General features: G+C 46.5%; 1 protein-coding gene and 1 pseudogene across 1 annotated transcript; both read left to right on the top strand.

Moving 5' to 3' along the window:
• The window catches only part of LOC149326559 (uncharacterized), a 2,601-nt pseudogene extending 2,321 nt beyond the window's left edge, over positions 1-280 (top strand).
• A 28,417-nt stretch (positions 281-28,697) lies between these two features.
• On the top strand, positions 28,698-71,772 carry LOC149326558 (cathepsin G-like). The gene is made up of 10 exons (XM_089564613.1): positions 28,698-28,742; positions 30,647-30,674; positions 30,790-30,863; positions 34,932-35,038; positions 39,394-39,421; positions 40,441-40,562; positions 48,376-48,520; positions 55,874-55,988; positions 58,455-58,654; positions 71,572-71,772. Exons 1-10 carry the CDS (start codon positions 28,698-28,700, stop codon positions 71,770-71,772), a joined length of 1,065 nt encoding a protein of 354 aa, XP_089420739.1.
• Positions 71,773-72,089: the final 317 nt, after the last annotated feature.

Below are 72,089 nucleotides of genomic sequence, written 5' to 3'. Positions count from 1 at the left end.
GTTTTACACTTACGACATGACGCCATTATGGCCGAACACCACGGTGTTAAAAAACGATGTCTAGAATGACCAGGAGTCTAGAGTGAGGTTAAACACTTTTTTCGCTCGTGTGTACCATCTCATCTCGGGAAACATTACGAGTGAGAGTGTCGAGGACCCCGATCCTGAGTCGAGGATGATCGACATAGAGGAGCACTCAGAGGAGGAAAGGCCCACGACAGCTCAGGCGGGTGATGGGGCGGTCAATTTCTCGTCGGCAGGGAAGAGTTCCTCTGGGTAAGATGCCAGTCATCGACCAGCTTTTTCAAAGAGTGGCTATTAACATTGTGGGGCCAATCTCTCCAGTATCCGCCAGAGGCAATAGATATGTGCTTACCCTGGTCGACGTGGCCACTCGTTAGTCTGACGCTATTCCATTGAATATTATTGACAGTATCGAAGTGGCGCAAAGCCTTGTGGAAGTCTTCTCATGTTGTAGGTTCCCGAGGGAAATTTTGAGTGACCGAGGCTCGAACTTCCCGTCGGAACTAATGAGGAAGGTTAACCACCTTTTGTCAGTTAGGCAGTTACTAACAATGCCATTTCATTCCATGTGTAATGGGCTTGTAGAGCGGTTCAGCGGCTCCCTCAAAAATATGATCAGGAAAATATGCCAGGAGAGACCTACTGACTACGATAGAAACCTCCCAGCTCTTTTGTCCGGTTACCGTGAAGTAATGCAAATGAGTCTTGGTTTCTTGCCCTTAGAGATGTTGTATGAGAGAGCCTTTAGAGGTCCACTTACAATATTCAAGCAGCTGTGGGCTAATAAAGAGATTACGTCAGGTCTTAAGACAACATACAGATACGTTCTTGAGTTGTGGAACAAGTTTGAGGAAACATGATGCCTTGCACAGCGAGGCCTGGAAAGGGCGCGCGAACGCTATAAGGGCTACTATGTCAGGAAAGCCACTCAGAAATCTGCATCCCAGCGATAGGGTTCGTATCCTGCTACCCACGAATCACAAAAAGTTACTGATGCTATAACACCAAGAAGGTTTTCTATGCAAATATGTAGAAAAAAATACGAAGAAAGAGTTCCCGTACGGTACGCCCCCATGGTGTTGGCGAGGTGCCCACGTGCAGCGGGAAGAAAACTGTAGGATGGGATAAGGTACTAATAAACCCCCAATCTGAATGAAGACTGAACATCACAGGTAAGAGTTCTACTCCAAAGCAAGGCGGATGTGTTTTCGGGTGTGCAGGGCAAAACTGATGTCCTATGTTGCAAATTAGATCTCCCTACATAGACGAATGAGTGTGTAACAATACCCACTACATTCAGTAGTTCAAGAATCAATTGAAAATGAGGTGCAGGAGATGTTGGAGCTTGGTGTGATTGAGAGGTCGTGGTCACCATACAATGCACCTCTCGTGGTTGTCAAAAAGCCAGATTGTAATAACATATTGTGTGTAAATTTTCGTCGGCTGAATAACCTGGGTTCGGAATCGAACCCAGAGAAAGTAATCAATGCCGAAGAATCAATGAAGACTGGAATAGCGGCAAAGATATGTTCAACTCTCTCGCAAGGAAGGAGCAGTTTAGAATTCGTTGCGAGGGGCTGGAACTGGCAGGAGAATACGTCTAATTGGGTCAGGTAGTAACCGCAGATCCCAGCCTTGAGAGCGAAATAACTAAAAAATAAGAATGGGGTTTAGAACATTTGGTCGGTTCTCTCCAGTTGCGAATGGCAGTTTACCCATATCCCTCAAGAGAAACGTCTACAACAGCTGTATCTTACCGCTATTCACCTGTGGGGCAAAAACACGGAGGATAACAAAAAAATTCAATTTAAAATTAGGGCCACACAGTGAGCTATGGAAAGGAATATAATAGGTGTAACGTGAAGAAACGGGGAGAGGGCAGAGTGGGCCAGAGATTAAGTGTGAGGAATGAAGTCCTCATCAAAACCAAGAGGAAGAAATGTACGTGTGCTGGCCATGTAATGCGAAGGCAAGATAAGCATGGTCCTTAAGGATAACGGAGTGGATTCCAAGGGAAGGCAAGCGTAGCAGGAGGTGGCCGAAAGTTAGGTGGGCGGATGAGATAAAGAACTTTGTGGGAATAGGATGGCTCCATATGGCACACGACTGGGTTAAAGGTGAGGTCTTTGCCCTACAGTGGGTGTAGTCACTCTTGTGATGATGCTGATATATGGCTGGAAATGGCGTTTAGTACTTGGACAAGCGTATACTGATACGCCTTCAGACAGTCATGTTTTAACTTTTGTTTTTATTTCGATTCGGGCCGGGGAGGTGATCGCCATTAGGTGCATTCAGTGTAAGTATGGAAAACAACGGAGGAATCCAAGATGATTAAAGAGACAATCACGTGAAAATCTGTTTCCTTTTATAATGCAACCTGGTCGTGTGGCGTAGTATTCGGCTTGGAAAACAGTTGTCCTAATCGTCCTGTGCTTGGAACGGCTACAAGACGCAGGCTCAATGCCCGTATGTTGACTTTTGTTTAAAGTTCTGCACATGAAGCGCAAAGAGAAATGGTACTTAACTGTGCTCTACCCGTGTAACGCTTTGCAGAGACCGCCTGGACTGGCCGGTGCAGCCACTAAATCACGGTTTGTCGATCTAGTTCTACTGGGTCCTAACGAAAGTGTCGAACAAGACATCGCGTTGTGGAACTGTGCGAGTGTCGTGCTCTTCTTCGCATTGATGAACTCGAGTTATATGAGATCTGTGCTGCTGCAGTTTGATTGCACTTTGGTACCTGTGATTAAATCAACGGCTGCAGGTGAAAAACGTACCACACACTCGAACTTCATGACTTCTTTTTACATTACAGTTGTAACCGCGCTAATTTTTCATTCTTTTCTAAATGTTTGTAGTAATTTTGTTTTAGTTATCCAAAAATTACTGAAAAGGACTGCTTCTTGAGGAATCTTAGCATAGAGGTATCCACGCAGTACGTGCTTTTTTATTTTACAAAGAACACTTGACTCTGCGAACGCAGCATACGCCCACAAATAAATGATGGCAGCGAGCCAGCGATGCCTTTCATTACCTAACCGAGGCTTGCCACAAGAAGGGCGCAGACAGTTGTGCGTGTATCGCGTTCGTGCTTACCGTCCCCCAACCGTATGCGTTCAATGAGCCCTTATCAAAGCCTCGACGGTACACGAAGACTGCGGGCAGCACTACGTCTTCCTGGCAGACAGTTCACAATCAGAAAGAACATTGTGCGTGAAGTAAGGAAGAAAAAAATTGGCCTCGGTGCGTCGTTTTTTTATTATTATTGTTTACGGTCCTTGCGGGTTTTTCGCAGTAAACCAGACACTGAGCTTGAAATGATCGAAGGCGGCCTTTCTTTTGGGCCGCCCTCACTACTATCAATCACCAAGAAAAACATGGAAGGACAGCAATGAAGTCAGGCTACAAAAAAAAATAAAAAAATAAGGGGCTCTCCGAGCAGATGCGCCGTTGCATTCAGTCTACTTCGGTGGGGCTCATATTCTCCTTTTTAGTATAAAACATGGTAGGAGCTGTTTTTCCTGATACCTCATTTGATTTACTTTTCTTTCCTGTGAAGTGTACACTAGGACAAGACAGATCTATACAGAAAAGGGGAAAGGCGGGGATGTGATTTATTGAAGTTTCAGGTTCATTATCAAGACGCTGCTTTCAGGTAGCCAGGCACGTGTCTAATTCGAGGACCTCGTCGTAGCCATGGAAAGCAACGTTCGTCGTCGACGTGGAAGGTGCATGCGCCATTCCTTGCGATATCTGCGCACGTTTGCACTTTACCTCTTTACGCTGGAGGGCTCAGTCGCGCGGAATGTAAGTTTTTTTTTTATTGCTGCGTATGTTTTTGTATTGCTGCGGAACGTATATTTGCACTCAAAACCGTCGCTTTTATTATTTTGCTTGACAGATTTCATTGAGTTCCTCCCTGGGTGACAATGAGCAAGCAATGGAATGGGCATGTTAATATGCAGTATCAGCTATCTCGCGGCGAGAGTACAGTATTCTTGAGGAACTTTACTGTCTGACTGTACATCGGTGTACATCCTTTCATAGTTTTAAAATATCGCGATCATCGCGATCACGCCGTACCCTTTAACGGTGTTAATCGGCAAACTCCGGGAGGTTTAAGCATGAGCACAAGGTCATCGGAGCGGGAAGTTGACCCCGTTTATTTTTGTTGCTTCTCGCTAAGCACTGCACAGAAGTCATTAACATTGAGGAAAGGCCGCATGACCAGCGCTGCTAGCAGCACACTCGGTGTATCGGCGGGAATCAAGACATCAGCGTTTGCCAAAGTATTTTCTCTGTGTACATTTAAAGGAACATACTTGAGAAGGGACAGAGAAAAAAATACCTAATTGTGGATGCTGTGCCAATGACGGGAATTGTGGTAAGAGCCTGGAAGACTTGGCGCAAAGGTACGATGGTACTGCATTTCGAACAGTATTCTACTTTTACATTTTTGAAGTGGTTGAGCATCCGCCTCGCATGCGCGAGGTGTGGGGTCCGATCCTAATCGCCGCCGGGTACCGATCGGTCATACAATGGGCACAAGCTTCCCCTGCCAGGGGCTCGACTTAGTCAGGGTGAAATGCTTAAAAAATGGGTCATTGACACCATCTTCAGCAAAGGAGAATACCTGGTGCCATGACGCTCTTTGGCCGCAGGTGCCCTCGCGCCATAAACATTCACTATCATAGTGTTTTATATCTTTGTTTGAAACTGTTCGGAACAAGTACCTTTACAAACACTGTTTCACTAGCAAGATCAAAAGTTCATGATGCGTGCAATGGCGTCCTTAAAGGTATCTGAGGGACGAGGGGGGCGGTACCAGTATCTTTGAGACAGCCGGGCGAAAGCCAAGGGAAAATGACTACGGGACACCACCAAAACGGCACCATTTGCGGTCTAAGCAATGAGGATCAATAAAAAATTGGAAGCCCGCCGGCAAATTACACCGCCACAAGTACGTTCTGTTTGTCTATTACTGGACAAACGAACCGCAGCTGTGTTGGTGAGAGTGCGCCTTCATGGGTGTTTGTTGTCTTTCATTCTAAGCACCTGACACTAGTTCTCATACCCAAAAAGCGAATCAAGGAATGAAATGTTATGTATGAATAATATTGCACATTTATTTGACTAGCCTATTTTGATACATAACCATTCAGATAATTTTATTTAGGTTTCATTTAAACGCACCAAAATAACAATCGGCTGTTACCATATTCCCGTTTAATTATAATCATCATCATCAGCCGGACTTTACCCACTGCAGGGCAAAGACCAGCTACGTCATCTTATCCCCGCAAACTTCTTAAACTCCTCCGCCCACATAACTTGCTTTCTCTTAAAATCCACTCCATTACCCTTACGGACAAGCGGTTATCTCGCCTTCACACAGCATGCCTTAGTCAAGCCCATTTCTTCCGGTTCATTTCGTCTAGGATATCATTAACGTGCGTATGTTCACTAACCCACTCCTCCCGCTTCTGATCATTTAACGTTACATCTGTCATATTTTTCTATGACTCGCTGCGTTGTCCTTAAGCTTAAACTGTTTTTATAGCCTCCACGTTTCCACCCCATAGGTCAGAACAGGTAATATACACGTGTTGTGTACGTTTCTCTTGAGACAGAACCTCCCGTATGCACTCCCCTATTCTTAATCTTCTAGTTATTTCCCTCTCATAATCCAGATCAGCAGTCACTACCTGCCCTAAGTAGTTCTATTTATACTCGCATAAGAAGTATATCACTGGCCTGTTTCTGACTTTCATTGAAGTGCAAGCTCAAACGAATTTTGAGGGGCGAATTTTGGAGGCTTGGAGGTTTGCAAGCTTGCCAGTAGGGGGTGTCGAAATTTTCTCACGGCAAAGGGGGGGGGGGGGGGGGGGGGCAAGGAAGGTCTATAAGGGAGAGTGATGCCATGAAAGGGTATTACACGGTCTCTACTATGTTTAGCGGTTAGGAGTTTCTACTAGAAGCAGCCTGGAATTTATACCAAAGCTCAACTTCAGGGCATTAGACAATGAATCTCATTGAATTAAGAAAAAGAAAGTGTCAATCTTTTTCAGGAACCGTTCGCTATCATTCTTTTACTGCCGGGACATGACGGTCAAGATTAGTCATAGCGCAGAAACCAGCTCTGTCTAGCAGTTGTCTAGTGCATAAAACAATTGTGTATCATACAAAAGTTTAGGGAGGTGGCGCAATCACCCTCCCATCCCCCTAACCCCTTTTGGCGCCCTTGTAGGCTTGTGATCTAAACTTTCCGGCGTAGCGGCCTTAACACACATTTATATTGCTTGCCGAACGCATGCGTTGCAGTGTGGTTACATCTCTCAAAATTGACGTGGGTGGACGCGCCAAGCACCCAGTTAGCGTGAGTTGGAATCTACCAGTTGGAAAACAGCACGACGAAAGAAATCAGGATATTGGAGTAATATATTTGAAAATCATAACTAATATTGCGTCAGTAAAAGGCCGGCCTGTTGTCAGACGCACACCTCCACGCGAAATCAATTATACACGCAATGAAACCCCAAATGCAAGTTTTTTGAATTTCCTCTCTCTGCCGCAGGAAGCGATGTTTTAAAATTGATTTATTACCTAGCGTTCTCACGTCCGCAGCCTGCGAAGGTCTTCTACGGGAACCTCCAAAGCTTTCGATACGGTTGATCACACAATACTACAACAGAAATTGGAAACCTACGGTTTAAGAGGGAAAATTTGTGATCTAATTAGAAGCTATTTTACAGGACGGAAACAATATTTTGTCGTGAACAATTTAGCCTCACTACCACAAAGCATTAATCTAGGTGTGCCTCAGGGCTCCGTGCTTGGGCCGCTATTCTTTTCCCTGTATATTAATGACCTTCCATCAATGCTGAAATATTCGAAAGCTGTAATATATGCCGATGACACTGCATTACTTTTTACAGGGGAAAATTTAGAGGCACTTAAATGTATAATTAATGAAGAGCTTAGTGAAGTTTCGCAGTGGTTTAAAAGTAATCGGCTAACCCTTAACACTGAGAAAATAAAGTACACCGTGTTTCACTCGCGCAGGAAGAACATGAACTACGAACATATATCTCTAACTATCGACAACACGACTCTGCTGAGGGTGCCTCAATACAAGTATCTAGGTGTCCTGTTCGCGTCTGATATGCACTGGAAAGAACAAATTAATAATATTTGCTCCAAATTAGCCTATGGTTATCATGTTTTACTAAAGGCCAGGGACTGCTTTGATCTTCCAATTCTACGCATTCTGTATTTCGCCCTTGTGCGCAGTCAATTATCTTATTGCCTGGAAGCATGGGGTGGTACATATAAAACATATCTAGATCCTGTTTCTCGCCTTCAAAAACGAGCGACTCGTATGATAACTTATTCAAATAATACATACCCCAGCAGGCCACTCTTTCAGCAGCTTCGTATCTTACCCCTATCAATGGCATATAAACTGAAGATAGCTGAAATAGTAAACAATGTAATAAAATCTAACAACCCCCTGCCCCTTAGTTTATTTAGATTACCAATGAAACAAACAAGAGCTGCAACCAACAATCTATTTAATTTACCACCTTGTTACAATATGTACGGCCGGAGACTCCTAGAATACAGCGGAGCCATGTGTGGAATGAAATCCCTAATGAAGTTAAAGAAAAAAATAACTTTTCGGCATCTTTAAAACACTAAATTTCCACGGAAATGTAGGAATGAATTCAATTGTGTCTGTTTATCTTGAAGTTTTTTTTTATTTTACACGTTCTGCAGTAATATTGTACTTGTTTTGTATTTGGACCCCTCACTAGCCGTAAAGGCTATGGGTCCAAACAACAGTTTGTGTACTGTTTCTGAGAAATAAAGAAAAAATTCAAAAAAAATAAAAAAAGGAAATTTAAACCAGAATGTTGAGCAGAATTTTTTCATGTTGGTTAGGATTGCAGTTCAAGCTTTTCAGGTTCCTATTCCAGTTTGGTACCTGAGAGGCATTTCATTCCGGTGGAAACCGCATCAGAACTGTTTCAAAAATTAGGAAGAAAAACTGTATTGTTATAAGGATTTTCCCAGTCAGTTGCGTAGATGCATTGTTTTCTTCCCATTGTGATGTCGGCATACAATCTAAGGAGGACACCCTTTATAACATGCTTAACGATATGCTTAGCCATATGTGGCGCTCAAGCCCCACAATCACAACTTGTCATTGCCTGGCATTGCACATGAAAGAAAAAACTCACCTTGTGCAAGTTGTTTTTCATTCGGGCACCAAACGCTGGTGTGGTCAAGCCCGGCCGAGTTTCATGCTGGTCAAAATCCTGTAGGCACCATGATGCTGTAAACAATGCCGTTCGAAAACAGTTACTAATTTACTTGCCCTATGCTTGTCTTAACTGACCTTCGGGATGTGTCATAAGCTTTGCAACCATATTCATGTCACCCACCCCTCATCGACTTCGTTTATACTTGTCGTACAAGCTGCATTTATACTTCATCACACTCTACGATTTCGCTCACAAGTTATATCGTGTACGATTTTATGACTGATCAACCAAGTTAGTCGTACATCATAGAAGCTTCGTCATGACTTATGCAACGATATCATGTCTGAATGTATGATTAAGCTTCAGTCTGAGTTGTACATCATAGAAGCTTAGTCATAAGTCTCAGATACTGCAAAGATATAGTCTCTGACTTTGGGACATATCGTGACATATCATGAATCTGAGTCGTATATCATAGAAGTTTCGTCATGAGACATATATTTGGTATATATATCATTCATCTCCAATGAGTTGTTATACAATTTTATGATTTGTCATAAAAGTACTGCTCAGATCATAGATCATAACCATAGACATTTTTCAGCAAGCCGTGGAATGAAATGCGACATCTGCGTGTGTTAGCTTGATGATGCCATTTTTGGCAAGACCCCCTAAGTAAAGTTTCGCTCTTTCTTCTACCAAAAGCGAATAGGTTCTTTTCTTCTTCTTTCTTCCTTTGTGCCAGGGGTGCCCCGTCGGAGACGGCTTGTTATAATGACTTGAAGGCTGATGGTCTAAAGGAGACGATACTCGGCAACAACTGAGAATTTGCAGGGGATATAACTTGAAGCTTTATGTACAATATATTCCATATATATACATGCAATGTTGAGCAGTGAGCACAACAGCAACGTAGAACTGGCTAACATTTAGGGGAGGCCCCTACTCGGCATAGCCGAAGATGCGTTACATCTATCTCCGTAGCCCAGAACCCCTGTTTCTGGCTCCGGGACCCAGTTTTAAAGACACATGGGCCCGACCCACTTTCATCAGCATCCAATCGTGTCAAACTCTTAATACGATTGGTTATTAGCCGTGTGGCCCGCCCTCCAACTTCCTTAAGGCACATAACTCTCTCTCAAATGTACCTATTGTAAAAAGGGCATCATTTTCACTTAAAACATAGTACATTCCGAGAATTCACACACATACGGACTGGCCACCTGGGTTACGCGCCCCGCCCCACACTTCCACCGTATTAAACAAACTCTCTCCCCTATAGAAAGAAAAACAAAATACTTACAAACCACATAGCAAAACACACCCACTATATCAGACCAACTCTCTCCCCTAAGGAAGAGAAGCAAAACACACAAAACAACATAGCAAGACACTTCCACGGGTACGTCTGTCTCCCCAGTACCCGTGACCTTGACGCTTCCCGGCACTAGGGCAATTGTCGGCCCCAACCCAGCTGCGACTGTCGCAAACAACACCCGGGAGCGCAGATCCACTTTCCGGTAAGAGTCGGATCACAATGGAGTGCCGACCCCATCAGCCGTCCTCCGGGGTCCGGGCGGCGACATAAGTCAAGTGGCCGCCTCTGTCCCCAATTAAGCAGGTGGCTGTACTCGTTCTGTCCGGCGGTGTCTTCTGCGCGCTCCCGTTTCTTGAGACCGGGTTGTCGAGCCTCGGGGCTATACCGGACGCCAGCCAGCTGCACCGTCACCCACAGCTCCCATTCATGCGGACGCGCCTGGCTCCGCTTCGTTCAGCAGTGTTCTCTTTTCAAAAGAAAAGCGGTCGAACCTCCGAACGAAGCGCACGAATCTTAATTGGGCCACAAGTGGTGTTTGTCAAGCCGCGGTGACCTGTCGGCGTAAGATGAAACGGCGGCGTTGGCATTTTTATGGCTCTTGGCTCTTTGTGCACTGGCACAAAGCGGCCCCGGCGAGAAACACGCGCCCTTCCCCGAAAGGGGACAATGGGAGGCTTGGGTGAGCCGGCCGCTCCCTCTCTGGCTGCTGCCCGCTTTGCACTCTCCTCGCAGCCCCCCCCCCCCCCCCCCCCCCCACCCCGCCGGTGGCTCTCCGGTTCTGCAGCGGCGACACCAAAGGCGACAGAAAGATGGGCGCTCCTAATGAGACCGCGCGCATCCACAGATCTGCTTGGGGCCCGCTCAACGGCGAAGCTCCCCTTCCTTAGCCGCGAAGAAAGGAGGGGGGAGGGGGGAATAAACACACATGGCGCATGCTAGCCCTCTACACGCCCCCCTCAAAATTCATCTAAGGGTTGCAGCACGCTTAGATGAATAAAAACACACAAAAAAGGGCTAGTGGCTTAACTCCAACGCCAGCAGTCCCGCAACTCGGTTACAGCTTCCGCGTTACGCGCTACCCCTGCGGCTGCAGTCGGTCGTTTCCCTCCCGCGTGGCCAACAAACGACGTCGCGTAAACACATGACGCGTGACAAATAGAGACGGCACTCTGCACTTGCTGTCCATGCCAGCGAGGAATTGCCTTTCAAGCCGTGCTTACCAACGCGCGTACAAACAATGAAAGCTACGGCTTCACGGACTGCATGCAGTGTCCTCCACAGCTCGCGGCACAGTGTTCTCATGTCTGAACTGTGCCGCTGGCAGAGTTCGCACTTTTCACCACACGTTCACATCACTGCTGCGGATGACACCAGGGGTTCCTCCCCGTCCTCCGCCACGGCCCGTACGCCGCCGTCCGAATGCCAGCAACAGTTATGTAGCCGAGATAATACGTCAGCATTGCTGTGCGAGCTCCCTTCGCGGTGCTGCACCACTACATTGTACCTTTGCAGCGCTAGCGCCCAACGTGTTAGCTTAGCCCCGTGTGGAGTGCTGAGCGTTAGAAACGCAAGGGGGTTGTGATTCGATACGACTGTGACCGGTGCGCCGAAAAGCCAAATGTCGAACTTATTTAGACCCCAGATTACTGCAAAGGCCTCCTTCTCAATAGTGGGCCATCGGGTTTGCGTCGGAGAGAACCCGTGGCTCGCGAAGGCGATCGGGACCTCCGCACCGTCCTCATCCCGCTGAGAAAGGCAGACCCCGGCGGCGAACGCGGAGGCGTCTGTGTAAAGCCAAAAGGGCTTGTCCGGGTCCGGCGTCCCAAGAGCAGTGGCCTCACAAAGCGCAGCCTTGAGGCGTTGGAACGCGCTGTCGGCCTCGCTAGACCACGGAATTTTGTTCGCGACCCTTTTTCCCGTCAGTTCTGTCAACGGCCTCGCCACCTCAGCGTAGTTGCGCACATACTCTCCCCTACCTACTCTCATCATTAGTTCTCCCGGTGGTTTCATAGGATGGGCGTCTGCGACCGTTCCCGCATTCAGCATGCGGAAGTCTACGCATAACCTTATGCTGCCATCCCGTTTTGATACGCAAACGACGGGATGGGCGTGCGGGCTCTCGCAGGGGACAATTAAGCCGAGATTCAGCAGCTCATCTACCTGCTTGCTCACCTCCCCCCTCAAGCTGGTTGGCACCCTGTACGCATGCGACGCTCTAGGCGCAAAACCTTCTGCCAGGATTATGTCGTGCTCTTTTACTTTAGCCACCCCGGGTTTCTCGTCGAACAGGTCTCGGTACCTCTTAAATACGTACCGAGTCGCACTTCGGTCCCTCTCCGGCATGTGTGCGGTCATTTCCACAGAGAGTATCTCTGTTCCTGGCTGGGAACTCTTTGGGCTAGGTGCACATTCAACTTCCTCGAACGCGTCGTCCTCCTCAAACATGACGCTGAGCGCCATTACCCTACTCTGATATGAGTGGAGTTTCCCGGCATGAACGAGCTTTTTACCCCCTTCAGGCACCTGTACAAAGTATGAATGGTCGCGGTACTTGCCGGCGACCGTACCTGGCCCCTTCCATCTTGGAAGCATTTTCCCTCCGCGCTGATCGTCAAACACGAGCACCGCTTCCCCAGCCTCGAAGCTTTTGACGGAAGCACGCTGATTATACTGGCGGGCGTACACGTTCTGCTGCTTTTCTCTGATCAGCTCCGCCGCTTCCGCCGCTTGTCGTAAGTGCTCTTGCAGCTGCATTACCGGCTGCCCCTCTATCCTATCCGTGTGGTAGAGAAACCCATCGACTACCGACATACCTCCCTTGCCTGCCTGCGCATCTTTCCAGGCCTTCTGTAAAGTCTCATCTTGCCTTTGCTCCTCCCTAAACACCTCCGCCATGCTTTTCGCGTTCCCTGGCGTTTCTATGGGTCCGGCAACTTCGCTCTCCTCATAGCCTACTCCTTCGTCGCGTAGAGAAGTCTGGGCGATTAGCGTACCACGTGTCTCTCCCGCGGCTTGCTCTTTATCACATGACTGTATGAAGTCTGCGGTTCCCCTTTCATCAGAAGCTTTAATCCCTTGGGATTTCCCTTCCACCTCGAGGGACTCCCATGCCTCCTGCGACAGCAGGCAATCGGTTTGCGTAACCAACTTTTCGGTGAGGGCGCAGAGCACAGGTATGGCTTCCATTACGTCAGCGATAACTCCTGTGTCCTTGTGCATAGTCATCGGCAGTAGCGCCAGCTTGGCTTCCACCTTTTCAGCGAATGCGGATATCAAATTTATTTTCCCGTGAGGCTTCGTCAGCCCGGGTGGTACGAGACTTTCCCTCACAACCGTAATTTCCGCGCCTGTGTCAAGGATAGCGTTTATTTCCTTACCCTTGCAACGGAGTGCCACGGCCGTCAGCTCCCTACGTCCGCCTCCTATACACCCCATAGCTACCCGAGCGGACAGGCTATTTGCGTTCTCATTGAGTGCCTTCGGGATGGTCTGGCTTGAGCTATGCGGACAGTTCGATTTTAAATGTCCTCTTGAGCCGCACCGGAAGCAGCTGATGGAGCGCGAGTTAGCGTTCGTCACCTGAGCCTTTAGCTTCAACGGTTTACGCCACTCCTTGACTGGCGCGATACCTCGTGCGCTGGGACCCTCCAAATTTTTCTGCTCGGAATTTTTGCCGGCGCTATTCTTACCCTCCGCCTCCTCAAACGTTTGAAGGAGCGCGGCCGTCTCGGGCCCCTTCACCCACTCCTTCCCTTCTAGAAGGATAATGTACTTTAGAGCTTCCTCCGACAGGTGGCTCTTTACCTGATCCGCCACCAGTAACGCGGTTAGTCCCTCTAGGGTTTTGACTCCTCTCGACTCAAGATACAAGTGGAGGTAACTCTGGATGCGCGTTACAAACGTCCGCCACCCTTCGTTCGCTCTCCTGTGCGAGCCTCGGAAGCGGCTGAGGTACTCTCCAGCGGAAAGCCTGAGCTCTTCTAGCACCGCCCTTTTGAGCGCGTCATAATCTTATGCTGAGATGGCGTCAGCCTAGTCGAGAGAAACTGCACTTTTTCCGCTATTAGCGGGAAGATGTTCTGCCCCCATCGGTCTCTTGGGACTTCGTACGCCTGGAGCGTGTTCTCCGCGGACTCAAACCACACTGGAACCTCGGCGTCTGCCGGAAATTTTGGGAGGGCTCCTGGGAGTAGCTTCGAGAAGCGCCTCAACTCCCCGTGCGCGTCCCATGCCTCTGGCGAGCCCGAGCTCTCTCCTCCGCCTCTCCGCAACATAGACTGCAGTTTTGCAAGCTCAATTTGTCGCTCTACGAGCAGTATCTGTTTATCTAACATCTGGTCCCTCGACGCAGCCGGCTCCACGGGAACATCACTCGTTCCGGCGGCCTCACCGTACTCCTCGTCACTCATTTCCTGGGGTTTTTGTCTGTCGGGGTTTAAGTGACCGAAGCGTGTTTCCATGCACGCTGGAAGCCTTATTCGGACAGCGGCGTTCGCACCAATGCGAAGAACGAAGAGGACTCACCCCTTTGAAGCGGGGCACTGCTGTCCCTCGTAGCTCGTCGCTGTCCCTCCTGAAGTTGGCCGCCTGCGATCAGCTGTCCCTTGCCGCTCGGTGGGCTCGACTGTCGCCGCTCCACTGGTGCCGACGTCAGTTGACTTCCGATGACCAGGCCTGCTTCCTCGACGGCTGCCGCTTCTCTCCGCCTGCACCTTGTCCTCCCGAACCGCCGATGTTCGACTTGTTGATGCCTGGACGTCTCCCCTTCTTTGCCTTCCCTTTTTCCTGTGCTTCCTTCTGATAGCAACAGGATCCTATCGACTGCGCCAGTAAAGTTTCGCTCTTTCTTCTACCAAAAGCGAATAGGTTCTTTTCTTCTTTCTTCCTTTGCGCCAGGGGTGCCCCGTCGGAGACGGCTTGTTATAATGACTTGAAGGCTGATGGTCTATAGGAGACGATACTTGGCAACAAATGAGAATTTGCAGGGGATATAACTTGAAGCTTTATGTACAATATTTTACATATATATACATACAATGTTGAGCAGTGAGCACAACAGCAACGTGGAACTGGCTAACATTTAGGGGAGGCCCCTACTCGGCATAGCCGAAGATGCGTTACATCTATCTCCGTAGCCCAGAACCCCTGTTTCTGGCTCCGGGACCCAGTTTTAAAGACACATGGGCCCGACCCACATTCATCAGCATCCAATCGTGTCAAACTCTTAATACGATTGGTTATTAGCCGTGTGGCCCGCCCTCCAACTTCCTTAAGGCACATAACTCTCTCTCAAATGTACATATTTTAAAAAGGGCATCATTTTCACTTAAAACATAGTACATTCCGAGAATTCACACACATACGGATTGGCCACCTGGGTTACGCGCCCCGCCCCACACTTCCACCGTATTAAACAAACTCTCTCCCCTATGGAAAGAAAAGCAAAATACTTACAAACTACCCAGCAAAACACTCCCACTATATCAGACCAACTCTCTCCCCTAAGGAAGAGGAAGCAAAACACACAAAACAACATAGCAAGACACTTCCACGGGTACGTCTGTCTCCCCAGTACCCGTGACCTTGACGCTTCCCGGCACTAGGGCAATTGTCGGCCCCAACCCAGCTGCGACTGTTGCAAACAACGCCCGGGAGCGCAGATCCACTTTCCCATAAGAGTCGGATCACAATGGAGTGCCGATCCCACCAGCCGTCCTCCGGGGTCCGGGCGGCGACATAAGTCAAGTGGCCGCCTCTGTCTGCAATTAAGCAGGTGGCTGTGCTCGTTCTGTCCGGCGGTGTCTTCTGCGCGCTCCCGATTCTTGAGACCGGGTTGTCGAGCCTCGGGGCTATACCGGACGCCAGCCAGCTGCACCGCCGCCCACAGCTCCCATTCATGCGGACGCGCCTGGCCCCGCTTCGTTCAGCAGTGTTCTCTTTTCAAAAGAAAAGCGGTCGAACCTCCGAACGAAGCGCACGAATCTTAATTGGGCCACAAGTGGTGTTTGTCAAGCCGCGGTTACCTGTCGGCGTAAGATGAAACGGCGGCGTTGATATTTATATGGCTCTTGGCTCTTTGTGCACTGGCACAAAGCGGCCCCGGCGAGAAACACGCGCCCTTCCCCGAAAGGGGACAATGGGAGGCTTGGGTGAGCCGGCCGCTCCCTCTCTGGCTGCTGCCCGCTTTGCACTCTCCTCGCAGCCCCCCCCCCCGCCGGTGGCTCTCCGGTTCTGCAGCGGCGACACCAAAGGCGACAGAAAGATGGGCGCTCCTAATGAGACCGCGCGCATCCACAGATCTGCTTGGGGCCCGCTCAACGGCGAAGCTCCCCTTCCTTAGCCGCGAAGAAAGGAGGGGGAGGGGGGAATAAACACACATGGCGCATGCTAGCCCTCTACACCCTAGGAGCGCAATCCGCGACTGAGTATTGTTCTTGAATGCGTCAAACAAGCTGGACTCGTGTTAAATTCTATGAAATGTCACTTCGGAGCGCAGCAAGCTACCATTCTTGGATTCCTCATCGTTAAGGCCGGTATACTGCCCGATTCGCAAAACCTGGCGGCAGTCCGACATTTTGAACTCCCACAAGCTCTTGAAGATCTTCGGAGTTTTCTCGGTCTGCCTTGATGCTTTAGCGGTTTCATTCCCGCTTTTGCCTAACTTGATAATGCGTTCACTGCTCCTCTGCATAAGGACTCGCAGTTAGCTAGCACGCCACCCGAATGCGAATCACCCATTAATCAGCTAAAACTTTCTCTTTCTTCAGTACCTCTTCTGTGCCGCTTTGAACCAATTGCTGCCAGCTGCCACTGAAATTCACTGCGATACCAGTAGTATTGGTGTCGGGGCGGTGTTCTTTCAACTCCACAGTGGCGCAGAGCATGTCATCGCCTATCCAAGCCGTACATTAACCAAAGCAGAGAGCAATTATACCCTGACTGAAATGGAATGTCATGCCGTTTTCTTCGCCGTGCACAAGTTAGGACCATACCTTTACTGGCGCCACTTCAACATCGTCACTATCATTCCTTCTGCTGATTCGTCGGGCTGCACGATCCCTCGCACGATCCCACTGGTCCTTGCGGTTGCAAGAATATGGCTTTTCTGTCACCTACAGAAGCGGACGTCATCACATTGATGCAGATTCTTCCTTGTGTCATTCCTTCCCGACAACTCCTGCAAATGAGGACACTTTCGAGGACTGTTTAGCTTCACTCTTCCTGGCGTTTTGCGACGTATCAGCGTTTTACCCGGAACGAAAATTCCATCTGACGTTGAGGCCCTACATTGAAAAAACTCGCTCGACTGAGACATCCACACCGTCCATGATTTAAGACGGACTACTTTTCTAAAACATCTGCTTGATCGACGGCGCTCGCCTGCTACTGGTTGTCCTGGAGAGCCTGCGCAATGATGTTTTACACACGATACACGACGACAATCTATCGAGCCAAATCGGCTGTTCCCGGACTGCGCACAAATTTCGACAGCGCTTCTACTGGCCATGGACAAGGATGTATTATACGACCAAGCAGTACGTCGCAAGCTGTGACGATCGGTGTCGATCTCCGGGGCCCTTTTCCTGAAGTCCGCGGATGGCCACCGCTGGATTATCATGTGGGTTCAGTACATGACACGGGCCGTTGAAACGGTTGCTCTCGTTTACGCAAAGCAGATGACGTTTGGTACTCTATACTACATTCCATTATTCTTAGACATGGTGCACCATGATTTATAATCACTGACCGCGGTCGAGAGACCACGGCCGCAAGGTGGGGGATCAGGTGGGCCGTATGGTCCTCCGGGTACAAAACAAACGAGGGGGTTGCGATGCAAAAGACGCCCTGCGGCTGGCCAATGCATTTGTAACCACCCGAATCCTGTAATGGCACCCTACCTCCACATGCGCAAATGCGATGAGAACGCTCTCGAAGTGATTCTCCGCAAACTCTATAAGAAAGCTCTCGACCTTCCAATGGCAACATCCAACCAACGTCTCCTCTGCCTGGGGATGACGAACACCTTTGGGGAGCTGTGCGAGGCTCATCTCAGCAATCAATACTTGCGGTTATGCAAAATACGTGCGGGTAGCCGCCTACTGACCCGCCTCCACATCAATTACACAACCCAAGAGGAGAAGCGGGTATCCATGCCCGAGGCCTGGCGCTTCGCACTGCAGGTTCGCCCCCTCCCCAATAGCATGACTAAGGATGCCCATGACGGCCGCCGCCTCGCGCAAGCGTAGGCCATTTCCGAACAGTATGGTGCTTGACCAGGGGTACTTTACACGGACGCGGCCGGTCCAGACCATGGTGGATGGTACACGGCTGGCGTTGTCCACCAAAACAACCCAGTTCAGGGCCTCACCTTCCGTGCCCCCAACATTACAATCGCGGAGTGAGTTGCTATCGCACTTGCAGCCGCGGATCCAGCGTCCCGAGTCATTATCACCGACTCTACGGTAGCTTGCCGCCGACGAGCAAGTACGCGTTATAACCATAGAAAAATGCTGCAAGAATTTCGGGCATACTCTAAAACAGTTAAACACTCATTTTTTTTTCAAATGAATTACAGAGTGGAGTGAATTGCCGAAGTGTGTAGTGAACAGCTCAAAAGTAGAAACGTTTGTTGATAATTTGAGAGCCTTTTGTATGTTAAACGCTTGTCTTTATGGTTTCTTGTTTCGCATCATCGTTTGCTATTGCATGACGTTCGTGCATATCTTGTTTATTTATTTGTATATGTGCTCATTACCCGTGCTCATGCCTGCTTGGAGTCAAGCGACTCGGCAGTATTAAATAAATAAATAAAAAAAAAAATAAATAAATTTTGTACGGGGACAAATTCCAGATCGCGCCATCAAAATTTTACACAGATGTGAGTACTGGGATTTCCCAACCTAGCGTACCATCATCTGGGCCCCAGCACAAGCGGGGATAGAGAGCAACAAGGTAGCGGACGCTACCACCCGCGCGCTTAACCACCGGGAATCGCCTCTGTCGCTGCCTGATCTGGCTACTAATTTTAATCCGGCTATTACTTTTCGGCAGATCTCTCTCCTGTATCAAACCTCTCACGGCCGATACCCACCCCCCTGTAAAGGCCTCAAGAAGGCAGAGGAGCGTTGGCTACTTCGCCTCTGCACGAACACGGTACTGTGTCCGGCAGTGCTTAAACATTTCAATTCGGCCTTTTCGGGCGAGTGTCCACACTGGGGGGAAGTGTTTGCGGACACGTCTCGCATGGTGTGGGCATGCCCTGCCAATCCTGCTTTCCTACCCCACCCCTACCCCACCCGAGAGGACTGGGAGGCTGCCCTGCTCGGTTGCTCAACTCTCCAGGACCAACGAGCCCTGGTGACAAGAGCCAGGGCCGCCGCGGAGGCCACAGGTGTCCCGGACTAGGGATCCCTACAAGTTATTGTGAGGGCCGGGCTCTTCAGGCACGGTCCAAGCTATACCTCTCTTGTACAGAGTATAAATAAATATTTTACACCACCACCACCACCGACATCATGAAAGATTTACTTTGTCTCTGCTGCACAGTCTACCACCAGTCTACGCCGTACCACCCATAGGCCAGAGGACTCACTGAGTGCACCAGCCGAAGCTTCACTAACATGCTGTCGATGTGTGTTGCGTCGGACGACTGGAAATGTAATGGCGTGCTACACTTCGTGACCTAAGTTTATAGCACTGCGAAACATAAGTTTACCTCAGATTCTCCTTGACAAAAAAAAAACAGCATAGACAAGAGAATGACTTGGAAGGAATAGGACGGCACGAGCGCTGACTTTCAACAAGATTTACTGAAAGGCGCGTCTAAATATAAAAATTGCGGCGTATAAAAATCACGACCGAAGGACCCCTTATCACTTTGAAGCTAGCTGCGTTGAAAACAAAACAAAAATGATTATGACGCATTTATAGCACGAACTTTCTCTAAGAGAGCGGTACAGAAGGTGAGCTAAAACAATGATTTTGGTTTTTCTGAAAGTTCAGTGCCCACAATGCAGCGCGTGAATTCCGGCTCAAAGTCTTCATAATCTGGGAAACAATTGCAATCACGGCACAGAATCATCATATTCTCCCTGATTGCTTCATTCCCATCATAATGGTGCTCATTTAACCTCCGATTGGCGCACGTGCCAGTTTGCCCATGTAGCCACATTTCAAGAGGATCGGGTACACTATGTCTACTGAGCAGTGTACGATGCGATTCTGATAATTGACTGTGCTACCTTCAATGCTTTCCCGATCTCGGATGAAATGCTTACACAGGTACTAAAGCTTCTGAGGTGCGGAGCAACAACGTCAACGCAACTCGACTGTCTATTTTCTTTAACCGGTGCAGTAAATTGTGGATGACAGGAAAGGGCACAACTTCTTTGGGAGTTACAGCCTAGACGGGATCAACGCAGGCCTGCTGGATCTTGTGCTTAAGGCACCCAGCTACAGACACCAACAAAGGTTCCTGATATCCACAATGTTGACAAAAGGCTTATTTGCGGGGCAAAAGTGGATGTCATGGCGTGTATGCATGATTTTATCAAGCAATTTTTGAGTCAAAGGTTAGCGAAAGCTCTCTTCTCCAGCCTACATTGGAGAACTTTGCAAGAACAGACATCTCCTCTACCTGGGGCTGCGTGGCGGCCGCCGAGGCGGCGAGCCGCGGCAAGTGCGACGGCGACTAGGCCTATTGCTCGCAGAGCACACCTAGGCTTAGCGGCCCCTCGCACCGCGCTGGTGGAAAATGTACGATAATTCGGCGAAAAAGGTGTACCTTCTAGAAGTATTAGTATCCGTCGGTGCGTCTGGACTAAATGGTGATAGCTTGTTCTATACGTCTCGTGACAAGTAACGTGGAACGAAAGTAGCTTAAATATCTTTTTGTTCTTCTTGACTGTATTCCTGTCCGAAGAGAGAACTTTCCGCCTACACGTGCTTATCAGCGTCAGCTGCCACAGCACATTACTGGAAAAGAGAGACTTTAATGAATGAAGGAGAGGTCTGCCTTGTTCTGATCAGAGCCTAGAATGCTACTATTCCAGAACACATAACTGGATTCTAAAAGAGATTCCTACGGTTTGTCGTCCCTTTATTTGCAGCTCCCTCTCCTCCATACTTCGAATGTCTTCGAATGTGGACAGTGCACAAAGCGACTAAATAGTTCCAGTTGTTTTGTTTATGAATATGCATATGAAGGACATAAATATGTAAGCAGATATGACTCCTTGGGTTAAAGCAGCTCCAACGATTCCAATTAAAGTTCCTGCAACTGGATGATAGGATCTCACTAATAAATTATAGTTTTTTATCACTGAGGTGCACAATCTTCTTCAACTGACAACTGGACTCCAGGGATATTTGATGGATAATTCCAAGACGCCCCTCTACGTTCATTCTTGTTATCTCGTAAATTAGCTCGAATTTTCTCATTGCCTGATACTCCTTTACGGGGCTAAAGCTGCAAAGCACTACCTCCGATTTTGTTTCAAAAAGAAAACAGTATTTCCCATTGCGCATAAAATAGGACTTAACCTTTTTGCGAACAGGTTCACGACGGTTTCTAGGGTTCTTTCCAGCTGGGGCTGAGTTTGAAGGTGGCGCACGAAAATTAGGGCTCGGTTCAATTAGAGGTTCAGATGAAAATTCCAGTTTGGTTTCGATTATGGGTTCAGTTTCCATTGCGTTTCACCATCCCGATTTAAACTCTTGTATTGAGCTTTTGTGTCCGCCTATCACCTCTTTCAACCGCCCATCACTGTCAGCGCCTTGAATTTGTATACTTGCGTGCGGTGCTTTCATCCGCGCGAAGTTCGAATACATTTAAACAATTTGCTCCTCCCCATCAGGCTAACATATTTAACAAAATTTAAACCAACCACACCCTTGCAGCTTGTTTTTTATTTATTCAGTTATTTATTTATACAAATACCTCACAGGTTCCGCACTTGGAACATTGTATGAGGGTAGGGGTTACAATATTTAGCAGACAAAAGATAGTACAAAGCAGAAAAGCATAAAAGTGAACCATATTAGATACATTGGAGTGCAAACAATTATTAAAACGTACTGGAAAGAAAACCGTATTTTATTGACACAGAACAAAAAAAACAGCAAACGAATAGCGGCACTGCATGGATTCAACTACACATACGAACTCAATTTGTGTACTATATCATGGATGCATAAAGGTGGTCAATTCGTTTTTGAACATTAGTGGGTCACGTATAGTAGCAATGCAATCCGGAAGACCATTCCAACACTTGATAGCACGTGGCAAAGCACAAGAATTAAACGCGAGTGTTCGGCCGAATAGACGCTGGAAGCTAAGATTATTATGTAGGCAACGTGAAGTGCGCATTGGTCGTGTAAGTGGCAGTGTGGACGCGTGACGACTCTATATTAGTTTGGAGCAAAATCGCGGTTTGAGCTAGTTGGTACATCTTCAAAACTTCAGCAGCGCTGCGACGAGGAACAGAGACAGAGAAGGAATGACAAGGACAAGCGGTACTAACAAATGAAAGTTTATTTGAAAAAAACACAGATTATATGCACACAACTGACAACCAAAAGCACCTGCGCTTTGGGTTGTCAGTGGTTGGGTTGTCAGTTGTCTGCATATAATCTGTGTTTTTTCAAATAAACTTTCAGTTGTTAGTAGCGCTTGTCCTTGTCCTTCCTTCTCTGTTCTTGTTCCTAGTCGCAGCTCTCGTGAAGTTTTGAAGATGTACCAACTAGCTCAAACCACGATTTTGCTCCAGTTCATTTCTAGGACGTTGAGCTCTTTTCTATGTCCTAATCCTGCTCCCTTTGACAACCAGGCAGCCCTGGCTTCCCTAATTGCAGTTTGTGCCTTCAAAGCAAGGGTAGCTTCGTAGCATGCCAGACGTGCTCTTTGCCCAGTTGGGGTCCAAGTTATGTGCGGTGGCCTGCTTCCATCTAAAGGGCACAGCCGCAGGATATGCCAGATTGCTTCTTCAGAGTGGTGGCGTCAACATCGATACTACAAGGAATGCCTTTGGGTGGCGTGTGGGAAGGACAAAAATCCTGTGTGGCACTTCCATACGTGGTGCGAACAAGCGAAGAAACACACCAAGTTCATTGGGTACTCCGCCCACCCGTGGTTTCCCTCCAGTAGAGCCTCTCCGTGCTCCAAAGGAAAGCTCTTGGTCCCGGTTGATCAGCCGGTACCAGATAAGTTTCAGAAGATTCTCAAGTTGGGTCCAAAATTCGGTGTCCAGCCTTCTTTGGGAAAAGAAGAAAAGTTGGCTCTTGGAAGGACTATCGCGCGCCAAGCACGGAAAGAGGAGCAACCTAGGTGTGTTGTGGAGTGTGTTGAGGCCCTCAAGAAGAGTGGTGGAAGGCCGGTCAAAAGGTGGGATTTTGCGCACCTGACCGATTTCTTGACGTCCGCAAAACTTCCCGTGGTTGTCTCGGATAAAGAAGGTTATTTCGTTCCCCTGCCAGAGAAACTTTTCCGCGAGAAGGATAGGAATTCAGTTGCCAAAACCTTTAAGCGTGTGCGCACCAGCGGCCTTAAGCAAAAAAGCGAGGCGTTAAGGCTGGTAGGTGATATGAATTTAGTTGGCCTGCAAGCATCCATTAAGAAGGCGAGAGGCAACTTTTTAGAGGTGTTTTTGCTGGCAAAACTCACAAAATTGACATCCCCTTCCGTTGCATTGTTACTGAATGGGGAACTTAGCAACATGCTGTTTCAAGTTTTTTGCAAAGTAATTTGTGTTCACTGTCTGTAGAAGACCCGTTTCTTGTATCTAATTCCGTGGCGGTTGTGCAATATCTGAAACTAAATAATCCTGGTGGGTCCCTATTGAAAAATCCGGTATCGCGGCAAACCGGATTTTACCGGAACATATCGGTTTCATACCGGTCCGGTATCACTCTCATACCGGCGAGACCCGTCCGGTTTGATGGCTATACCGGTTCATACCGGTCCGGTAGCGATCCCAAATCGGACAGACCCCTCCGGTACGGAGCTCATACCGGACAGTCCATTCCCGGTTCGAAGCTCAAACCAGACAGACCAGTCCGGTACGGAGCTCAAACCGCACAGACAGTCCGGTACGGAGCTCAAACCGGACATACCAGCCTGTATTCAGAGCGATATGTGCGGCGGTTTTGGTGCTTGGTCTGCAGATTGAATGTTTTTTAGGGGAACGGGGGGGGGGGGGGGGGATCAGCGTGCGCATAAGTGCGATAATCAACACATACACGGTTTTGTTAAAAGGGCTAGGAAAAGAAAAGGGCTAAGCGTGAGCTTCTCAGTGGCAAAACATGCAGTTTGTTCATGGAAGGCGGGGGCTGCATGAAGGGGTTTTGCGGGCAACCGCCATATTGGCTTCCCGTGCAGCACCCTGACAAAGCCAGGGCGGCTGTGTGCGGGCAAACGGCTTGTATACATCCGCCAGCAGCCTTCCCAAGTCCTGCGCAGATTACTCTGGATTTCACAGTGCAGAACTTCACGACTGGCTGATAAACATGGCGAGACTCCGGTGACTGCGCCAGAGGCTCCAAAAGGTTTGTTACTGTCGCGTTCATTGCAGCAGCTGTTCGCTAGCGGCAGTCTGTAGCGACGCATCGATAAAGAAAGAAAATTCTTGGGTTTCGTGCAGGAATTCTTTACACTTCTTCTTCGTCAAGTGATTGCCCATTGATAACTCAACCTGTCCCAGCGCCATCGCGAGCAGCCCCACCCTTCACTCTATCAGGAAGAGATACTAATCACAAATCGCTGAGAACATTTCTATCGACGAACAAGAAAAGGTTAGCTAGTGAAAAGGTACAGTGCTAGAGAGAACAAAATAAAAAGAAACTCCGTAGAAACGTCACACGAGTAACCTGTCTTTGCGCACTTTTTTTTTCAAGTTTTTTTTCTTTCCTCTCACCACCGCCTTCCCTGCTTTTCCTGGGTCCACTCTCAAAAAAAAAAAAACCTGCTCAACCCTGTTTTTTTCTGTCTGCCTTTGTTCCTTCCCGGAGGTCTCCTTTTTGTCTGTCCTGTCCCTCCCAGCCCCCTTCCCCGAAATGGCGTGGAGGCACTCACTCTACAGCTCACTACCGAACATTTTAAGCCGCCCTCCCTACCACACTCCCCGCGACGCTCCATGAAGTGGAGACGGGGCTCCGATTCTACTTGTTCACTGTGTCCGGTCGCGTTTGTTTGGAACAGGTTTTTCTTTCCTGCGGTTGGGTTGAGTGTCAAGGGATGAAGGTAGCTGCGAAAACACGCTGGCACTCGCTAGTCCTCGTTGAATTTGTGTTATACAGTTTTTGTGCCTTTCATCGTGTTGCTTGATCAATCCACGATCGAAGATGACATCGCCTTCCATGCGTACGTCCGGTGCAAATATGGTGGAAACCTATCGTCCTTCTCTCAGTGTTGAATGACTTCGCTCCGAAAGACGTGAGTGGTGAACCGTGACATTTACAGACATTTGACCGGTGGAGGCCACGGCGGTGAAGGCAGATTTTATGACGGCGACGTCGTGCTGCTAGGACGTAAGTACGCATTTCAAATCACCCGGTTTTTTAAGTACTGCCTCCGTCTCGGTCATATGCTCGGCGTCAACAGAAACGTTCTAACTGTCCAGTGTCTTTTGAACTAGCGATTTGTGGATTGCACAGCGTAGAGGTACGAAATAGCTCAATATTGTCTTTCAGCTACATACCGAAATTGCTTGTCCTTCATGATAACACGACTAAAATTAGTTTTATGGTTTGTATTCTTTCTTTACAGAGGCATATCGTGTATACGTGTGAGAGCAATCAGTGATAAGCGTCCTGAGGGGGAGCGGCTCAAGACCTTGAAAAAACATCACGCATCGCATCGATGCTGCGGTATGTGCCGTAAATAATGGAGGATGACCACACAAGCACCGGAATCGTCCGAGCAACCTGTTTACACACCAACAATGTTACGACGCAGATTTGCAATACATTATTGATTCAAATATGGAAGGCGTGAGGTGCATTCACGATACTGATCATTGCCAATGCTCAGTGCCTGCCGTCTTGAGACGCCTGGCTTGTCTGGTCCCACGAAGGCCCGCAATTCAGAGCATGGTTTGTGCTACTGGGGTATGCATTTGTAATTATTGCATACAGGTCCACCTCGGGAATGGAATTTTATTCCTTCGGCAACGTGGGGAACAGTTATGGTGGCACCCAAAGATTCGCGTTTCTGCAAGGACGCAGCCTTTGGACGACTCCGCAACTCGTGGAAAGGAGCGTGACAGGGCAAGCTTGCCATCGCAACCTGAAGTCTGAAGCCTACACAGTGGGCAGAAAGCCAATGACCCCTGAAAAGCTACAAGCCATTGGCCGTAAGTTGCATGTCACAGTGCTCAATGCATTATGTTGTGTGTCAGTGCCCAATTAAATGATAAGCTGGGGGCATTATGTACTACCAATCATATTTTCTTTTCTGCAGGTGCTTTTGACTACTTCATTGGCCAGCACGCTGTAGAGACCCCAGCGCCGGTAAATCGTCGCGAAGAGTTAAATTATTACCTCAGTGAGCTGGTTCAAGACATGCGAAAAAAATAAACATCTTTTGGAGTTTTTGATGCATTCTAATACTCACCAAGCTACCAATACTTGGTAAAAGCTGGGAGCAAATAACACAATTGCACATCGGCTGCAATACGAGTCGCTGATAATCGCGGATTACCAGTTTCTGAGGCTCTGTATATTGCAGCATTTGGCGTGTACACTTATGGCCCCAGTTTTTGGGCAGATTTAGTCCAAGTGGGATATATTTGAAGCATTTTATTCCTGCCTTTTTTCTGTGATACAGGGCCCTCCTGCATAATGCGGGCCTAGCCTGTAGAATACAGGACTGTCCTGTATGCCGGTCTGAATTTTAAACCGGAACCGCATACCGGGTTATTGTACAGGATTTGCGATACCGGATTACCGGAGTATCCTGTACAAAACAGGAGAGTCTAGTATTATTCAGGACTGTCCTGTTTTATACAGGATATTCCGGTAATCCGGTATCGCAAATCCTGTACAATAACCCGGTATGCGGTTCCGGTTTAAACTTCATACCGGATTTTTCATTAGGGGTGTGATATGTTTAGTATTGATGTGCAGGATTTATTCTATTCATTGCCACATGATAGGCTCCTCCAGTGTGTTAAGAAATGTGTAGCAGAGGATAATGATGAAGAAGCGTTCATTTCAAAGTGTGGTGTTTCTGTGGGCTCGTTTTTGGAGCTTGTGTCATTTTATCTCAAATCCACATTTGTTGAATGGGAAGGCAGGCTATATATTCAAAAAACAGGCGTGTGCATTGGCTCAAAAGTGGCTCCAATACTTAGTAATATCTTTCTTTCCTATGCGGATAGGTGTATTGAAGTTAACTTAGAAAACCGTGTAAAGCAATCTTCCGGTATGCAGATGATTATCTTGTTTTTGTTGAATCCCATGACTTCAAGGCACAGGTGGATGATATTTTAATTATTTTTCAAAACTGCGGGTTTGGTCTGAAATTTACTTTTGAATTACCGCAAGAAAATCAGCTGCAATTCTTGGATATTAGATTGGAGAAAAAGGTGAATCATTTTTCTTGGTCCTTCCTACAGCGGTCGGAAAAGCCTTTGCTAAGTTATCAATCTTGGCATTCGAAAATAGTTAATTGCGGCATAGCAGTCTCTTGTTTAGGATCTGCACTTACTAAATCATGTATTCATACTTTAGGGAGCAGTTTCAATAAGCAGGTTCAAAGGCTAAGGTCAGCGGGCTTCCACAAAGATGTGATAGCGCTTGCCAGCAACAAGATCCCGAAGAAGATGAAGTCGTTTGGTGGACATGAAGCACAGGAAAATTCTGGTAATGATTGAACGAAGTATGCGGTAATACCCTACATTCATCAGTTATCGCATAGGCTTAAGCAGGTTGGCACTAGATATGGGGTTAAAGTGCTCTTTTCAGTCCCCAATAAACTAGGGAAGGTTTGTGCTGTTGTTGACAAAGGAGCCCAGGAACAGAGGCAATAAAGAGGCAAAAGAAAAAATACATCTGTAAAAAAGGCATGCCATGTGGATCTTGAATCACTCTTTATGCCATGTGCAGAGGTAGTGGTATAGAACATACCTTTTAAATTCGGCAAGAATTACATTGGGCAAACCTGGAAATGCATAAATACACGCTTAAGCCAGCATAAAACCTCTCTGAATGGTGCTCCTTTATTAAATCTGTCCCTTCATTACAGAGATTGTCATCTGAACAAACCCGGTCTGTCCAAGGTGTCTAATAAAAAAACATGTTTTCCACTGCTTAACAGGGCTAAGATTAAATTCAGACATCAAGATCAGCTGACTAGGGAGTTGTGTGAAGCCTATCACATTCACAAGAACAGCGACACGTGCGTTAGCACTCCATCTGTAAACGTACATGAGTGTGAAATTTTGTATCGACATTCGTAACTTTCTTTTGCGTGCTTTTTGCGGGAAGCGCAGGTGCTTTGGGTTGTCAGTTGTGTGCATATATTCTGTGTTTTTTCAAATAAACTTTCAGTTGTTAGTAGCGCTTGTCCTTGTCCTTCCTTCTCTGTCTTTGTTCCTCGTCGCAGCGCTGGTAAAGTTTCGTATATTAGTTTCTGTGGTATGCAAAGAAGTGCGATATCCCTACGTGTCTGTAAAGTTGTTAGCGATAAATATAACTTTATGCTTCTTACGCTAGAATGACGGTTGTAGTCGCGAGAAATAAAACGCGCTGCACGGTTCTGAATTGCCTCGAGGGCATAAATTAAATAAGCCTGATGTGGTGACGAGATAGCTGATGCATATTCTAGTTGGCAACGGACAAATGTTAAATATGCTAGCTTCCGGGTAGAAACAGGTGCGCTATGAAGATTTCTCTTCAGGTAGCCAAGAGTGCGCGATGCTTTGGCAGTTATGTTTTGAATATGTTCCGCCCAAGATCGATTTCAAGTCATATAAACGCCGAGGTATTTATAGGAAGACGTGCGGGATAGCGTGACTGTTAAGGGAATAGCGAATTTGAATGCTTCCAGCTAACTGTTATGATTTTACATTTGTCAGTATTAAGTATCATTTGCCATGATGTGCACCAGTTACGCATTCAAGGTCCTGCTGAAGAATTGCGGGGTCAGTGGTTGAGCGGATTTGACGATAAATTAGGCAGTCATCGGCGAACAGTCGGACTATGATGTAAGATGCAGTGGCAGGCCATTTATGTAAATTGAAAATAATAAGGGACCGAAAACACTTCCCTGAGGGACGCCAGAAGTTACGACACTAAGGGGTGATGAAAAGTTGTTTATTACCGTGAACTGCTTTCGAAACGATATTATGTTCCGGATCCAGGTGACAGTTAGCGAGTCTAAATTAAGCGACAACATTTTAGATACGAGGCGGCAATGGGTAACACGGTCATACGCTCTGTGAAAGTCAATGAATATTGAAGTAACGACTTTCGCCTAAGCATCAGGAGTGTCAAATTATCTTTACACTTCCCCTCAGACGCGCTATATCTCGCTAATGTCTATTTCACGTAGCATACGACAGCTTTCGCAATCTTCTTGCGTCACTATATTAGCACCTGTCCGCACGTCATTCCATTTCTTTAACTCCATGAGTACCCAGTGCTTGCAGAAATGAGCTAACACGTTTAAGAAATCTCTTTTTGGCGACGGCTGTAGAAGAGTTCTTAGGCGTCCTGGTTATGCTGCAATCGAATGTGAGCACATTAGATTCAAAGAACGCCTAAGGAAGCTACCTCTTTCTTTTCTTGCCAGCGTCTCCATAAATTCTGCAACTTTGGCATGAGTGCTTTTGATTGATTAATTTATTTCTTTGCAGACACTGCTAACTCTCATTTGCGACATTAAAGGAAGGGAAAATAAAACTGTACTATACAAAATAAAGAGCCAAATAAAAAGAAATATATGCATGCATTGAAATATGCTTCACTTAGCAAATATTGAACATATTATAATGTACATTATATGTGACAATGTACACAAATCTTGAGCAATCTTCCATCAGAAAAGTAATCTATAGTTTTTAACAAAGAGCAGCTTTCCCAACATTGCTATCAATTCCATAGTATTTTTCGACTGCATTTGCTATTATCACGACAGTAGCACTGTGAAAAATATGCGCGGGTGTTTTTTTCCAACATTTCCTGGCCTCTGGGAAGAAGGAGGAAAAAAGACGTTAGTTCGGGACGTGTACCGTCTGAATGCTTCAGTACAATTCAAGCGGGAGCTTAATCTTCCTGGAGGTTATCTTTATTAATTCTAAATAAGCCATGATATATTTGAAGTAGAGTTCTTAATATCTGCTGTTTACGCCGCAGTTCCAGTGAATGGATACCGCAGGAGTTTAACATCTCTGAAACCGAATCTGTCCTCCAATATCTTAACAAATAAACTGCGCCGTATGTTTTTCTGCCTCCTCTATTTAGACTGGCAGAAATTTTTGATGCGGTGCCCATGCTACTGATTCATATTACATGGAAGGTAGTATAAGAGACCTATAAGCCAACAGTTTGTCGTCTTTTGTTCCTCTGCTCAGTTTTGCTCTGAAGAAAGTTTCCTAGGAGCCGCAGAACATGCGTTTTCTACGTGGGTGTGCCATAGCAACTCCTAGGTATTTGTAATGTTTTAGTTGGGCCTTACTTTTACTTGCTATTTTTATATGGTACTCCACCTTCCCCTAACATATAACTTGATTCGTGGCGTTGAAGTGTGTAAAAAATGATGATGATAACCCTACATTATTTTTCTAAGCTGCGTCGCACTCTCAAAAGAAACAAAATAAAGTACAGTATTGTAAAAAAAAGTGAAGCAAAAGGTTCATTTAAACTGGTTTCCAGTGGTTTATTCCAACACAAATCTAGACCAGAAACTTCTTCGAACCAATTTCGATTAAAATAATAACCAGTGGCACTTTACTCTGTATGCAAGATAAAATGTTTTGCACTCAAGAAAGTAACAGATGCAAAACTACATCTTTTGTGATTCAAAAATCATTTTCTTAACCTGCAGGCACTAGACGGGAAGCTAAACCAAAAAGGTGAGTGCGATTTCAAACACTTAAAATATAAACAGAAGTTTCGTGCAATGCACAGTGCACCATAAAGGCACCATGAGTACGCAAAACAGTAAGCTTACCCAATGACATCACGCAGGTTGTGGTACCTCGGAACCAACGGGCAGAGTATTCAACGGAAAAGCTATAAGGAAGCCACAGATTCCTTGGATAGTAAGTTCTTTGTCCTGCGCACGAAAATTCCATTAAGACACCATTACTTCAGCTCACATTTAGCGACATCCTTCATTTCTCATTATGCCGCAAGGGCCTCTAGGAACGGCTAATGCGAGAGGCAGGCGCATGCACACATCTAGCAAAAATAACACTCTAAATAAGTTATAGATGTATTTTGTGACGACACACAAATAAGCTTGTGGGGTTGAAATAGGGGAGATAAACACGTTCTCCCCTTTTAAGCGCGGCTGACATAGTTCAAAACCGCGCGGACCCCACCCCGTGGACGCGAGCGCTACCGAGCGCAAGCCGACCACGGCGGGCCTTGCTCTGCGGGAACACAGGAACGACACACTGGCTGACACAAACAAGGCATTTATTTCTATAACAACAATAACGCCAGTTAGCAACAAAGTACACTGAGGAATCGAGGATGTCCGACTCACCAGCACGGTTACGAGCGAACGTTCGCCCACGGTAGGGCAGAGGGTAAACTCCGATGTCGGACGGGACGGGCTTGGCGGGAGCAAGTTCCGACCAAGAGGCGCCTGTCGACGAAGAGCGGAGCCGCCAGCGAAACGTCCGCGAGCTTCCCGGTCCCAGGGAGAAGAGAGCTAGCCTTCCCCCGCGCGCGAGCGGCAAAACACGCCATCCGTGGCGCTGCTGTCGCTGCGACGCGAGCGCCCTCCCCTGTTAGCTAGAGTAACCAAACTAAAGGGAGTGCTTTGCAGAGGAGCCAACTACAGTAGGGGGTGCAATGCGGGAAAGTGAACGCAGGGGACGAAGGCGTCCCCACAAGCTGAACATAAAAGGGCATTTGTAAGACACCAGTAGAAATCGTTATCAAATATTAGAATTTTCCCACCAGCCATACGCAGGTAGCTTTGCTGACATAAACAGCTACAGTTAGGTAGTATGCAAACTACCGAGGATAAGCATGGTGTTAGGATCTTCGATTCGTCTATCATCCCACCTGATTACGATCAGAGCAGCCCGTAATGTTGTAAATACTCTATTCGCATCAAAGTGACTTAGTTTCATGAGTTGTAAGTGACTGCGCTTTACCGTTCTGAATAGTTACTTACCTATTAATAGTTAACCAGAAATGATACGTGCCCTTACATTCTTTTTGACACCGTTCTTTTTTCATTTTAAAACGGGCGTTAACGTAAACGAACGACACCTCACAAAAATTCCTTTCTTTCGTTCCCTGTGGAAATGTGTTGTGTGCGTGTGCATATAAATATGAAGTATTCTGTTTTTTTCTCTAGTTAATTTCACCGTCCGGCAGATATTGGACAAAACTGAAAATCTTTATTGAATAAAGAAAGAAGAACGCACAACCACCGAAAAAACAGTTATATATCTCTTCCTTGATAAGCAAGCACTCATGAAAACTTAGCGGACGGCGCTAATACATACAATGTGCAAAGAGGAACGTAGCCTATCGACACAGACCTTCTTCAGGCACTTCCTTCCTTAATATGCGGCTTAGCACATAAGGACGTAAGAACGTTGTTCATTCCATCTATTAAAAAGGAAGTTGCTACGCGGAGTAGCATTGAAGGCGAATCACTACGAGGTTGTGTTCCTCGTGTAGAGGGGAGCTTAAGAAGAATGTTTTTGATCGCTGATGATGCGTGCGGTTTTCGATTTGTCTTTTTTTGGAATAATGGGAGCCATAGGTTGAGCAAGGTAGTTTCCTGGGGGAGTTAGTTGAGGAGATTCTTCTTTTCAAACCGACGTCATTTACCTGGATTTCTCCAAAGCCTTCGATCGCGTTCCACACCGGCGTTTAATGACAAAACTCTCCTGCCTCCACATCGACCCTTTAATCCTGTCATGGATCGACTGCTTTCTCCGCGACCGCTCACAATATACAGTAATAGGCAACCATAGATCGTCAAATACCACAGTCCTCTTTGGTGTCCCTCAGGGATCGGTGCTAGGACCACTCCTTTTTCTCATATTTATAAATGATCTTCCCCATGCCGTATCATCTCGTATCCGTCTCTTCGCAGACGATTATGTCCTCTACCGCCGCATATCTACTCCCGATGATCAGACTCTGCTTCAACGCGACTTAAACCTCATAGAAACCTGGTGTACATCATGGCTCATGCAACTGAACATTTCGAAATGCAAGTTCATGCATGTATCGATAAAGCGAAATAACCTCAGCTACCAGTATTCATTAAGTTCCACACCACTCTCCGAAACAGAATCATACAGGTATCTTGGAATCATCATAAACAACAAACTAACCTGGTCTGAGCACATTGCAAAAATTTGTACAGACGCTTCCAAAATGCTTGGGTTTATCAGACGATCCCTTGCTTTTTCACCCCATTCTGTCCGACAACTCGCCTACGTAACATTCATCCGTTCCAAACTCGAATATGCCTCGGCGATCTGGAATCCCCATCAAAAATATCTAATCGATCAGCTTGAAGCCTTCCAAAATCGCGCGGCCCGCTTGATCACATCGCAGTACGGCAGACAACACAGTGTAACTCTTATCAAGGCATCTCTTGACCTGCAACCCCTGGCACTCCGGCGTAAAATTTTGCAGCTCTGTTTGTTTCACAAATTGTACTACACCTTCCCACAGCTAAGAAACTCTGTATTGCACCCGCCGCTTCGCACCTCACGACGACTTTTCAACTCTTTAAGTCTGCAGCGCATACACGGCTCCACAAACTCATTTAATAAATCTTTTTTACCTAGCTCCATTACACTGTGGAATGAATTACCCGATTTCATTGTTTATGAAACAGAACCCATTAAATTCAGGCAGTTATTATCATCACATTTCAAGGGCTGAGTTATTTTGTCGCGTTTGTGAGTGTGTGCATGTGTTTTTTTTTCTTATCTCAAGTGGTTCTTGAGCTGCTGTGTCTTTCTCATGTTATAAGTATCCATAATCATGTAATCATGTTGATAAGTAACCATTGTTAGTTTGTTTTTAGTTTTTGTTAGTTTCTTTTTCTTTTCCATGTCATTTCCCGCTGCTCGTTTTCTGTTTGCACTTTGGTATTATTGCTCAATTTGTGTTCTGTTCTGTATCCACTCCTGCTTGGGCCTCACGGCCTGCAGTATGCCATAAATAAATAAATAAATAAATAAATAAATAAATAAATAAATAAATAAACAAATAAATAAATAAATAAATAAATAAATAAATAAATAAATAAATAAAATATTTTGATAATGTTAATGTTGACCATGTATCCTGTACTTTGTATTTCTTGTTGATTTTACTGACCACTGATTATGAAATTACCTTTCCCCCCCTTATGTAATGCCCTAAGCAAGGGCCCTTAAGGGTAAATAAATGATGATGAAATGATGATGAAGAGCATCGCTGGAAAGCAGCGGACTAAGAAATGGCGTACACAGAACTGCGCTAGACGCTCCCATGCACCTCCCCTAAAACTATAATTCTGCAAGGTCAGGCTGACTGTATTAGAGAGGTGAGTTTGAGCTCATGATATTTATCCGAGTTTAGTGCTAATGCTGTGAGTATGGGCTTAAGACACGGCGTTGTTGTGTGTGGGATGTACTATACCCTACTGGCTCTCATACTTGGCTGCATAATCAGCCGTGTAAGAGAAACTCCAGCTCTCCGGCCTTGGTAAAGAAAGACGCTTCGGAGGTGTTTCTCTTTTTCACATGTTACAATCCGTCCCCAATGACTGCTCTGGATCCTTAAGAACTTCGTTTATTTAGTTTTCTTCATAATTTATTCTGTAGGGTTCTAAAACCATTACAACATCTTCAGCCTAGCAGGAAGTGTTTTATATTGTCTACAACAATCTTGGACAATGTTTACATCTTTTTCGGTTGAAAACTTAGAGCGAAATTTAATCAGAATCACTTCCTGCTCTTGAGTGCCAGTTGGAAGAAAATGGACATAAATTCGAAGCAATTATTTTCGGTCACCTTACCATTCATACATTTTACTGCCACAACAATATTATATGTGCTTCTTTTGTGCAACTTCTGCACACGACAGCATTCAGTTCTCTTTTTTATTTTTATTTTTGCGCACTTCGTTCCTTAAAGGTTATGGTTGAAACACCGATACCAGGGACCAACCTTGCCGAAGGATGTGGTGGAAGTATAATTACACGAAACGTCGTACTGACTGCTGCCCACTGCGTGGTGTTAGAGTGAGTAGTAGCAAAAGTTTGCCTAAGCGCTTTTCCTGTTTATTTTCTAATTGTTTCGGTAAAAAAAGCGGTAAAAGCTAACACAAAACTGCAACAATAATCAGCCACAGCAATTTTTCACCAGTTCAGTGTACTCTAAACATTTCTTTTTCAGTTTTTCACGAATACATTTTCAAAAGTTAACTAAAGAATCAACGCTGTAGAGTTTCTGTGGACGTTTCCACGTGCGAAATCACAGGAAGCGAACTCCCGCAGTCAAAAGCATTCCGAAATTCTGCCGAGTCCAATTTTCATTTTACTTGCTAATAGGTCAGCGCGTATAACACGCCTACACTTATAGTGTGTTCACAAATAATACGCCTTCATTCTACATGTTATGTCTGTACTCTGTGATCTTCTCTGCATTATTTTGCCTTGTGCGGCGGTAAAAAAAGGCGAAGAATTTAACTTTAGCTGAATAACTTAACTAAAAAGTAAAAAAACTCAATGGCATTAAGTAATATGTAAAGGGAGGTTTCAAACTCACTGCAGAGGACTTTCGTCTAGGGAAAACATAAAAAGCTTACGGAAGCTAGTGTATGTGGGACGAAATATATGCGGATGAATTAAAGTAATGCATTCATAACAGGCAATAAACAACGATAAATTAAGAGATCGTTACACACATGCACCAACCAGGAAGATTTCGTACACTAAAAATGTAAGTAAATCATACAGTGTCCAAATAACTGTAATGTGAATCGAAACGATGACTCCTAAATGTATTTCTTTAGCTACAGCGGCACACCAGCCAATTCATAAGAATAAAGTTAGAAATTTTCATGACTAATACAAATGATAATTAAAATTTTCAACTCAATAGATATTAGAATTACCACAAAACAGTCACTTATTGGCCCCACGTCAATAGCGTAGATGCGCAGTGCGAATAGAGAAGCGAGGAAAAAATAAAAAAGTAATATTAACCAGAAACTTTTTTTTCCTCAGATTCATTCTGAGCTGACGCCAAAAAGCAACCACCACAGATTTCATAGAAAAAATTTGGGATTATAGCCAATTATGCAAATAGATCTTTGGCGAAGTGTTTCACGCAGAAAAAAAAATGGTTACATATGCGTTCCTTGTCTTGAGTTGATTTGAATTGAAACTTTAATATTGGAAAAGAAACAAGCTAAAAAAGGCTAATCTTATTGTAGACCATTCAGCATGGGTCAACCCGTGCACAAATTGTTGCGTTTTCGTCGTTTAGAGAACAAGCGAATAGTTCTCCGTTTCCATAGGTTTTTTTGCAAAACCAGCAACAATGTTTCGGCCAACGAAAATTTTCTAGCATTTAAATGTTGCACACCTCGGTCGTAAATTAATTTCAAACTGATATAACAGTGCTTCTCGAAAAAATTGGTTCCAAATGGCAAAAAGTCACTTTTTCTTAGACTGCGAACTGGGTTTGCGTCAACGTCCTCCCTATGAAACTTAGCGCCCTGACCAGTTATGCCATTTAATATATTTGATATTGTTGCAAAAATTATATATAGTCAAATTTTAATTGAAAATAACTTGGCTAAGGCGCGAACACATTTCTTGAAATTCGGAATGAGCCTCAGCGCTGTACAGTGCCGAACTTTGCCTCACTGCCGACCCCGTTAGCGCCGCGGTGGCTCAGTGGTTATGGCGCTCGGCTGCTGACCCGAAAGACGCGGGCTCGCCGATCCCGGCCCTATGGAGGCGAAATTCTAGAGGCCCGTGTACTGTACGATGTCAGTGCACGTTAAAGAACCCCAGGTGGTCGAAATTTCTGGGGCCCTCCACTACGGCGTCCCTTATAGCCTGTGTCACTTTGGGACGTTAAACCACATAAATGAAACCAAACCAAACCACGTAACAAGTGTCCCAGCTACTTTATGCAAGGTTCATAAATATGCTGATTTGCAATAGCTGTACGCAAATTAAACCATATTTAGTCACTTTATGTAGTATTTGAATGAATAAGTGTATAAAAAATTTACTTTTCAGATATCGAGTATGGGGCGGAAATTGCTGCGCCAAGTCACACAGCGTAGCGAAAACCACTAGTTTATCACTCATCATTTCTGATATTTGTTGTAATGATCAGATTATCTGTGTTAAAAACAAAGTTCATGAAGTCTGAAAAATTACAGACATAAAAATAATGCACTCGCGTGCTGCGACGTCATTGCCTTGAAACGGGGAACTCGCAAACGCTGCCGTCCTCGGTAATGCTGCGATTGGAAGGGCCAAACCTACGAGGTGTTCGCCGACAGCAAAATTCAATTGAAAAGCTCCGACCTGGCTGCGTTCTGAACGGGAACAGAGGGCGTGGCGGTTCGATGTGCAGGCCGAAACGCCTAGAAGCGTCCCTATTCGTCGGTCGGGCGTTTCTTCTCTGCGGTCGCAGAGTAATCACCAGCTTGAGGAGCGAAGCATGGCGTCGCGAAAAACACGCTCTAGATGAGATGTACTTGTCAGCGACAATGAACGCCGTTTTAGTGGTTCAGCTTGCATATCGGAACCGCCAACTACCGCCTCGCTGTTAGCGCTGAATGCAGGAGGCCACCGATACTACTTTCAATCTGTCCGTCAGAACCCACGTCATTGTTTTAATGTGAAAGCAGTACTGCTCTCATTAAAAGAAAAGCCGGCGGCGTGTTTGTCTGCGGTCTCCCAGATGGTACAGGAAAACACAGCGATGGCAATAAAAAATGGCTGATGGTTTAGCACGGCTAATCACAAAATAGTGTCGAAAGCAAGTTGATCAACGTGGCAGTGGCGTCCACCAGCAAAAAACCGATGTGGTTGGGGTGTCTGCACCAGGTGTTTATTATAGATGAGATATCAGCATGATTCTTTCATTTGGTTGTAAAGCAGGACAGCTCATTATGAGGCATGCACAAACCTGATTCATTGGCACTCCGCGCCAATCGGCGCGCGTCTTTTTCTAAAACGAATCATGCTCACTTCATGATCCATAAACGCATTGTAGCGGCAATAGACTGTCATGCACCTCCGAATTTATCACGCACTAGTCAGTTTGAAACATGTTCGAAAGCCATCACTCGGCAGTAACAGAAAATAACAGCGAAAGCTTCTATTACGCGCCTTTAAATCATTTCCTAAGTGGAGTGCACTCAAGCAATGTTGCAGCAAACGGACCTCGGAAGTAACAGGAAAAGAGACTGGTCTCCGACTACGTGAAAATGAAAGATAGGAACAAAGCTGCAATACGAAGCCCTCCGGCATCGCAGTCTTCTGAATATCTATGTAAAATAGAAGTTTCTTTTCAGAACTTTCCACCTGACGTATGTTTTGAACAAGTCGAATAGCACAGTACATGTTATGGCGAGATGGTTAATACCTCCGCGGATAGACGGAGGTTTTTTGAGAGTTGCATTTGCATTCAGATATGTTTATTTAGCTTTTCAGGAAAGCTCAACATGTTAGAGAGAGGAAAACAGAAAATTAAGCGCTTTCGCGACGCTGGAGAATGCGGCAGCATTAGGGATCTCTGCCGCAAAACTACTGCTTCTCTTTTATACATCGCGGCGCGTTCTCATAACCGCACTGGCGCAATGATGCACCGGTTAAGCGATTGGCCACTGCCCTGGGGGTGGCTCTTTAATATGTAGCGATTCGTGGTCGCATTGAGACCCAACTGCTCGTCCGGGTCTCCCTTTATTGTAAAGCTCTCAAGAAGTACAAAAAGGAAGAAAAAAAAACGTGAGATGCAGGCGGCGTCAAACAAGAGGTTATTGCAGGTAAACCAGTTTAAAATAAAAGAAAAAGGCAACGCCCAGGAAACAATTTCAGATAAACCAAGTGGAAAAACAAAGACACAAATGATATGGCCGGGCAAAGGTCATTTTTAGGCAGACAGGCCCCAAAGGAATTAAGAATTAAGAAGGGGGAAAAGAAACATGGTTGGGTCCAGCCTTCCCAAGAGCTGGTTCTAACCATGTTGGCCAAAGTTGCCTCGGATGAGGGAAGGTAGAAGGCGGGTCTGTAGGAAGGACGAAAAAAAAGGAGAAAAACAAACAGTAGATAATGGGCTTCAGAAAGCAGAAGGGGTATATAAAAAATCGCGAAAGAGAAAAGTGAGCTAAGATAAATGAGAAAAAGGTAGGGACAGATAAAATGACACAGACGAGTGAAATTAAAATTACCTAAACAGGTCAAAAGCGGGAAAATATGGCCGCCAGGAGGAATTAAAAAAAAGCAAAAAGAACACATAATGATGAAAGAAAAAGGCTGATGGTTTAGCTTCGTTAAACCTGGTGTGTACAAGACAGCCTCTCAGACGCTGCCCAGTGGGTTGCCCGTGAATTTTTGGCTCGTTGCAGTCCCAAATTCACTGAGACGATTCGCGTGGTTAGTTCGACTCTGACTCCGTTTGCATCGGCTGTTGTTGGGCAGACATCGAGGCGGCCTCATTTTTGAAACAGCGCAACAAAGACGGGACGTGGAAGCTGAGGGCCTCTTCGTCCGCGGCTCGTTAAAGTCGCTTCAGCTTCTTGTCATTGTCGTTTAGCGAGCCGTTCTTCCGTTCTTCTGGCGCCTCAGCCGCACACTTGGCGTTCCTCGCTTCCTTCTCGCGTTGTCGGCGGGCTTTGTACTATGCTACGACTCCAAGATTTTTCGACGTAGCTTCTCTTAGCCTTTGCGGACGCCGTGCTGAGTACGTACGCTTAAATCATCCTGTTCATACATTGAACATCCGACAAGCGAGCGCACGCTCACGATCACGCTGACCAGCGAGCACAGCTGCGCACTCGGCTTGGCGCAAACGGTAGTAATAAAAACAGCGCATGCGCAGATGTGGTTTTTGCCCGACCCCATGTAACGCTCCGCAGCTAACGTAGTGCAGCTTTCGCTTCAAAAGTATAAAAGTAAAACAAACAAACAAAATCAAACACAAATTGCGTGTACACGCAAGGCGAGCAAAAAGCAAGGTCCGCATGACCGTGAGCCAGGGGCAGAACTACGGCCCACGAAAATGGGCCATATGGTGCCCCTGCCCACATGAGACATATGCGGAGCTCAGGAATTGCAGGTAGGTCTAAGCTCCTTCCGAGTGGGAATAAACACGAGAGGCTGGTGAAAGGAAAGTAGAAACGCGAACGGAAATGCAAATAAGGAACAACACATGAAACCAATGAGAATGTAACAAAGACGACGGACAGTCATTAGGGGCAAGAAAGTGCGGACAGCCAGCGGCACGGCGTAAATAGAAAGACGAAGGAAGGAGTTAAAAGCGATGGAAGTACTAGAAACTGCCGCGGCCAGTTTGGAGAGGGAAAAATGGTCAGGTTGGAGGTCAAGATGGAAAGAGACGGTGAATGAAGGGGAAAAAAACAGCCCAGTGAGTGTCAGAATGTTTTACGGTCCAGGTGGATGACCAGAACCTGACAACGGTGGTGCGCATGCGCGTGCGCACAGACAAGGGCAACAGCCACGACGGCCGCAGGAGGCCACGCATCGACACCAGAGGAGCGGCCCAGTCTGCTAGGCCGTTGGTTCAGACATCACAATGGGCGGGTACACAATACAAGAAGACAGGATGGTGAAGAGAAATGGCGGCAAGGGTGGGCTTTATGTACCGGAAACACGTAAGTCGTTCGTGGAAAGAGAGTGAAGAGTCTGAATTTGAGAAACGCAGTCAAAGTAGACATGCACAGGTAAAGTAGAGAGGGCGTGCCCAGCATAACAATAAGCCTCGTGAAACGCAACATTCTCTGCCCAGAAGGCGCTAGCAGCTGCCTCAAGACGAAACCGGCATCCCTTCCGCAGTGCACAAGAAGACGATGATGCGGTATAAGCAGTATCCGCCGATTGGGACGTATAGGAACAATCCGTGAGTATATGAAGGCCAGGAAGAGAGGACTGAAACGGAAAGTGAGGCAGGAGAAGACGGCTGAAGAGAAGAGGATGCCAGAGAGTGAAGGTAACGCCAGGGATCAAATGGGGGCAAAATATCAGAAGGTAAATAAGTGTGACCTCCAAAGTGGACGGGATCTACACCATTTAAAAGGTTGTACTCCGCACAGAGGCGATCAAGTTCCAAGGGAATAGGGAGTACCCGGAGGTGTACCTGAAGCGTATCCGTGCGCGTTTTGCGGAATGCCCCTGTGATAGCGAGAAGAGGGACGCGCTCCACAGGAACCACCTGCTCCCGAGTTCGGGAACTGACGCTTCCAGACAACCAAGCGGGCGCGGCGGCAGTAAGAGCGGGTTGTACTACCTGGAAAAGAATTCTGCGTAGAGAAGAGGGAGAGGAGATTGGTGAAACGATACAAGTAGACAAGACGCGAAGTGAAGATCTGTGCCTTATCGCGGAAGAAGTAAGTATGACGTAAAAAGGTGAGGTGGCGGTCTAAGACAACGCCTAAAATTCGAAGTTCCTTTTTGAATCTTTAATTGCAGTCCGAGAATCGCACGGTGGGATTGCGTTGTTCTAATCCGCCAACACCTTCGGAAAAGAGCATATGCAATGTTTTCGTGCACGGGATAGTTACTCGTTAATGCGAGGCCCAACGGGCTATCATGTCAAGGACGACCGCACACAACTGCCCGAGCTCTTGGCGCGTGCGGGTCTGTGTCAGCACACAGGTATCGTTAGCATAAGCCTTTCTTATTACGCCAGCAAGCAGCGGGCACTACAAAACGTCTCCGATTATAATATTCCACAAAAGTGGCGAAACAGGGTATCACTGGGGGCTGCCGATTTGGCAGACACCTCCTCACCCGTGCGCGTGCGGTAGACTACCGTGCGCTGGGAAAGAAAGGAGCCGAAGGGATTCGATAAAGCAAGCTGTTGGGTGAGTTGGTGACGATGTTCTATAGTTACAGCGCAATAAATAGGACAAGAGAGGACGACAGAAAACAGTGTTGAGTTCTATCATCCTCTCTTGCCCTGCCTTTCGCGCTCTAACTATGGAAGCCCATTAGGAGAACAGGATGGAAGGGTGACCGCGGCAGCGAAAGAAGCGAGGGACGAGGGGGTGCCAAACGCTATCCAACGCACCCTTAGATCGAGGGTTATGAGAACCACAGGTGTGCGGGATGCGCAGAAATGTTCCAGAGCCGTTTGCAACGAGGCCAGGGCTTGCACGGTGCAGCGCTGATGAGTAAACAAAAACTGGTTAGTGTGGGGATGGCCACTGGCGTGCAAATAAATAGTAAATACGACCTTAAATTTTTAATAAGGACAGAAAACTGGGAGACTTGGTGGGGATTGATGCTTTTAAATGAGCAAAAAAACAAAAAAACACCGACCCTCGGAAGGTTGGATGCACGATAGCGCATAGGAAAGAAAACAGGTTCACGGATTGTGACACGGGGGTGGTTTATGAAGTCCGCCTCAAGTGTGGTAGGTCATACATCGGCCAGACGGGTCGGTTTATTAATGAGCGGATGGCGGAGCACCGGAGGTCTTTGAAGGGCGCGGTCTCGTCGAACCTTGCTTTGCACTGCAGGAATTGACATGGATGCTTTCCACATCTGCATAAGACCAGAATATTATTCAGACACCGAGACTAAATTTGCAGGGAGATAGTGGAAGTATATCTCATCAAGAAAAAAGCAGATGCATGCGTCGCTTCGCCTTCCTGCGGCCTGCTAGATGAGGAGATACCTTTCCTACGCAATTATCTTAGCAGAAGTAGGCAGTACGGAACGTTGACCTGACCGGATGCTACCTGTTGGTTTTGTTCGTTGTTTTTTTGGGTTTTGTTTAGTGTGAATGAATTGACAGAGCACGTGCCAAAGTTTGTGATTGTGTTGCGTCTGTTTCTTTGCGTCTGTGCCCTGGGTTACTTCGAGCTTTTATAAGCACCTGTTTCCTGAAATAAAAATTGAGTTGATAGTCTGCGCTCGTGTCGTGCCTTCCACCTTTGTGTCCGAGTTTTTTTGCGCCGTTAAAAGTATGTAGGACCTTGGAGAATGTGTTGTAATAATTTACAGAGTACTGGGTTCATGACTATTGGCCGGTAGGGAGGGAGGAATGCGGTATAGCTAAGGGAGGAAGACGATCCGCCCGCTGCGCTACGCGGAGGAAAAGTGGCTGAGACGGAGGGCACCGTTGCAACGGAAGAGAAAGAAGGACGGGTGGGCACGTCAGAGGCCCGTACCCAAGGGCGCCATCAGCCCATCCAAGCCGGAAGCCGTGCCCGTACCAAAGGCGTTCACGAGCAACTGAAACTCGTTACGCGAGTACGGGACGTCCGGTAGTAGAGAAGGGTGGCAAAGAGACTCCACCGATGCCCGGATAGACGCGTGCAATGGTGAATTCATCAAATAATTCTCAAAGGCGACCTGCATGCGGAGCAAAAGTTGGCCGACTAGACGACAGAAGTTGTCAGAACGCCGCCTACGATGTCTAGAGGTAGTGAAAATTCTGGGGCGCGTAGTTTGACGAATGCCTTCTTAAAGGGTGCTCCGAAAAGGCTTTTGCAAGTCACATCTTGACAGGCCTTACGCAACACCCAGACCTACACCTCCATGATGCTGCGACGGTAACAGGCAAGTGCCGCCTGAAACGCGGTACGTTATACGGGGCGCATCAACGGCGCATCAACGATGTGCAAAGCCGAAAGCGCTGGCGCAAGGCTCGAACGCGGCGCCGCTTCATGGCGAGCTCAAGGGACCGCCATGATTCAGGGGCCGGAGCACTCACAACCGTTAAAGCCCCTCAAACTTCGTAAAGTAATGGCAACCTTTGAAGAATGCCGCCCGCAACCACCCTTCCGTCTTCTACTCTCTCCCATGCTGGGTGCTGCCTTCTTGCGCCTAAACGAGCGCCTCCCCAGGCATGTGTTCCATGCCTTTTTTGATGCATGAAAAAACATTTCTGCATCAAAACGAGAGGAGAAAGCGGAGGAGGGAAGGCGATATGTTGCTACTTTATGAAGTTTGGGGGGCTTTATCAACTGTGCGCTTGTGGCGCTCAATCAGAGCGGTAACCCGATCGTGGAACCGGGTGACCGCTGTCTCCAGAGAGTCGGATCAACGCGGACCTGAGCCAACAGCCCGGGGAAACGGTGCGTCCCTTGCGAAGCACTCAACAATACAAGCCCGGGATGCAATCGTTAGGCGGTGCTGCTTCGAAGTAGGCCGACGAATCCACACCTCATTATAAGAGTTCTCGGAATGAAATTCGGCGTCCGAGACGATCTAGGTGTACCAGGAGCTGAGCAGGGACGGGGAAGCGAGCGTGACGTCAATCCACGAGTTCGTGCAATGGTTATCGTAAGTGAGGCGGAAGTAAGATTATCTAAAACGGGCAATTGGTGAGCCAGGGCAAAGCGAACGAGTCTGCAGCCACGCGAGTAGGAAGGTACAGGGCCCCAAAATTCATGCCTGGCGTTGAAGCCATCCTCCAGGATGATGGGGCGGCGGGCCGCCAAAGTGACCACTTCTTCCAGATGGTCTAACGCAGAGTCAAACAAGGCGCGCGCGGGGAGTAAACCGAGACAGAAAAGAAGCAACCAGATCGGGTGGTGCAGAGCCCCGCCACAACGAACGTGGAGGCCTAAATAGGCAACGCCTCAAAAATAGGATCCCGCGCAAGAACAAGCGAGTGAGGATGAGATTTAGTCGAGAAGAGGGAAACCCCACAAGGAAGACTAACAGACCATGCTACCGACCAGATATGGGTCCGCTACCTCTGTCAGTGGAAACGGAGAAGAAAGAAAATGACTCGCGAGGCAGCAGTTGCACGCCAGGTGCGGTGAAGGCTGATCTGCAGAAAACACAAAATAGCCACGGCGATATAAGAAGGCATAGGACGGAAGATAAACGAACCAGAAAATGATCATATATGGGCGACCGCTGCAGGGGAAGTAAGAGAAGCGAAGGAAGAAAACAGGATCAGGTGGCGGTGGGGTGCGACAGTGGCATATAGCCCGAAAAGGGACGACAGCAACGCGACCAAGAGCGCCCTAGGGTAGATGTTGACGAGATAAAGTTTAACACGGCACTGTTGGCTTCAAAAAGCAAGCGGCGGGCCATTGAGCGGAACCGGCCATAGAAGAGGCGAAGAAGAAGGCGAAGAGGGGTAATGAGCACAATCGCAGTTGCGCGGGCTCGAAATGAATCCAAGCGTACGGCGGGCACGCGATACGCTCTCGCGTATTGAGACGTGAGACGGCCGTGAAAAGAGGAGAAAAAAGGGCAGTAATCTTTCTACAAAGTTGGCAGAGTAGATGGAACAGTGGGGAAGCTGCTAAACGTGCCCGGGCCGCAAAAAGGGAAGAAAAACAGCACAATGATTAATAGATTTCGGCGGTGGTGGAGGCAGGAGGGCCGAGGACGAGCTACGCAGGCAAGCGACAACGAGTAGCAAGAAAAGAACGATACGGAGCAAGGCTGACTGCAGAAGACCGTAAATGCAGCCACAGTTTCGGCCGTGCCGTTCATGGGATAGGGACGCAGGCGACCGCGTCTGTAATGCCCACAAACGGTCTTGGCACGAACGCAATAATAAGAAGTAGGCACGCCCGGCTGGATGGTTAGAGAGGCGGCCAGCCGCGTCGCATAGTGTCCCGCATAGGGCGGTGGCACAGAGTGGCGGTGCGACCCCTCGCACCGTCGGCAGTAGGCCTTAGCGGGATCCACTGCATGCGGGCACGCCTTGAGGGCGCTGGCCGTACTGAGCGCTGAACGTGCAGAGCGGGATGTGAAGATAGTCCTGGATCTCATTCGAGGTCCAGTCCACGGTGACACGACGGGCCTCCCAAAGCCGGGAGGGTCAACCTCTAGGACATGTGCGCGCTGTCCAGAGCACTTAATAACGAACAGTCTGACCTTACGTTTATTTGAATCTACAGAGAGTGTCGGGTTCAGCCGGCTGAGGGCGGTCACGAGGTCCTCAGAGTGGATATGAGGATCAACCCCGAACAGGCGGGTATGTGGATTGCGCCGCTGAGGCGTACCGATATTGATTAAAGCCCGGGTGTCCTTGATGCGGGAGATGGCAGCCTACAGGCTCTCGAGGTTCCCAAGTTCCCGGGATGTGTCCACGAGGGTGGGACGAGTCTTACGGCTCGTATTCCGTAAGACTCAGAATCGATGGCCGACTTGAGGGTAGCGACCTCGCGACCCACATTCACGGAAGCCCCAACAGACACCAAAAACATCTCATTGGGCTCTTCGGCCGGAGGACAAACTCCGAGCTCGAGGGATCCTGGGTGTCCCTATGACACCTCCATACGCCTGAACCAGCGCCGACGGGTGGAAGAGGTACGGCAACGCCGCGCAGGGCCGCCGCAGAGGTCCTACGCACGTCGGCTCTGGCCAGCAAAAGGCGAAGTTCCGCTTCGGTCTCGGAAGCCCTGGCGGACTCTTCGGCATTACGAGCCCTGACGACTGTCAGCTCGCGATGCCGCGCGATAACTTCCTCTCGCAAGGTTCGGACGCGCTCTATCAGACGGATGGCGCAGGCAAAAAAGTGCTGCGCATTAGCGTTCAGGGCGGAGACAAGGTACACGAGGTTGGCCTGGACCCCTGCGGTGATCTTGTTTTTTTCGTCCTTAATGATGCAATGCAGTTCCTCGTGCGCCACTAAAATGGATGTACCAGTCCCCGGCTCTAGGTTGTCGGGGTCTTTGGAACAGCAGCAGGTGATGGGGAGACGCCCCGAACACCCGGTAATGAGGTGAAATATGAGCCCCAAAGGGGTCGGGATTCACCACCTGAAGCTGCTCCAGGGTCACGTAGACGATGTCATTCTGGCATCACCGCGTCGTTGGAGCCCGTTTCTAGGCAGAGGTGACCTCAGGAGGTGAGGGATCCGTGGATAGTCCAGCTCTAAGCGCCAGGCCGGCAGTAGCTGCGCGGTCAGTGAAGGCTGAGCCTGTAGCCGCAAGGCCTAAACAGGCAGCTTCCTGGATGCAAAGTGCTGAAAAAATAAAAACCGAGGTTTTGCGCTAAGACGGGAGAGTATAGTCAGGTGGTCTCCGAGGTGTTACAGGGCCCCTTCAAGCAGAGAACCCCTCTAAGGGGCCTTTTAGACCTGGGAAGAAAAGAAATCAGCATGAGCTCAAAACAGTGCGATCCGCAGAAGAGTGCCTCTTTTTCTTCTTCTAGAGATGGGCATCGATAACTCCCTTTTGCTGGCACACGAAGAACTGCTGTCCATCATTAACGAAGGAAAAAACAAGATTACTGTAGGGGTCAGGGCCACCCTCGTGTCCGTGGTCACCGCCCTGAACGCTAATGCGCAGCACTTGTCACGTTTGCGCAGATAGTTCTTCGCGATGTTATCGCCTGACCAATGAGCAGATGCACAATGCCCCGGTGGGCAGGTGGCAACTGCGCTGAAGTCTTTTTAATTTCGCTGTAACCTGCCATGTGGGGGTGGGTGGGGGGGGGGATGCACCTTCCCTAAACCTAGTGGCCATGTTGTCTCCTGCTTTCTCGCGACGTGGATGGACTGGCGGCGGCTTTTCTCGTGACCGAAACCTCTAAAGCTATCACATTAATATTCTTGTGATACACCATACTTCCGGAGGCTGCTACGCAAGCAGCCGGGTTTCATGTAGCGTTTTAAGCCCACATCACTGCCGCTTTCTCTTATTCGCATCTCACTCTGCATTCTGTTTAGTTCTTTTGAACTGCCTTTTCCACTGTTTATTTTTTTTGTTCTGCCGCGCTCAGGTGTAACGCCTGTTTTGTTCTAGCCTTAGCCTTGTGCCGCGCTGAGAGGTAGCCCATGGTTGGCTCCGTTGCTTTATGATGTGCCCCTGGTGAATCGTTGTTTTGGCCAGCAATAAGCCGTTCTTTTGTGCTGACTGTCGGTGTGTCACTCGTCGGGCGAGACCACGGCTCGCGGGCTCAGTTCCATGGGAAGCGAGGCCTTCAGTCTGTCAAGAAAGCGTCTTCCTGCCCTCTGTAATCAGCGCAGGGTGAGCCTGGTTACTGAGCCAGACGGGATGCACCGGCAGAAGTGTGGCTAGCTTGTAGCTGCGTCCAGGTCCGTCACGTCTATGATTGGCTGGTTGACTGCCCACCTCATGGTTGGGTGACATACTGTGGTTATAGCCGCAATTTACCGCAGGGCCTCGCAAAATTTGAAAAAAAAGTGGTTACCAACAAGCCCTCAGTTTCTCGTACAATATGGAAGTTTTTTACCCGTTAAGGTACGTTAATATGTTCGCGATTGAAAAAAATGCACTATGTGATTAAAAAAAATTGGGGTTGTGTGTTTCTAGAATACACAGCCATGAGCGTCCTTTCTTTAAATTCCAAACATGTCACAATGATATGTTTTGCTAACTGCGGCTGAAAATTTTGCTCACTTATTTTCGTGTCCCACAATTTTTTTTCAGAAACGCAGTAGCAATAGAAGAAGTAAGAATTTACTACAACACGACAGAACCTAGTGAAGGTCCAGTCTACAGTGTAGAGACAATGCTGCCGCATCCAAAATTCAACGGGCAAGCAAGCGCAAAATACGACATAGCTCTGTTGAAAGTAAGTAAGCCTCCTATATTGCATCGTGTGGAGCATGAAAATATTTATCATCCCTGCATTATGCAGTCAACTTTTCAGAGATGCTCACTAGATTTGAAGTCCGCGGGATAAATAGTGCCTAAAGTTTCATTGAAGAAAAAATTATACCTCAATAACGTAGACACTGGGTTTCTTGACTCATATTTATACATGCTACATTGCCGCAGAGCCTTTTCAATTGGTAGGACGTTCTTGAAGGCTAGTGAGTTCATTATATAGGAATGTTTGCCAAACCGACGAAGAGAGGAGGGAAAGAAACGAAAGCGTCACCATGGCAGCAAACTCCGAACTGTTTGTTGAAGGAAAAGAAGCCATCGGCTTTTTGAGGCGAGGAACCCAAGAATCGTCACCACCTGTGTAATTCACACACGAACAGATAAGTACAAGAGGGAAATCTACAAACAAAACCTACAAAAGCACTTGCAACAATACTTAAGGCCAGGATAATCGGCATGGAAACCTGAGATCGTGCCACAGAGGAATTCAAGTAAACATACTGAAAAATTGGCAAAATAAAGGTGTAAAGAAGCTATACTTCCTTTAACAAATACCTGGAGTAAATAGCAAAAGTGTGGGAATAAAAAACATACTGCGGCAACCCAAATGGCAAAACGCAAAACAGCTAGCAAGAGTAAAGCCGAAGACGAGGCGATAAAACGTGAGACAGCTACGCAGATAGCAGAATTTAAAACAATAATCAACCGGAGAGAAAGTGAAGGTCAGGGAGAAAAATGTAGTAGATGAGGCGAAAATGAATAAAAAAAGTGCCATCACGGCAGTCTAACAAACTCGACCAATAGAATACGCATTAAATAGGCGAAAGTCCAGAATTGTATCCTTAAACTCGTAAACTATTAAAGAGAGAAATGGCTGAAATACAGCGACTAAAAAGATTAAAAATATTTACAAGTGGCCTTCCAGAAAAGCGATTTCCTCGGTAGAAGAAAAATGGACTGCGTGCTGGTGCAATCTTCTTTCACATTTACGACGTCAGATGCTTTTACCACATCCCTTTTTGTTCTCTCTTTCGAGCTGGACGAAAAAGTTGTTTTTGCAAAGATAGGTTTGCAGGCAATCTTTCTCTTGCTCTCACCCTTTCCTTCGCATGCCTTTGAATGTGGGCCTACGCAGCCTTACCAGTTATTCATTGCTGCCAAGTTATCTTCGCGTGCCCTTTCATGAAAATACGCACCCGTTTCGGCAATGTACAACATCCTGCAGGTGGGTAGAAATTTGTACACGACCCACGGAAAACAATCCTTACTACACAACACCCTATTTATCTTTTCTTAAACAACAATGGGCATAAGATGCTCAGTTTATATGATGCCAAAAAGACAATCTTTACAATGTGTCGGCTCATTTTTTTTGTTTCAAGAAACGCGATGACTGTAAATTGTAACCTGCAGGATATCTTTCTTGGTAGTGTCTTCCTGATTTTTTGCTATCTTTCGCTTTTGTTTAATATTTAGCTATATGGACGACTTTTTACTTGTTTTCTACAAGCACTGCTCCTCTCCAAAGACGATACATAAAAGAGTGTACTAGGAGCTTCTAAGCGACTCGGCAAGCAGCTAACGTTTACCTATGAGTCTCCTAAGGAAGAAAAGCTTCAGTTTTTAGATTTTAGTGTACATTTGAGCGAAAGACGCGTGAGCTGGGCGTATTACCCTTGTACATAAAAAGAGCTTTTGACAGTTTACTTGGCAAACACAAAAATAGAAAAGAAAGGCCTAAAAACACTCCGCTTGGAAGCCTCTCTTCGGAGGTCTTGTGTCCATAAAATGCAAGCAAGTTTTGATCGTCAGTTGGAGATGCTATTTTGAGCTGGTCTCCCTAGGTTGGTCGTGGTGGTTGCTGCTCAGAAGCTTCTGAGAAAAATGAAGACCGGCGTTCAAATGATTGTTGCGAATACCCGGATTGAAAAGAGAGTAGTTGCACAAGGTAACCCAAAACTTGAAGAAGGTGGCTAATTGGTTTAACTTTGCGATTGTCGTTTCAACCCCAAAAAGTTCTCTCGTTAAGAGGTCCCTCTGTACTAAGGTAAATAGTACATTGGCCAGACTGGACGATGCGTGAATGAGAGACTTAAGTAGCCCTCAAAAAACCTTGCTAATAATGAGCGCACGCACCTCGTGGTTGATTACGACAGCAATCACACAGTCTGCACCACCCACGCCGCCGTCGCCGCTGAACCTGTATCGCTGCCCGGCGGAAGTGGCTCTGTCACGTGAACACATCTCGGGGCCGCTCCGACTTTTTTCTCGGAGCGCCTCAAAGCGCTCTGAGCTGGAGGCGGGGGCTCTGAGAGAACCAGCCGAATGTAGTCAGAGCGCTTGATTTCGACCAGCCGAACGTGCGGCTGCATCTCAGAGCGCTCTAGAGCGATCTGAAACGACCAGTCGAAGACACCATAAGATTCCTTTTAAGAAGAGTTTGCGCAGGTCAACGAACATATAGTATATGCTTTGATCTTTCCGGCTGTTACAAGCGGTCCGGCGGCTGGCGGACGCCTGCCAACGGATCGGCGGCGGAGCCCGCTAGCACGAAACGAGACGGGTGGCTGGAGCAAAAAGAACGAGATTTATTTCGTGGCTTTGGTTTTTATAGCCAGTCAGAGAAAACGACAAGGAAAGGAAGGGAAGGCTGTGCTAGGCCGTGACGCTGCGTGATAAGATGAGCAGGGTGGAAGAGGGCACCCGTGGCGCTGACGAACCCGTTAGCTCCTCGCAGCACCTCCAATCAATCAGTCGTGAGTTGAGCCCGTGTTTCGTCTTGTGTGTTCTTTTTTTTTGTCTGGAGTGTGCTTTGAGCTAAATCAGATGAATATAATGCTGATGAAGCTTATTCCTCAGCTGTGCTCTCGAGATTTTTTCAATGTTTCCTGGCCGGCCACGGTTATGTCAGAGCGTTATAAATGCGCTATAAATGCTGTAAATGCGCGTTTTCAACGGCAGATGGGTTGACTTAGTCCTAGGGTTTTAGGACCAGCAAATGTAAACCGCGAATTCAAGCTTTAGGTGCAAGTACTACAGGAAATTTTCACTGCCCAACTCATGGGTGAAAGTGAGGCCTCCAAAAAAAGATGCAAATCTTTCGGATATGTTGTTGACGGCCTTGTCAATACTCTGCAGTGAAGTGTAGTAAAACCACATCAGCACCAACATCGCGATAAATGCGCAAAACACGCTGACCGCAATGGCGTTAAGCGACATGCTAATGGAATGGTGACAAATGATCCGATGAACGGTTGTCCCTGGAGCTTCAGGTCCGGCGAGTCCTTAGCCCCTCACCTTCGGCTGTGCGCTACCGACCGCTGTACCTGAAGCTTAAGGGACAACCGTTCACCAGATCATCTCGTTCATCTTGGCGGCAAGCCTTTCATCTTCTTCTATCCTTTGTGATCATGGTCATCGCCACCTCATCATCGACAATTTAAGCAATCGATCGGGACGATCGCTCCGAGGACCCGGGTCGTGTTACGAAGAAGAAGAGGGCAGTGGCGCGGGAAGGAGCGCTCGTGCTAGGCCCACAGCCATTAAACCATATTATCATCTGTCATCATGTAGTGCTTTTCCTAGGCTTGCCACCTGGTAACAATATAACGTACAAGACAAGTGCCACATTGGAGGCGGCACAAATTCTAGTCTTCTGTACAAAAAAATTCCCATACAATCCTGTTGCAGTGTATTTCCAGTGAATTCGTCTCAGAATGCATCTACAGGATTTTCCACAGACATAAAAGATTGGTACATTTCGATACCGCATGATGGATTCTTTGAAGGAATTAGGCAGAATGCAATATAGAGAAGAGCGATGAAGTTGTCTTTCAGAATATATCGGGCACGACCGTTGGACACTTCTTGAACTTTTTAAAAATATATATGAACACAAATTCCGACTGCGCCTTAAGAAGCATTAACTACATATGACCCAGAATAAGACCTGGGTATGGAATGCAATTAGTGTAATGGCAAATTTCTCACCTTTTAAAAGTTACCTTGATATATTTGATCAAATGCATCAATCATCCTCTGTATTTGCCTTCTGGAATGTAGATAAATTGTACTTTGTGGCGCATATGCAAATATATTTGTTCTATTACGCGTCTTATTGTATTTACTGCACTACAAATTGTGCACCTATGTTATTTAAATTATAGGTTTCATATGTTGCTGCTCCTGCATATTGATTCCCCGCCGCAGTGGCTCAGTGCTTACGGCGCTCACCTGCTGACTTGAAAGACGCGGGTACAATCCCGGCCGCGGCAGCTGAATTTTGATGAAGGCGAAATTCTAGTGGCCCGTGTACTGTGCGATGCCAGTGCACGTTGAAGAGCCCCAGGTGGTGGAAATTTCCTGAGCCCTTCACTACGGCGTCCCTCATAGCCTGAGTTGCTTTCGGACGTTAAACCCCTATAAACTAAACCAAACCAAACCTGAATATTAATGGCACTGAGGCACTACCTTAGGCTTCAAGATATTACGGCCTGGTTTCGGCTTTCTACACGTAATGCACAGATATGTTCGAAATCCTTCACTGCGCAGCGGCTCCGCCGTTGAGGCTTCGGTGTGCTATAATGGCGCGGCAATCTCGAGCCCCATATATAAAGCCTGCGATGGCCACAAACCTGATATCGTCAACTTTTGATTTTTTGCGCCAAAAGCTTCAGCAGCCGTTATCTCTAATTTCCTGCTTGATGCGCGCCGTCTGACGTAGCTGCCGGCAATAGCGATGATACTGCAAGCACGATGCCACCTCCCTGCCATCTACGGTGCAATGATTCTTCAAGGTCCCTGCAAGCACGGTGATAACGTGCTTGCAGGGTGCACGGTGGTAACCTGCACGGTGATAACGTGCACATGGTGTTGCTGTCACGTGGCCACTATCGAGCAATGAATATTTAATCACCACCTCCCACTGTGGGCAAGGTGCTCAGAAACCGGTGCCCAGGTTACCACCACCTATGGTGGCAAGGTGTGAGGATGCCAGAAGGTGACGCGACCTCTATCGACCAATCAGGCTGGCCTAGAAGGGCTTGTTTTGATAGCATAGCAAAAGGGAGGATTCCTGGGCTAATTTGTTCACGACTGATGCCGAAAACAGGAAGAAACCTGGGACAAATAAGAAGAACGCAGCGCTGATTTGACAACCGAGATTATTTCATGCGAAGTCCGAAGAAATACAGAAAGGCTCTTCAAACCAACAAAAATACCAGTGCGAAACTTATATTAGTGGTCCATATCTAAAGAGGCTATTTCCTTTTTCGATAAGCGAAGAGATGGCACGCTGAAACATCTGTCACCTCTTTTATCACTCACGAACACTTCATAAAGTTCACCGTTTTGTGGGCTTCTGTACGTGCGAAGAACTGGAATTTTGTAACTGACAACTGAAAGCTTCCCTCATTTGCTGTCGGTCTACGTGCGCCCCACCTTCATCGAGTTTGAGGGCCAGCTGTTCGTCCAGCGAAAATGGGCCCGCATAGAAGCATGTATTGGGCAATATCTAAGGGACCTTATGCAGGCACGAGCCGAGAGAAGGTGGGACGAGGCCCTGCGCGACCGCAGTGTAATGCGGATGTTTTTCTATCGTTGATGACTACTTGCTCATCCTCAGAAATTCAAGCAGCGGCCTCTCAAAGGATAGTGAAGAATTACGTGCCCTGTTTTCAAGCTTCTCGATTGATTTTAATTCACGCGGGAAGCACCTGAGGAGAACCAGCCCCAATTTCTGGACAAAGGCTCATATTGGAAGACGGGCATCTTTGTTAGCTCTATGTCCCGCGATCACAGAAGGGATTCCTGCCCTATTATTCGGCGCACTCGAAAGTGGTAAAGCGTGCAGTAGCCGTGAGCGCTCTAAGGAACGCCTCCACAGGCCTTGCCTCCACGGCATCTTCGAAAGTGTCAGAGCTCAAGCTGAAAAGCCACTTCCAGCAGGTTATCCAAAGGGTCTCATCAACAGCATAGCTCGTTATTTTTTGAAAGAGCTGCGTCAACAAGGCGCTCGAAACGTCTCGATGAGCGTCCAGTCAAGACAGCGTCAATCCTGTATGGTCATCGCGTTGCCCATCTGCTAAAAATGGTTGTATGAAGAGGAGGTTTTCGTCTCCTGTTTTCGGCGCCCAGAAAATTGCGCAGGTTGTGCAAGAAAGTAAATAAGACAAAGAAGAAAAAACGAGTGCAGAAGTAAACACGTGACTCATTGTGTGGAATGGAAAAAGAAACCAACCTCTGATATTCCTCTGTAAAGCGGTTCTTCTTATGTCGACCAAACTGGTCGTTGCTTAAACGACCGCTGAAGAGAGCATGGAAATGATATTAAGAAATGCAAAGATATCGCACTCGCCAAGCATGTGGTCTGAATTGCAACCGAGCACTCAGTAAGAATACATTGATTTGTTGTATAATGTCTTACATGCAACCAGACACAAAACAAAAGATTTCAATCAGGAGGGAGTGTCCGGATAAAACTCTTTCTCACACAAAACTAAGGACGGTAGTCGTTTTGTCCTGCATGATTAAGGTGCAGAAGGTGTAGTGGACGCTAGCTTCTCTTTGACCGGTAATTGAGAACCAGGGCGGTAAAAGAAACAGGCGCGCTGTCCTTGCACATGTTGGTCGAATTTCAAGTAAGCGGAAAAAATGCGGGCAACAGCAGTGGCAGTGATGTATTTCAGAAAATGTTGGCAGAATATGTTCAATGATTGGCAAGCGCGCCTCGGTCTCGTGTGAGGAAGAGCGGAAAATATTCGGTGAGGCATGTTCATGTGAAAAAAGGGTCTTCTAACATATCCCGAAGTTGTGCGGCGGACGTATTTTATAAAAAAGCGGCTCTTCTCTACATATCAGCTTAACGAAGCAAAGCCGGTCTTATGGTGTAAGGTTATCTTCCCGTGTGTCCAAACACTATAAACAACAGCGGGAAAGTTAGTCTCCGCTTGACAACACGGCTGTTTTTTTGTCGGCATCCTCGTCAGTATTTTCTTGTCGTTTCAAAGCTGTGCCATTTATAAAAAATAAGCATACGTGTTTAAACTGGCTCTTATTCGGCCGGCAGTGAAAGCATTCTGCCTGATATCTTTTGCTTTCTTGCGTTTTTGGGCGCGCCACTTTGCAATATGTATAAGTTTCGCGTTTTCTTAATTAAACCTCATTTATGAGTCAGCCCGTATGGCGTAAGTTTTCTCCTTTGCGGCTTTTTGACTTGTGGTCCTCTCTCCAAAACAATGCTCTTCGTGCTTGGTGAGTTTTGTTCTCTGTTGTATTTTGTATTCTTCTAATCGTCTGTTTTCTTCATTGCCTCACATAGACTCGCAAGCGTTTCAATTTTGACAGGTTTGTTAAGCCTGTTTGCCTTCCCACTAAAAAAATTGATGTCACAAGCAAGCACTTGCTAGCTGCCGGATGGGGACAGACCAGCAACGGTAAGAAAATTTTAACTTTTTTTTAAATTTCTAAGGATTATTAAAGAGAGTAGTGATTTCAACCGCTCGGTTCATGTGTTGTTCAAAGTTGTATGCAGATGAGCGAGCCAAATCAACAAGAAATAAAAGCTAGGCGAAATGCAGATCCCAGGATTTGTTTCACCGGAAGAGCCGGTGAAGTTAGCGCGTTTTTCTTCCCTCAGTTGTCGTGTACACCCGCAGTCAAAAGTTTATGAAAGGCAATATCAGATAAAAACTTAATTTTGTGGCTCTCATTACATGCATATGGAATAAAAAATTACGAGGAACTTTAGCGGCTAAAGTGGTGAAAGGCGAAAACCTGAGTGCTGCATTCTGCTACGCGATTGTTCACAGCACATTTTGTTGGTGCATTAATTAACTGCCAGTTAAGGAAGCTTAAGCTACGCCTTTAGGAGTGGAACGCGACAGCGTTTTGTAGCGCTGCCACGGAGTCCAAGGAACGCCACCACCCGTTCGTTCGGCGTGATGCGTTGCCCTTTGAACGCAACGCTTTATGAGTGAAGGAAGTGGGGCTGTGATTCTCTGTCATCTCGGTGGACACCTGAGCCGCGCCGTACAGGAAGGGAGGTAGTGTGAGTGCAAGAAGAAAGAGGGGCCGTAATGAAGAAAATGAAAATTGTATTTGAGGAAAGGAAATTACTCAGTAACTGTCTCACATATCTCAGTAGACACTAGTCGAAAATTGTATTTGAGGAAAGGAAGTTGCGCAGTAACTGCCTCACATATTTCGGTGGACACCCGTCAAAATTCGCCCGCGGTGACGTCACGACAATTGGGAGCAATCTGAAACACGGACAAATACGCCTTGCTCGTCGGTAAATTGGTTTTTGAGGAAAGGAAATTATCTGTCTCTCATATCTCGGTGGACACCTGAACCTCGCCGTAACGGAAAGGGAGGAAGATGGGAGTGAACGAAGACACCGTATTCACTAGACGCACCTTTGTTCATTCCAAACCATTGAGCTGACATGGCGGAGTGGTAGCGTGCTCGACTCGCACTCCGGAGACCAGGGTTCGATTCCCAAGCTCGGCCAATTTCCTACTCGATTTTTATTTATGTGGTCTGACTAGAATGGTTAATTAGACTAATTGGTTAAGTAAGGAATTAACTAAACTCAGTCAAACTTACTTGCAGCATCACTATACGATCCCTTTAATTGGTTGCATGGTTAGTAGCCAGAGTACAATTGGCCCCATTTGAAATTCGCGCACTGTGAAGTCACGACCGTTTCGACTAATTGAAAAGCGTGACATGTCGACAACTCCTGCTTACAACGATGAGGCATTAAAGGCTTCCGCCTTAATACCGTATACGCAATTGTAGTGTAGCTGACGTTTGCGAGATTTCGTCAAGCTCCGACTCTTGGGAGGCAGCGGCATTTCTCGAATTAATATTTCCAGATTAGGTGCACCCAGCGGGGAAACGAGCAGTATTTTACGGCGTTTCAGCATGGGTTCCGAGAGAGTCTTTTTGGGGATAGTGCATATGCATTCCAGATTATAAGACGACAGGGAAGGACTCCGCACAACAAACGCACGTCATTTATTGCTTATCACGCGTGATTCAGAGTAATTTTGAATAACACCTGGGACGGAGGTATGAACTTGTAGCGATTAGATTTGTCGCTTCTCACGCAGTAGCAGCGGCCGTTGATTGCAGGCGGCTTCACAGATTCCTCTGTTTGCCTTGCTTCTTTGCCGAAAATGTCACAGAAGCCAACCGTGCCATATTTTAATATTTTGTTTTGGCTGCTCTTCGCGCGACGCGGCCCGTGAGAAATATAATAAAGATGTGAAAAGCAAGAAATATTTTCGAATATTTACTTCCCTTATTTTGGTTGTCAAGTTGTGGGCATTGCCTTTACAAGACACCCGTTCTAACATATGTTATTCAGTATATGCAAACAAATTTAGGTTAGTAGAAAAGCACAATGCACCATTAGGTCTCAAGCAGCACTCTTTGCATGCGAAGGTATTAAATTTTTTTGGGACAAAGTCTTATTTCACATATTTGTCAACGGGTGTACGCTTCTGCGTGAGATGGGCTGATCTCAGTATGATGTGGTACGGGTATTCCTCTTTGTATCCTTAGAAGGCTGCCGGTGACCTCCTCTTAAAAAAAAACAAAGGATAGTTTTAATAAACAGAGGTTCTAGAATTAAACATGGCAAAGTTTAACGCTAGAACCTTATCCCCTGAGGCTAGTCTCGCTGTATTGTTTGAGGAAGTAGCAGGTATTAAATCGGATTTATTGGACTTAGCGATTTTAGGAGGGCAGAGGGGTGTGCATAGTTTTAAGGGGCGGCTGCATACTGTGCTATCGTGGATTTGTGAACCGACGAGAACTAGATGTGCTATTCCTCATCAATCAGGATATAGCTGGCAACATAGAATAATCCTATAGTGTTAACGAGGGGGTGGCAGCTATGGTAACTATGCCTAATAAGAAGTACCAGCAGAAGGAGGAGCAGCGCTACGCACCTTCATCCAGCCATGATGACAAGATCGCTGAAAGATTCTCAGATGACATGGAATCGTCACTTTACAATGTAAAATCACAGTGCATTGTGCAAACGGGATACTTCAATGCGACGGTTCGCAAGAAGCAGGCAAGAGACCAGGAGGTAACTATAGCAGGGGAGTTACTAGTAGAGTTCGTAGATAGAAATAATTTACGAAATATGAATACCTCCTTCCGGGAGAACAGAAACGAGAGACTAGGAAGAAGAAGTGGAAGCGCCCCAAAGGGAAGCCAGAAATGAAATAGTTTCAAACTATGCGCTAATCTTAGCAACATGCAGAATGTAGATATCCTCTGATAAGTGTGTTGTAGCGATTACATAAAGGGAAGTTATCGAATTAGCTTACACTTGAAAAGGGAACAGAAGAAACTAATGAGGAGGCACGCGTTAACGAGTTAGCGGTTAGAGAGAAAGCAGATGAATGCAGGATACAGCTGCAGAACAGATATGCGGATTTAACCGAGGAAGACGACCGTAATGTTCGAACAATGAAGGATGATCTCACAGCTATCGTTGCGACGTGCGAAGTAGAAGTAGGTGGTAGGATGGTTCAGCAGGCTGCAGGAAAGTGGTCTCCGGACAAGAAAAATCTGATTACGAAATGTCAAAGCTTCAAAGCGTCTAACCCTGCAGAAACAATAGAACCGGCAGAGCTGTTAAATTAATATACAAGGGCAAGATAGCCGACATAAGGAAGTTTAATATGGAGAGACTCCAGGTTGCGCTCAAAGCCGCAAGTAGCCTAAAAGGGATAAAGAGGAAATTTGGCGTACGTAAAAGGCGAGTGTATCAGTTAGGAGACACAGGCGGCAAAGTCATGACCAATATAAATAATATGGTCCCCCGCCGCGGTGGCTCAGTGGTTACGGCGCTCGGCTGCTGACCCGAAAGACGCGGGTTCGATCCCGGCCGCGGCGGCTGAATTTCTTGAAGGCGAAATTCTAGAGGCCCGTGTATGTGCGATGTCAGTGCACGTTAAAGAACCCCAGGTGGTCGAAATTTCCGGAGCCCTTCACTACGGCGTCTCTCATAGCCTCCGTCGCTTTGGGACGTTAAACCCCAATAAACCAAACCAATAAATAATATGGTTATAACGCTGAAGAGTTACACACAAATCTATAAAGTAGCCAATGTAATGAGAACGTTAATGATAGAGGCGGCAGCACACAGCAATTGTAATTCCCGCTATTAAAAAAAAAGGAAGTAAAGAAAGCCTTAGGAGCAATGCAAAGGGGGAATGCAGCTGGTGATCATCAGGTAACAGCAGATCTGTTTAAGGACGGAGGAGAGATAGTGCTAGAAATACTAGCCAACTTGTATGCGTATAGGCTTGTGACATCGAGCAGACCAGGAGCTTTGAAGAACGCTAATATATTCCTAATTCCTAAGAAAGGAGACGCCAAAGGCTTGAAAAATTACAGACCGTCACCTTGCTGTTCCTTTCCTACAATAGAGTCGGTAATAGAGTAAGCGCCACTTTCCACTTGATTGAAGGAAATGATGAGGCATGCATTCGTTATGGAAGCTCGACAACTGACCATATTCACAATACCATTCAGGTGGTAGAGGAATGCGCAGAATATAGCAACCACTATATACAGGGCGTTTCACCTAACACTTTACACAACCTTTAAAAATAGGCTTTTTGAGTTATACGAGTGCTTTTTTCGGCTTAGCATTGTCAGTGGTGTAGTACATCAGAATACAGCTGGTTAACTAATATTGAATAGTTAACTCTTTCACTAATACTGTTAGGCTCCTTAGTTAGTGAAAGGTGTGTAGCCCACCGTAAGTAATATCCATGTCAACTTTTAGAATTTCGAAAAAGTGGTTACCCTCTGCGCTGCGGCCCACCAAATGTTTGCTACATCGCACCAAAATACATGCGCTTTCGACAAGCCTGCAGGCAAAGAAACTCCTCCAGTGCACGTAACTGGCCCATAGCCGAAATTTGTTGGGTCACAGTGCCGACGGTAACTGCATTTTCGAAATTCTAAAAACTGATATGGATAATATTTACGGTAGGCTGCCCGCCTCTCAGCAATTAAAGAGCCTAATAGTTATAGTTAAGATAACTATTTAATATTAATTAACCAGCCAGCTAGTTAGCACGCCTTAGCTTTATTATGAAGTACTACGCCGCTGACAATGCTAAGCCGAAAACAGCGCGCTCCTAGCTCAAGAAGCCTGTTTTTAAAAATTGTGTAAAATCTTAGGTGAGACACCCTGTATAGCCTACAATGACAACGAGAAAGCATTTGACTCAGTCGAAACCTCATCAGTCAAGCAGGCGCTGAAAAATCAGGGTGTAGAAGACATATGCGCAGTACTGGAATATATCTTTAACGACTGCACACCTACCAAGGTCCTCCGGAAAGCTAGCAATGACACTGCAATTAGAAAGTGTGCCAGGCACGCAGACGAGATCTTGCCAATGCTATTCACGCCTGCTCATAGGAGGTGTTCCGAGGCCTGGATTGGGAATAGTTGGCTAACAATTCTGCGACTGGATGGTGATAATGCCTTGCTGAGTCACTCGCGAGATGAGCTGCAAAGCATAATCAGTGAGTTAGAGAGGCAGAGCAGAATGTACGGCTCTAAAAATTAACATGCGGAAAGCCAAAGTAATGTTCAGGAGTCTCGCAAGGGAAGAGCAGTTCGCAATTGGTAGTCAAGTGCTGGAAGGAGTAAGGGAATACGGACATTTATAGCAGGTGGTTACAGCTGATCTGGACCATTAGAGGAAAATAATTAAAAGAATGAGAATAGAGTGGAGCGAATATGGCAGTTTCTCTCAGATCATGAATGACGGTTTACCTATAATCCTCAAAAGAGAAGTAAACAACAGGCGGTACTGTCCTATGGGGAGAATCGTGTAAGCTAACCAGAAGTGTTCAGCTTACCTTAAGGACAACGCAGCCAGCTATGAAAAGAAAAATGATAAGTATAACTTTAAGAGACCGGAAGCTATCAGAGAGGCTGAGGAAACAAGCGCGAGTTAAGGGCATCCTTGTCGAAATCGGGGAAAATTCGGCCTGGGGAGGGTACGAGGGGGGACCCAAAAGAAACCGGACTGAGAGCGCGCTGCCATTCGTAGACGTAGTAGAGAGTTCTACCGCTAGATGGGGTTAGTAGAGACCTTCACGAAACAACTGTGCAGACGGCATAAATTTTCAGGCAAAAATACGAGCGTAGTGTTGTGTTTCGCTTGCAGTTATTTTGTTCCGCCTGCGAAATCTTTATGGCAAATTTAAAAGAACAGAGAGTGTGTTTGAAGTTTTGTTTCCTGGTTGAAAAATCGGCAACGGAAGCTTACCAAATGTTGCAACACGCTTTTAAAGAGGATGCTATGAGCCGCACACAAGTTTTCGAGTGGTTTAGGCGCTTGAAATGTGGTGAGATGAGTGTCTAAGACCATGCTCGTTCTGGGCGTCCTTCAACGTCTCGAAACGATGAAAACGTTGCAAATTCTGTCAAAAAATGAACAAAGATCGTCGTTTCACAATCGACCAGATTTCAAAAGAGACAGGGGTGAGTTGGAGCTCCCGTCAGCGAATTTTGACTGAGCAGTTGCAAATGAGACGTGTTTCCGCTAAATTTCTTCCTCGCATTCTCAGACAGGATCAAAAGAACATTGGATTAAATTTGAGTAGGGATTTAAAAAAAGTGATTGAAAGTGATCCAAACTCCTTGACTAAAGTCATTACAGGTGATGAGAGTTGGTGTTAGGGGTATGACCCAGAAACTAAGCAAGCGTCAAGCCAGTGGAAGTCTCCCAACTCTCCGAGACCAAAAAAAAAGCAAGGCAGTTGAAGTCGAATGTGAAGGCAATGATCATGTCTTTTGTGATGTTCGTGAAATTGTGCACCAAGAATTTGTTCCCCCTGGCCAGACTGTTAACCAGCACTTTTATTTCGAAGCTTTAAGACGTCTGCGAGAGGATGTGCGGAGGAAACGCAAGGAACGTTGGTGATCAGGTGACTGGTTCCTTCATCACGACAACGCCCCCGCACACACAGCCTTACGAGTGACCCACTATTTGGCCTCTCGTGGATCGACTGTCATTCCGCACCCTCCCTATTCACGAGACCTAGCCCCGTGCGACTTTTTCTCTCTCCGAGAATGAAGAAAAGTCTAAAAGGAAAGCGTTTTGGTGATGTGGAGGCCGTACAAACAGCTTCGCAAAGGGCACTGGACGATATCAGCGTTGAAGAGTTCCAGAGATGCTTCAATCAGTGGGAAAAAAGACTTGACAAGTACATAGCATTTCATGGAGAGTACTTTGAAGGTGACTGAAGGAATTTTGTGCAAGAGTTAATAAATAACGTTTTTATACAAAAAATCCGGTTTCTTTTGGGTCCCCCCTCGTATGTGTTGCGAAGTCAAGATAACCATTGGACTTTGTGTAACGGAGTGGATTCACAGAGAACACTAGCGTAACAGAGGGCGGCAGTATGTCAGGTGGGCGGAAGAGACTAAGAAGTTTGGGGGGGGGGGGGGGGGGATGATACGGAACATTTAGGATGAGGCCTCGACGGGGGTTGATAATTTCTATCGAAGTTACATACTACGGGAGGTCTGTGACGAGTAGAAATGGAAAGAAAGAGAATGCCGGCACAAAAGGCATCAGACTGTCGTGCGCTTTGCTGCTATGAATATATGGAATATGCGTAAAGGTTAAATAACGAAAAATAGGAGAAATATAGCCTACGGCATGCATGAAAGATGGTGGGTAATGGAAAAAAATTTCCAATGGTTGTCATTTCGAAGATCTGTAACGAAGCTGAAATAAGCTTGTGCATCGCTCATCATTCACGGCAAGGTTTTGTCCCACAGGTGTGCTGGTATGAGGAAATGCTAGAGAGTGGTACGTGTACTTTTACTTCATAGCGTGCGGGTAAGGAAACACGGCTGTTTTATCCTATAGCTTTCCCACAGATGGTTGAAACAGAGAACTTCAAATCAAGAAATGTTTCTCCGCTTGCACTTGTTGGTAAAATTTCTAAACAAAAAAATTAAAAATGATGTATCCTTCAGGTGTCTTATTTCAACACGCATGAGCAGAACACCTGATAAAGGGTGCAATTAAAGCATTTCTATGTGTGAACGCAACACCAAAGCATCTAATCACGCAGTAGTGGAAGGTGGTGGGCTTGCCGTGGTCATCTGCATTGTTTCACCACTTAGGTAAGCGTGAGCCAAATATTCGTTATGGTTTTACTATAATGAAAAAGACGAAAAAATAAAAGGCACCGGCCAAAAGAAACATGAAATGACGTTTCGACTTCCACACGGGAGCCTTGTTGACAATGAAGTCAAAGCGGAAACTGTTGCCGACAATACGGCCCAAGTCACACCCTAGACACCTGGCGCATACTTGGGGTTTATTGCCATCACAACGGTTCAGCGCATCTGTTGTCGTTTGGATAATAAGTGACTCGAGATAGAGCCGCGGTGTTCGGTTAATTTCTTTTGCAAGGACACGTGCCTGTTCCCAGTCAATGTTGAGACCGGTAGATACCCAGTATTCGGCAAGAGCGTATGAAGCCACCCGTCGATTCTTCACGGCATTCGGGCGGTCTCAAAATCTTCGCGTAAAATCGCCGGACTCACCGATGTACACGGCTGCGCAGTCGGCGCATGGAATGGCGTATACCACTCCAGGAAACTTTTCTTTCGTCTGCGGATTCTTCGCTCGCACAATGCATTCCTGATTTTCCAAGCTGGCACATGTGCAATCTGTACGTCGTAGAGACGCAGTATGTGCGCCAGCGTCTCACTGACCCCTGTAATATATGGAGTTGAAGCCCGTGTTTGGGTGCCTCGGGTGCGGTCCAATGCAGGATGGACGAGCTGGCACACCAAGGAGTCAGTAAAATACCCAGGGCGTCAATAAAAGTGCCTCAGTCATCACCGAGTCGAAACAGCGGATGCGAGAATGGACTGAAATAAATATACAAAAGAAAAAATTGCTTCACTCAAGCCTTTCGAAATTTGAGCTTTCAATGTGACTTATAGTCAGAAGTCGTTGTTGCTGGCCTCAAGTGAAGTGGAAAATACCCGCGGCGGGATTGGTCAGGCAGCATTCAAAATTCGAACACATTGACGTAATTAAGTTATAGGCGAAATTTTGAGTCAAAAGCGAACAGCAAAATGAAACTCGTACGCTTCCTCTTCTCCAGAGTAGATCCCTGTGTTCCGCCTCACTGCATTTCTGTTTGTGACTGTTTTCTAGAAAACACTGACCCAAGTCCTACAAATCTCCTCTCTCTCGAAGTCATCGGCTTGTCGTACAAAGAGTGCGACGCCCAGACCAAACGTGTTAAACCGGCAGTCCCTGAAAGTTTCGATGCAACATCAGCAATTTGTGCAAGAGGACAAGGCAACGCTCTTTGTCACGTATGTAAAACCAGTTTTTGGTCTCTTCGATAGCCTGGGTCAGTGCATTCTATGTATGTTTTTTTTACAAATGTAGAATTAGAAAACCAGAAAAAAGTATGTTAGGGAGTTTTTTTTTTTGCTCCAGGAGAAAATTAACAAGTTGCACGCAGCATTTCGAATCGAGTTCAAGTAGCAACGTCCATTTAATAACACGGATACGCACCGAAATATCAGTAGTGTTTCAATATTATACTAGCTGCTTTATATTTATTTATTTAGTACCTCAGAGGTTCCGCACATGGAACTTTGTGTGACGAGAGCGGTTACACTATTTCGCACACAGAAGATGAGAAAAAGTAGAAAGGTACAAAAGTAAACAATACTAAATACATTAGAGTGCTAGCATTTATTTTAACGTTGATGAAAGAAAAACGTATTATATTGACACAAAAAACAGTAAACATATAGCCGGACTTCAATAAAACTTCTTGTTCGGCCTAGTTGGTGCATGCTGCTGTGAAGGTGAAGGATCCGCAAACACGGGAAGAACCCCAATGAAGAGACACAGAGACACACTAAGTGCGCTTGTGTGTGTCTCTGCGTCTCTTCTTTGTGGTTCGTCCCGCCTTTGCGCAACGTTCACCCTCACGGAAATAGCGGCACAGCATGGATTCAACTTGCAAATTGTGAACACATTGCATCGAAGAAGCGTCCTAGCATGGAATAGCCAAACCTATTGGTTTGTTTTATGGGGTGTAACGTCCCAAAGCGACTAAGGCTATGAGAGACGCCGTAGTGGAGGGCTTGAACAGTAAAGCATTTAAAACTGTTCTTAACGCGAGAGCATTAGGGCTATCGTTATGCAGAAAATCCCGGCGCATACAGTGTCGCCGTCGCTGTGAACGGAGAATAGAGTTGCCCAGGTGACCACACCCTGCCGTAGCAACCTATGTGGGCCGCCTCAGTCACGTCACCTTGTGGAATCATCCCAACCTGCCCAACGTATTCTGACGAAACTGACCTCAGTGGCAGATGGCAGTTAAAATAATGATTGTCGCGAGAAGTTGCTCGGGAAGAGCATTTTGGGTCACAAAGTCTCCACCGGTAGCAGCGCCACTTTTCGGCACCGCAGGGCGGTGGAGCATTCCTTAACTACTGCACCACTGCGCAAGGAGGGGTTTGAGGACTCCCACTGAGCTGTGGGTGTAAAGCTGTGAATAAGAAATTCCGCATATATGCGCAATAACTCATAACCCGTAAGGCATAGCTTATCCGTCCCCTGCAGTTTTTTTTCTTTACAAATTACAGCGTATTGTGAGCATGTCTTATTTAATGCTGTGGCTGGGCCACAAAGGAAGACTAATTTAAAACAGGTAAATTTGTTTTCGAGATGTATTCGGTGAAGTTTCGTCCTTCAAACTATCTAGAATATATCCGTAGGGAAACGACGTGCCATATACTTCTTTAACAAAGATGTTTGTTAGCCTCTTGAAATATATTGCAGCAAGGTTTACTCTCCGCCAATATAGTCATCTTTGTATGCTATTCTTGACTACTGTGCATAACAAGACAATAGTGTGTTAATAGCACAACTTGTCCAAAGGAGCGGCTGCTCTGAATGGCAAATTTTATAAAGTATAGCTGCGCTCCTAATATTGTGTAATGTTTTATTAAGGCTCGGTCTCCAGTTATTAGCCTACGATAAACGCGACTCTCCAATATTTGCCTAATATACTTTTGGCATGACCTGGAGGCATGGTGTTTAACATAAAAACTTCGCTAGCGTGAAATATTTGCGGTATAGTTATCTTCATTTTCTGTAAAATTTAAATTTTAGATGCGCTTTTGCACAGGTACATTTCATACCTTTGAAGCAAGAAATTTAGAATAGCGAAGAAAAAAAGGTTTTATATGTTTTCATGCATTGGCGGAAACTGTCTTACGCAGAAAAACTAAATAGGATCCCTCTTTAGAAAGGAAAAAACGTTGCATGCGAGCCCTGAACCTGAGCATAACACGCAAACGCTCTTTAAATAGCATAAATGTAAACTTTATTGATACTGAGTGCAATGCAACAGAAACAGCTTGTAGAAGCTCTTATTTGTTTTGTATCAGTATCGCTTATGGCCCACAATACGCATGGCGATTTAAATTGTTTACTGAACTGCTTTTCTCGTATAGTGGGTCCTTCGCATTTACTGAATTTTGTTGTCTTTGTCGCGCTAAGTGCATTTCAAATCATCATACCGAACAAACTCACCGAGCAGAAAGTTTTACTCAAGCGCATAATTTTTATGATTGCTAGGTGAACATCTTTCCTATCGTCGTTTAAGCTTGTAAAGAGAGCGGAAATGAAAACTTATTCCATCAATCCATACAATCTTTTAAGCCTTATATCTCATCTGAATTTCCCCCATGAGCTTACCAGAGAAGGTAGCCTATTCTTCTGACGTTCCGTTTCTCTTTAGTAACTCACGCATTTCCTACCTGTACCAGCCAAAGTTTAAAAAAGTTTGCATTTAGATTAAGCCAAACTCAAAATTCCCAAAAGGGTATTCCTAAACCTTGCCATCGGGCTGCTCTATACATGCATGCTAGCCACCGCGGTGACTCAATGGTTATGGCGCTCGGCTGCAGTTCAAAAATCCCGGCTGGGGCGGTCGACTTTCGATGGAGGCGAAATTCTAGAGGCGCATGTACTCTGCGATGTCAATGTTCGTTAAAGAACCCTGTGTGATCGAAATTTCAGGAGCCCTTCACTAGAGAGTCACTCATAGCCTGAGTTGCTTTAGAACGTTAAACCTCTATAAGCCAAACGAAAGAAGTCGAGCTCAAACAAAGACTTCGAAAGCGCGCGATTCAGGTAGGTTTACGGCGAGCTCAGCTGACGGCAGCATCCAGCGGAGCCCTGGAATAGGGGCAACCGACCGTTGCGGATGGACTCATCTGACCACATAAAAAAAAGCACTTGTGCTAGAGCCAAATAAAGTTATCCTATCTATCTATCCGTATGGAACTTTTCGCATGCGCCTCTCAAAGCCACAAAAATAAAATTTTAACAGCTTCTGAACGGACCTCGACGATTAAGCGATAAGAGAACGTTATATTCGTGCACTGCCCAAAATTCACTAACTAATGAACACCCAAAAGAACGTGGCCGAGAAAAGCAACGTCCGAGGTTGGTTTACTGCACCGGTTAAAGTCGAAAAATTCCGCAAAGTTTTTCATCAATAATTGCCCCGCCCAGTGATATACAAAAAAAAAACATATTTGACTTGTAGGGCCAGTGTGGTCCACAGAATTCAGTTGTGATGAGGAAATAGCTACATCTGCCAAGCTCGCTGCTGTTCAAATGCTCGGCTAAGAGAGCACAGGGCGGCGGCCGAGGCATCTTTAGGATCCGGGTACTAGGCGGCACATTGCAATCGCCGTTACGGAGGTTGTACTGCGCCGCTCAAAGCACAGATATTTGTCATTTCATTGAATTCGAACCAGAAGGAGCGCGAAATACTGCAGGCCTTCCATATTCACTCGGAAAGAGTGCTGTGCGTGAGTAAGCGGTCGTTATTTCTTTAATTGCGAAAGCAATACTAGTTGCACATTCAGCCCGTCGCGTAGCGAGGCCGGTAGCTACTAATGACCTTTAGCATGACCCCCTGCTGTGACGTCATGCCATCTGCCGCAAAAACCAGGGGCCCAACTCGCGCCTTCGCGTAGCGAGGCCGCTGCTACGAAGCGCGGCCTAACTCCTTCTTCTGCCACGCGCGGCGCGCTTCGCGCTCTGACGTCACAGCTGCGAGAGCGGGGCTCCAACTTGCGCCGTCGCGTAGCGAGGCCGCAGCGACCAAGAGCGGCCTAACTCCCGTTCCTGCCGCGCGCGGCGCGCTTAGCGGTCTGACGTCATGCCATCTGCCGCAAAAACGGGCGCGCAGCGCGCCGTCGGCCAGACGTTGCAATGCCGCCTACCGCGAAGGCATAGCGCTGAACGGGTGGTGGCGTTCCTCCCTTCCTGTACGGTGCGGTTCGGGTGTACACCGAGATGAAAGAGAATTATTGCGTAATTTCCTTTCCTCAAAAACCGTCGCGTTCAAAGGGCAAGGCATCGCGCCGAACGGGTGGTGGCGTTCCGTGGACTGCCTGGCACCGCTACAACACGCTGTCGCGTTGCGCTCCTAAAGGCGAACCTTAAACGTCATTAACTAACTTTGATAACATAACCCTTAGTAAGAGCACCACCAAGACACACCACCAGCCAGCCTAGGCGCAGCCAGAGGAAATTGCTTTCGCAATTACCGGGCTTTACCAAGCGAAACCTCAGCCAATTTTTTTTTTGAAGGAAATGCATTTCTTGAAGGGAAGGATGCCGTTGCGCATGTGATTTTGTGTCCGATATTTCAGGCACGTTATGTCTGCATATATAGATGTGTTCTGTGAATAAAGTGATTTGATATCAATCTTCCGTGCTTTTTCTCTCTCAATCGCGCCTGTTACGAGCTAGATATTATAGTGTCTTCCTCAAATCATCAACTAGCGCAGCTTTCAACTTAAATATCTAACAGGAGGTAATTTCTCCAGACAATGTGTCACAATATTCCACCATACCCAGGACGCTCCATCAGACAAAAATCGAGAAAATCTTTCAGCGAACAGTTGTAATTTCTAAAATGAAGAGTTGATAGCGATTTTCATCGCAATAGGGATTAAGTGTTTGTTGAGTGTGAAACTGGAATTTTGGAGGCTGTAACAGATTTCCCATTTAGAGCATCAGCCACTCCTGGCGGAGGTTGATGAAAGGAATCTAAACCAGGTTTACTTGAACGCACAGCTTTGTGATGATATATCAAAGAACACGGTTTACTTACATTATATTGCTAGAACATATGCGATATTACAGGCATTTGGCCCCACGCAATAAGGCGACGAGCCTACAGTTCATTTTACTTATTGCTACCCTCAGGAGAGAAACATCACAGAGGGGAGTGGGTTGACTACGAAAACACGAATATGCGCGGGAAAAAAACATACAATTAGCATGTAAGTACAGGGGAGATGCGCATTAAAAAGAGCCATACTTATTGTTGTATGTATGAATTCGTGTAACAAAATATAGCATAAGACAGGCACTTAGTTCCAGGCATTTAAGAATTCATGATATGGCGAAATTGCGTGACGAAAAAACGTAAGGGAGGCAGATTTTATATAATTTTAAGGAATCTTTGCAAGCACTTTATTACATGCGGCAGAATGAAATAATAAATATTGATTGATTATTGCAATAGGAGAGGAAAGGCCTCATCAGTCTTTCGATGTGCGGGCTATGAATGAATCGAAGAAAGTTTTAGTATTGCATGGAATGATGCCAACTTTGTGAATATAACCTGGCCGTCATTGCACACATGCATGCGGAATGAGCAACTCATCGTGTTGCATTCTGACCCTGACACTCGATTGCAGGACTTGTTTTTGCCTCCTTTCCACAGCGTATGTTCATCCGAAACACAGTGATAATTTTAGTATTGGTCCAGCAATATTTTTCCTGTGTCGTTTAGTTACCAGATGAGTGAAACGTAAATGAAAATTTGTAAGCGGCTTAAAGAACCATTGTATACCTTGCCCACCGAAATTTTATTTGCTTTACACGTCCAATGAAACAAAACTACATGATTCTCGAGATTGGATTCCTTAACATCAGAGCCAAAAATCTGCACTATCCAGAAGCCATTTCGATAGCCACAGTTTTTGAATAAGACAGGCTCATTGACACGAGATGATACTAAAAATAGCGGAAGGCAAACATTTGATGAGTTGTACCAAACCTAAATTAGCATTTAAGAGCTGTAAGCTCGGTGTTATCGAACCAAGAGTGCACAAGTGGAATCTTAAGAAATTCCACCTTAATGGACACTCCACTTGTTGTTTCCGGGTTATAAACGGACAATGTACGTAGGCAATGCTGGCAAAACGTTTATGGGGCACCAAGTGCTGACATTACACTCCCAATCAAGCAATCGGTCCACGGAACAAAACTCAGCAACATTTCTTGAAGCTTTACAAGAAATCGACGGTGGCTTCAGGGAGGTGGTTGATGCTTATAGGAGAAGTACAGAAAATAGCCCTTCATAAACTTTGACAACCGTAGACTCCGCACGAAGAACAGACGAATGTACAGAAGATCAATAGCACCCGCACGACGCCCGTTTGTTGAAGAAAATTGGTGGAAAGTCCTTTCGTTATGATTGTGGCAAGCAAACCATTGGAAATATCGATTACTTTCGCTCTACTACGTCTATAAAGCCACGTCCAGATGCAACGAGAAATTTAAAGTTTTAAATGGTGCTGCAATCAAATTATCATCTAAAGTAATTAAAATTGAGAACTTCACTGAAAGAAATTAGCATGTGGTCTAAATATGCTAGCCATATCTGCTTATTTACTTATTCGAACAAACGACGCTTTTAATTTTTTCAAAAATAAAAACAAACGATAGTATTACTCAAAGTGAATTAGTAAACCGAATGGTACTTATACAGTAGACATAATATTTTCCTTACTGCTTATTATTGGCAAAATATCAATTCTTATGTGAGAAAGCTCATGTCTCAGATAATAGCAAATAATGCGCGCTCCTCTCTCTGCAGGGCGACTCCGGTGCACCGCTGACACTCGTGCTGAATGGGAGAAAGTCAGTGCAAGTGGGCGTGTACAACCAGGGATCCGGCTGCCCTGGCGTCGTTGCTGTCTTCTTCAGCGCCAGTGCTTGGGAATTTATGCCGTGGATAAAGAGGTCTCTCGCAGAGCCCAATAAGTGGAAACCTCTTTCAGGTGGTACTGCGAAATAAACGGTTGGTGGTTGATCAGTGAGCGCATTTCTGCCATACTGGCGAAAACTGTACATGGGTGCAAGAGCTGAGATTTATCTGATTTCGTAAATTTTCAACCCGAATTCGTTGAAGTTGAACTCGACGTGTGCGTGCACAATGTGGCCTCTGTGGATATATGCGTTAACTCTGTGCGGACAGATATCCACGCAGAATCTTTGCAGGTACGTATCCCTGGACTTTGCGCAGACAACGGCGGGCTGAGAGAGGGCTTGCAGAGGCTGTGCATGCTTGAATGAGTGCTGAAGAATAGAAGTACCCGGCTATATGCTCGCTGA

Source organism: Amblyomma mixtum, chromosome 10 (assembly GCF_055824585.1).
Source record: "Amblyomma mixtum isolate Tamu chromosome 10, ASM5582458v1, whole genome shotgun sequence".
In the NCBI taxonomy this organism is placed as follows: Eukaryota; Metazoa; Arthropoda; class Arachnida; order Ixodida; family Ixodidae; genus Amblyomma; species Amblyomma mixtum.
This window is presented reverse-complemented; position numbering and strand designations above follow the sequence as displayed.

What these genes read in the sequence shown, in the direction of transcription:
- LOC149326558 (XM_089564613.1), top strand. Translation starts at nt 28,698, where the DNA reads ATGTGCACCAGTTACGCATTCAAGGTCCTGCTGAAGAATTGCGGG. An exon ending in GCCCACTGCGTGGTGTTAGA is followed by an intron (nt 35,039 to 39,393) that starts GTGAGTAGTAGC and finishes GGCTCGTTGCAG; the next exon opens with TCCCAAATTCACTGAGACGA. An exon ending in TCACTGAGACGATTCGCGTG is followed by an intron (nt 39,422 to 40,440) that starts GTTAGTTCGACT and finishes TTTACGGTCCAG; the next exon opens with GTGGATGACCAGAACCTGAC.